The following is a 70,121-nucleotide window of genomic DNA, read 5'->3' on the forward strand; positions in this document are numbered from 1 at the left end:
GGTCCAGCCCATCCCCCCTGCCATAAGAGGGGATGGGGGGAGCCAGGAGGGGCCCACAGTGACAGAGGGCGAGTGTTGGGGGTAGTCACTGTTATTAGGGAGCCCTTCCTGGGCACTCAGTGCCTTCACCCCGTTTTAGATGAGCAGTGGTACCAGCGCTCAAGGTCACTCGAGGGACCAAGCCCCGCAGAACTGAGGCTCTAAGGAGTCACCGCATAAGCTTGCCTGCCACAGGGCTATGACGTCTGATCCCACAGGTGTGCCGTGCACGGGAGCCTGAGGAGGTGGCCTCTGAGCTCAGCCTTGGCCATGAGTCGGTCGTGAATGGGGGTCCTGGAGAGGGGCAGTGCAGGCAGGGGGTTCCGTGGGAGCAAGGACCTCGTGGGTAAGGAGGGCTCCAGGGAGGCTGGAGCACGGTGTTAGGGGTACACACGGGGCCAGATCCCAGGGCTCTGAATGCCGCACAGAGTCAGGGACACTGCAGGTTCGGGCGGGCAGGCGACACAATCCTGGCCACCTTACCGGAGCCACGGCATCCTGGCGTTGGAGGGAGCCTAGTGGGCACGTTCTCGAGCACGCCAAAGCACGGATCCCTAGGAAGCAGCCGGGGCTGAGGAGACCTGCTTCCGTGCCGTCACGTGCACAGTGAGGGCCGGGCAGTCGTCTGCCTCCTGCGGGACCGGGTCCGCCGCCTGCCGGGGCCAGAGCTGGCTCCCTGTCAAAGGAGCCATTCAGGATAGGTCCATCCCCACGAAGTCCGGGGCCAAGGCAGCACCGTGCCACCCAGATGGCCAAGGTGCTCCTGCACTGTCGCTGCTGTCGTCAGGGTGACGAGGATGGAAGCACGCGGTCCTCCTGCGGACTGGAGAAGAGCGAGGGGCCGTGCCTGCAGCCGGGAGGGCGCGGCTCCCGCCGACTCGTTGGGGACGTGCGGAGACCGACTCCCGCGACCTGGGAAGCCCCAGACTCTTCAGTCACCCACGCTAGCAGGCAGCTTTGGGGGGCTCCAGGAACTGGGGTCCTTGGCTCTTTTTTGTGGGTGCAGATTAGGGAGCACTGGCATGGGGAAGCGGGGGTGGGCACGCTGTCCTTGGCCTTCAGAGGACTGCAGGATGAAGGTCCTCTTGCTTTGGTCCACTTCAGAGCTGGAGGAGCTGGTAAGTGCTCCCTGAACACGGTGGCAAAACCCACACTCTGATGTGTGGCTGTACCTGTCACGGTCACAGGGCTTGGAGCTGCCGCTGGGCCTGGGGTCCGCCCTGGGGCCCTTGTGGTGAACGGAGGGCTGGCTTTGCAGTGGTCACAAGTGCTGGGGGTGGTGTGGCAGCACACCGCCGGGAAGACCGGGGGAAGCGCACAGGGAACACTGACAGGTGGTGGCCCGGCTCCTTGATCACGGCAGCCTTGGCAAACCCTCTGGATCCGAGGACGCTGAAGGCACGAGGGCTGTGAGCAGTCCGTCTGTGGGCAGTCAGGTCAGCCTGTCACTGCCGGTTTCTTCCATGTGTGTCTTCTCTGCAGCAGGAGAATTTCAGGGTCAAAGTAGACGGGAGGGTGGCGTGGGCCGGCAGTCGGGGCAGAAAATGCTCTGTGGCCTGGTCAGCTGCAGTCTGTAACTGATCACCTACCTGACACCCCAGACCCTAGGGAGCCAGCTCTGTGCCCGGCCCGGGCCAGGGGCCATTTCCAAGATGACCTTGCTGAACTAGGAAAAGAAAAGTAACCCTACAGTTAGCAGAAGGAAGAAAATAATAAGGGTTAGAGCTGAACTAAGCAGAATGGAGAACAGATGAGCATTTGAGAAAAAGAAGTTCTTTCTTGTAAAGATTTATGCAAGTGACAGATATTTAGCTAGCATAATAAAAAGAGGCAAGACTCAAAAAGCAGGAGTCAGAAGAGACAGTGGGACATTATTAATGACTCTACATTCTACAAAAGGATTCTAAGAGTACTATAAACAGTCTATGCCTGCTAATTGGTTAAGCTAGATGAAATGGACAAGTGCGTTGTAGAAGCCCACATACTACCCAGACGGACTGAGAAAGAAATGGAAAGTCTAAATAAGGCTAGAATAAGTGAAGAGGTGGAATCGGTTAGCAGAACCTTCCCAAAAAAGAAAAGCAGAGAACCAGCTGACTTCTCTGGGGCGTTCTCCCAAATATTCAAGAAGGCGTGACCTCAGTCTTTCTCGAACACCTACAAAAAATAATATAAGCAGAAGGAACGCTTAACTCACTGTACGATGCGCAAACAGAACTAAGCATTATAGTGAAAGAAATATACATCACGATCAAGTGTCATTTATTTCAGGAAGTGCAGGGGTTGTTGAAGAGAGTTAACATAAAATACCATATCAACAGAATGATGGAACACAATCTGAACCGACATAAAGAAAGTGAGTGATGATGTGCAAGACTTCAGTATGAAGACCGGTCAATAAAATAGAAACAGAAGATGACTTTCTCAGCGTGATAACAGTTGCTTATGAGAAACTCAACTGTACCCTCATATTCAGTGGGAAAGACCGAAAGCTTTCTTTCTAAGATTGGGAACAAGACAAGGATACCTGCTTTTCCCACTTTATTTCAACATGGTAATGGAAGTTAGGCCAGAGCAATGAGGCAAGACAAAGAAAGAAAAGATACCAACACTGAAAAGGAAAGTAAAAGCATCTTTATTCAGAAATGCCGTGCGCTTCTGTGTAGAAAGTCATAAAGGAGGAAAAATGATTAGACCAGTAAGCATGTTGAGCAGAGTTTAGCAGAGAAGATCGACAACAAGGTCAATGGGAGAGCATTGAGACCCGAGAAATAAACCCATACATGTACGGTCAGTTGATTTTCAAGATGGGTACTAGGATCATTAAAGGAGAGAAAAAAAATCATCTTTTCACCAGATGGTACTGTGAAACCAAATATCCACATGTCAAAGAGTGTAGCTGGAGCTTTACCCAACACTGTGTACAAAAATTAACCCACAATGAATCAAAATAACACTATTAGAAGAAAACATGGGGATGAGTCTTTATGACCATCGGGCTGTGTCATCTTACATGTGACAGTAAAGGCAAAGGCAACAACAACAAAACAGATAAATTGGGCTTCATCAAAATTAAATACTTTTTTTTTGCATGAAAGGACCCTCGAGATTGAAAAGACAACCCCAGAATGGGAGAAAATATATAGCATATGTAAATATGATAAGGGTCATGTGTCCAGAACATACAAAGAATCCTTACATTTCAACAACAAAACATGGTCCAGTGAAGACGAGTGAAGGACTTGAATACACATTTTGCCACAGATGATACACGAATGACCGATAAGCATATGAAAACACGATCAGATCTTTAGAGGTTAGGGAAACGCCAATTAAAACCACAATGAGATGAAAAAAAAAAGGGGGGCGGGCGCCTGGGTGGCTCAGTCGGTTGAGTGTCCGACTTCAGCTCAGGTCATGATCTCACAGTCACGTGAGTTCGAGCCCCGCATCGGGCTCTGTGCTGATGGCTCAGAGCCTGGAGCCTGCTTCGGATCCTGTGTCTCCCTCTCTCTCTGCCCCTCCCCTGCTCATGCTCTGTCTCTCTCTGTCTCAAAAATAAATAAAATTATTAAAAAAAAAAACCACAATGAGATGCCATGCCACGCCCACTAGAATGGCTACGATTTAAAAACAGGAAAGCACGACTGTCGGGGAAGATGCCGAGAAGTTTTCAGTTGTTCCTGGGGGCACTGTGACAGGTACAGGTCTGGGAGCAGTTCCTCGGGAAGTGGAGCGTAGCATTGTCGTTTGAGCCAGCACCCAGCAATTCCACTCCGGGGTCTATACCAAAAGAATTGTAGGCAGGTGTTTACACAAATACCTGTATGTAAGTATTCGTAGCAGTCAGTACTCTCCACTGAGTCTGGAAGGTGGAAACCCAGGTCGCGGTGAGATGAGTGGATAAACGGTGCAATATTACTCCGCCCGAAAGAGAACGAGCCACTGGTAGAGGCCACGACGTGGACGAAGCTTGGAACGTGCTAAGTGAAAGCGACCCTTCGGGAAAGGCCACGTGTTGTGTGATAACACGGCTGCAAAACTCCTGGGTGGCTGCGGTGTGCGGGGGTGGGGAGTGGGGAGCCACTGCTTAGTAGGGACGGCGTTTCTGTTTGGGCTGATAAACATGTTCTAGAACCGACAGTGATGGGTGTGACGCATAGTGAATGTAATGAGTGGCATTGACTTGGACAAGTTAAAATGTCTTCAATGTCAACTATTTAACATGAATTTTATGTTCGCGAACATGTGTTTTATGAGTAGATGGCAAAAGGGGGCGCAAGTTAGAAAAGAACAGGATGCGGCCGCAGACTAGGGACGGAGAGGCTCTGTTTCTGGAGCGGCTGCCAGCCGGGTCTCCTGCGCTGGCCCCAGAGGTGGTGCCAGATCTGCTTCTCGTCCTGGAGCTGGGGTTGGATGTGGCGCGTTAGTGACCCTTGCTGTGCGTTCTCTGCTCGCCCCACCTCTGCAGTAGGTGTCGGTCGGAGCCGGCTCGGGGTTTGGGGCTGGAGCCGGGGCTGGCCGTGGAGCTCACAGCGGCTGCGTCTCTGTAACTGGCGTGGCGGCGGATCATAGCTCCAGAGCTGGCGCTGGACCGGAGTGTTTCTCTGAACCTGGCGATGGCCAGTCCTGACCTGCAGTCTATTTGGAGCTGCTTCTAGCTCTGGAGGTACGACCAGTGCCGGAACTGGCGCAGGAGAGGGGATGAGTGGCGTCTAACTGGAGTCGGGGTTAGAGCTGGCTCTGCTCGTGGTGGTGGTGCGAGAGCAGGTGCCGGAGCAGGTACCGGGGCAGGTGCAGGAGGCGCGGCTGGCACAGGCTGGCACAGGCTGGAACTTGGTAACAGATGCAGAGTCGGGGCTGTGAGTCTGCCTTCAGCCCGAGCTGGCTCTAGCTCCGTATCTGGCCTGGCTCTGACTCCTCACTCGGTTTCGGAGCTGGCCGGGGCTCCAGGTGAGGCATCCCCCCGTCCCCCTCCGTGCAGCGGGGACGGTGGCTGTCTGCCTCCTCCCAGGGATGGGCGTGAAGCCTGGAGAGCCCAGAGTTTTGCTACTTTTCAGAATAGCCACTCGGGAGAAGTCTGAGGGGGACCGGGGCTTGCCCGGCCCAGCCCGCTCACCAGGATGCCCTTGCACGTGTCGCTGATGTCCCCACGCGGGCTGGTGGTTGTGGTCAAGCTGAAGAGGAAGAGGGGCTGATGGAGGCTGACCTGTGCCCCGAAGACTTGGGGATGACAGGAGTGTGGGTCCCGGAATGGTGGGGACACCAAGAGCAGCGGATGGCCAGACTCTGCCGGGGGTGGGGGGGGGTGCCCAGGCCCACCTCCTGCTCCACGGGATTCCTGACGCTCTGTTCTGGAGCCGAGGGCGCTTGGCTCTTCCTGTGGGTGCAGAGGGAAACACTGGTGCCGGGAGGGGGCGACCGGGAAGGATAAGAGCTGGTGGGGCAGCGGACGAGGCAGAAACGTCACTTGCTGGCCAGTGGTAATGCCAGGAAGATGCTCACCGTGGCCTCCTGTCCGGAATTGGAGGAAGTGACCCAGCGCACGCTGAACATGTGGGCCACCAGCTGCTGACTTAGAGGGCGCACCTGCACCTGTCGGAGGCGCTGCTGACTTAAGAGGCCTGGGAGTGGGGACCACCCCTGATCCTGGGCTCTACACGAGCAGGCGAGCGCGTGGCTGGGCGGCGAGTCGTGGCTGTGACCTGCGCTCACCGAGGGTGGGGAGGTGCATGGAAGGCAGCGTGCGTGGTCACACTCCTCGGCAGGTGTCGGCTAGTCTTCTGGGTCCGAGAGCACAGAAGACATGGAAGGCTGTGAGTGGACAGGGGAGGCCGGGCCAGCCTGTTGAAGGGCAGGCATCGTGTCTGGTCGCAGATGGGCTTTGGGGGGGTGTCTGGGCCCTGGGAGTGGCCTGGGCTGGCAGGTTTGTCTGGGGGGCTCAGTCCGTAAGTACGTAGCTGCTTGACTAGCCCCTGGGGGAATGCGGCCAGCGCCAGGGGCCAGTGAGAAGGTACCCTCAGCGATTTTGAGTCCTGTCTGCTTCCTGTAGGGGGTGGGTTGAGCTGGCTGCATGCCTGACCTTTGCCCTCTGGGTGCAAGTCTGATTCTTTAGGACAGAGGCCCAGTCGGCAGGGAGGGTTCATGGTGTAGAGCAGGTTGGCATCGTCAGGGCCTTCAGTGTTGGTGGGAGATGGGCAGGGGAAGGGACAGAGGAAGGGTCAGCCGTGGCTGCAGGCCGGGAGAGGGAAATGCACAGAAACGGAAAGGACATTAGTGGTGGTCAGGGGGGCAAGCGGTGTGGGCACCAGGACCCTTGGTGGTGCCAGTGTTTCCCACCCTGCACCCACAGAAAAAGCCAAGTATCCCTGGCTCCTGAAAAGAGCTTCTGGAATCCCCCAGAGCTGGAAGCGGGCCTGGGGGGCCCGGCAGAGTCCGATGTCTGCGGTAACGTATACAGGGTTTCTGTTTAGCGTGATGAGAACATTCTAGAAATAGATAGTGGTGATGGTCGCACAGCATGTTGGATTTACTTAATGCCACTGAATTGTACAATTTAAAAGGATTAAAAGTTAAATTTCCACTGTGTGTGCATTTTAAAACATAAAACGTAATCAACCTTAACGTACGGGAAAAAGAGAAAGAACACTTAGAAACAAACACTGTTTTCCCGAGACAGCCCTAGTGCCAGAAGCGGCCCCGGTCGTTGCTCAGGAGCGGATGCCGGGGAGACGCCGGGGTGGGCTCAGCATGGCAGTCAGCGGCACGCTGGCAATGCCTGGCTCTGGCTTGGGGACTGGCGCGGGACGCGGGGCCCGGGGCTGGTGCTGGAGCTGGCTCTGTCGTGACACTCTGACCCTGGCCCCGGTAGCAGAACTGGTGCGAGCGCTGACCCCGGCTCTCGGTCTGGCTCCAGAGCCGCAGCTGGCTGTAACCCCCGAGCTGGGCCACGTGTGGGAGCCGGAGGGGTCTCCGATCCTGGAGCTCCACGGCTGGTGCCAGAGCTGCCTCCGACTCCAGAGCCGGGCAAGATCTTGTGCTGGACGTGGCTGTAGCTTTGCAGCCCCCCTTGCCGGCAGTGGGGCGGATACAGTCCCCCCTGTTGAGCTGTGGGCTCGAGGGCAGGGAGAGTGTCTAGGGTTCACGTCTATATTCCAGATGCCTGCACGTTAAAGGGAGCGGCACATAGGTGCTGGACACATGAATGAATGCATGAACGAATGAATGAGTCGGTCAGCTAACCCAAGATGACTTTGCATCTCAGGTTTCCACGTCTGGGAAGTAACAGCAGCCTGCGGGAATTGGGAGGATCACACGGATTCAACGCCCGTGTGAGGGCCTACTGTGTACCAGGCACTATTCTAGAGGCTTGGGAAGAAAGCACAGGAAAAGCACCGTCCCTGCTTGCACGGAGCTGGCGGGAGCGGGGCTCCAGCGAGGGCACGTGGGGCACAGACAAGCAGTCCAAGCCCTTCCGGGAGCAGCTGCCGGGATTGGCAGGCTGCACACACGTCCTTGTCCAGCAGCTCGAGACGAATCTGGGTGGAGCTGGAGGGCTGGTGGGCTTACTGGTCTGAACGCCCCTGTGAGCGTTCCCTTCAGAGGTCCTCGGTGTGGCCATCTTCAAAATGGGCTTGTGAGGACATCCCATCCTTAGGTTCCTACACGAAGTTGGTCTTGATCCTGTGATCTCAAGAGCTTCCTATGACCCGTCTTCCCTCTGGTAACCCCAGAGTTCACCAAGGGAGCTGGGTAATGTCTTCCAAGAGACCGGCTAGGGTCCCCTTCTGGCCAGTGTGCAAACGGCAAACGGGGCTCGGATCCCTGGGCTTTAACCACCAGTGGCCACGCTGACCCTGGCATTGAAGCCATGTATCCAGGTGCTCAAAAATCCAGCTCAGAGTGGGAGGGACAGAAGAGCGAGGGGTTGGCCCTGCGGGCAGTTAGGACCAGGGAGAGATCTCGGCAAACCAGTAGATAAGAAGCTTCACGCCTCACAGTTTCTTCCTCGCCTGCCCTGCCTGCGTTGTGTTGCATCTGGTGGGTGGTCGTCATTTACCTCACGGACCTCTGATGAAGGAAAGTGGCTTGTTTCCAATCTTTTGCTGGTATGCAGAAGGCCGCAGTGCAGGACCATGTGCAGATGTCAAAGTGTGGAGGTGTTTCCGTGGGATAAAGTCCCTGAACGGGGATTGTCGAACCAAAGGGGACTTACATTCGTAATTTTGATACGTGTGGCCAGACTGCCTCCATCCAAAGGCACTGTGCATTCTCGTCAACAATGAATAAAAGTCCCTGTTTGTACACAGCTTCTTTTGGATTTAGTAATTTTGTCATGACCGAGACTGAGTATATATCATGTGTTCGAGGCTCTTTATATTTCTTTTTTGTGAAGTGTGTTTTAATGCATTTTGCCCGTTTTTATATCCTGTGGCTGTTCTTTTTCTTATCAGTTTCTAGGATCTCTATTTATAGGGGGTGTAGGCTCTTTGTCTGAGATATGAGTTAGAAAAATTCGTTCCCAGTTTATCGTTTCTTCCTTTGTAAGTTGTGGTGTCTTTTCCCCGGGACAATGGTAAAGTGTCAGTGCTCCCGGTTTGATTTGTGGATTCGATACAAATACAATCGCCATAAAATACCTCAGCAGGTATTTCTTTTCGGAAACCCATGAGCTAACTTCACAATTTATGCAGAAATACAAAGGGCCAAGAACCAGAACAACCTGGAAGAACATAGTTGGAGGACATACAACACCAGATATTCAGACTTTTTGTTCAGCTACAGTGAGTGAGGCAGTGGGGTAGTGATGCAAACTAGAGTACGACAAAGTGTCAGTTCAGCCCAGAGGCCCCCATACGGATGCTGCGCAGGTCCGAGCACAGCAAACGAAGCCAAACGTAGGAGAGCTCGTCCGCAAAAATGTGCAGTGTATGTGCATAGAGCGTGGGAGGAAGCTCCGTGCTTGTCCCAGCCGAGGCAGGAATAGCACGTGACAAGGTTCAACCTCTTCCATCATAAAGATCAACGTAATAAAGGCCTCTTATGAAAAGCTCGTGTCTAATGTCATCCTCCGCGGTCAGGTCAGGAACAAGGCAAGGTCGCCCACTCTTGCTATTTCTGTCCAATCTAGTATCTTAAGTCCTAGGCAAAGCAGTGAGGCAATGAAAGAAAGTAGGAGGCGTCTAAACTAGAAAGGAAGAAGTAAAATGATCTGTGTTCATAGATGACATCATTTAAGTAGAAAAATCCACCAGAAAACTGTCAAAACTAAAACAGGATTCAGCCAAGTTGCAGGATACACAATTAACACTCAAAAATCAGGCGTATTTCCATATAAACAATGATCTGAAAAGGAAATTGAAACATAACTCCATTTATAATAGCATCAAAAAGAATAAAGTACTTAGAAATGAACCGAACCATGGAGGTGAAAATCTTTAACAAAAGATTACTGAAGTTTTTTTTTGTTTTTTTTTTTTTTTTTACTTTAGAGAGAGTGAGCAGGGGAGAGGGGCAGGGAGAATCTTGCCGGTAACTTGTGAATGAGCTCAGAAGGGGACCCTGCCCCAACCCAGCCTCAGCTGAAACCACAGCCCAGGCTCCTGGGAGACCTTGAGGCACAGGCTTCAGCTGGGCTAAGCGGGGGCCCTAATCACAGACCCTGGGATAGTGTTTGCTTTTGGGGGCACTAGTCAGGGTAACGTGCCTCACACATAGACAAGCAAGCAGTATATCCTGCCAGGCCCACGTCTGGCCCTGCTCTCCTCCCTCCCTCCCTCCCCCCTCCCCAGCTCTCTCCAGCAGCAGTGGCTTCTTCTGAGCCCCTCTGGCCAAATGCGCTTCTGCCTCTGGGTCTCTGCACTTGTGAGCTTCCCTTCCCCCAGCACACTGTTCCCAGACTTGTACAGGGCCAGCTTCTCTTGTCTTTCTGGTCATAGCATGAATGCCACCTGGAGGCCTTTTAGACCCTGCTTAGGGGCTCCTGGCTGGCCCTCAAGCACCCTGCTTCACTTCCGCAGAGCCCTTGAGCTCTTGCGTGCTTTTGTCCATCCCCCACCCTGGGCCGTGAGCTCCTGGAGGGCAGGGACCATGTGGGTCCTTACAGCACTCACTCTGCGTGAGGCAGGAGCGGAAGGAGCCAGTCAGAGGGTCTGGGAGCTCCCTCCCGCTTCAGAGAAGCTCATAATAAAAGGTCCACGTTGGGTCAGAGGCAAGGGGGTGTCCCTTCCCTGGGCCAGGTGCTTGGTAGAGCAGTGGTCACCGCCTGGTGGTGGGAACCAGAACTGCAGCCCCAGGCGGGAAACTAGAGATTAACACACCTTTGGGGTCCCCAAGGCAGTGGGGTTCCCAGGCCCCAGGCGACAAAGGGGTTAGGACCTGGGGGCTGCAGGGGGGAATGCGTGGGACCTAGGCTCCATATCCCCCAGTCCCGACCACTGTACCGGGTGCCCAGTTCACCCAGGAACCTACTCAGCCCCTCCAGGGCAGGGACTCCGCCCACTTCCACCTGAGGCTCCGGCAGGGAGGGAGGGTCCTTGGTCCTCGGAGGCAGGCGCAGTCCAGTGCCCCGCCACATTCTGCATTACCCAGGTCTTCAGTCCCTAGGGGCCACGGGGAGTAGACATTTACTGGACTCAGCCTAGTGTGTCGTCGATGGAGAACCGAGGCCGGCAACTCCTAGAAGCCTGTGGGACCCTCGGGATTCCTGCCGCAAGCACATCAGGCTGCAGAGGAGGAAGGTCTTCCCTCTCTATTATGGAGCCCCCTCCCCGTGAGGGTGGGTGTTAGGGGTTTCCCTGGTGCCAGGCGCCCAGAGCTCCAGACCTGTGCCGTCCGTCCTGGGGATGGCCTGGCCCTGCCGACCCTGGGACCCTCGAAACACCAGCCCACCAGTCCGGCATCTCGCCCCTCCTGACGCTGTGCTCCCAGGACCTGTGGCTGTAAGATCGGAGCCGAGCTGGGACGGCGCGAACAGAGCCGAAAAGTCCGGCGCTGGCGCACAGACACGGCCGCTTCTCCCGCTTCCAGACTTGTGGGTGTGTCCCCTGGCCCGAGGGGCGTCTCCAGCTAACGGCACCCTGGAGCCGCCAGCCAATCAGAGCTGCCTCCCGCCGGCACCGCCCCCCGCTTGGCGCTGCGGCCAATCGGAGCGCCCGCCCGCACGCCCACCCACCCGCCGTCCCCAGTCGCAGAGCTAGAGGCGGAGGGGCGCCCCCGGAGTCGTGCGGCGGCGGCGGCGGCAGTGCTGGCAACCATGGAGAAGATCCCGGCTCTGGGCCTGGGCACCTGGAAGGTGAGGTGGCCTCACGACCTGGGGGAGGGAGGGCCTTTCCCGTCCGCGGCGCTCCGGGACGCGGAGGGGACCCCCAGGACTGCCTGCCTCGGCGCCACCGCCCCTGTTTGAACGGGGAGGTTCTCCGGAAATGCTGGCGGTGCCTGGGGCGTTCGGAAGTAAAAGTTCCCGGGAGCCCCGAGGGGACGGTGGTGAGGCTGGGTCAGGGCCGGAGGGCTGGGGTCGGGGCTGGTGGTCGTGGCTGGGAGCAGCAGGTGGTCGGGGCAGTGTCTGGGCCGGAGGGCTGGGGTCTGGCTGGGGTCGGGGCTGGTGGTCGTGGCTGGGAGCAGCCGGTGGTCGGGGCAGGGTCAGGGCCGGAGGGCTGGGGTCTGGCTGGAGTCGTGGCTGGTGGTCGGGCTGGTGGCGCCTCCCCAGAGGCTGGCGGGACTTGTCACCCGCAGGACAGACAAGGAGGTGCCCCCACCGCCAGTGGGGTTTCAGAGGGAAAGCGTGCAGCGCCCAGTGAGAACCAGGCGGGGCACTCGGGGACTTGCTGCACTTTGGCCGCTGTGACTCCTATCCGTGATTTCAGTCAGGCGCTAACCAGGCCTTCCTTGTTTCTTTTGTTTCTGTACACTTTGTCTTCAATAAAGATGTTCATTTGAGAAGTCACTTAAGAAGCTACCAGATGAGTAGGCATTGGAGTCATCAACCCCTGCTCATCAACACAGTATTTAAATCGTGTCTTCTGTGTACTTACCAACTCTTAAAGACCAAGGAGGCAACTCTACTCACTGTGGTTCTCAGCATGTGGCCCTGGATGTGCTTTCGGGAGCTGCTCAGGGGGCTCAGGGGGTTACATGCTCGCACTTTCTTGCCTGCCTCCAGTCCTGCTCTTATGCACTGTCTTCTGCTGGGGGTGGGAGTCCAGGCGAACTGCCTTGCACACGGCGAAGGGAAACCTGCAGAAGCCGTTTCAGAGGCCCAAAGGTTCCTTTTTGTGGTTGTTGGGCTTCAGGTGCACGGACCAGTCTTAGTGACCCCTTCTGGATCCACACGAAGTCTTGCCTGGATTTAGTTATTTCCAGCAGTGTACCGTCACAGATCAAGTATCAGCTGTCGGTTGCTCCGGAAGCGATGCACCCACAACCAATCACAGAAGCTCCATCGTTGACGGCAGCATGTGCATCATCACTGCTGCCTGTTGGGTGGTCAGCTGGGCTCTATGCATCCGGGCCGCTCGCTCAGTGTGTGGGGTTTGGCCGCTCTCACTTGGGACTGTTGGGCTGCTCGTGGCTCAACGCAAGTCTCGACCTCAAGCAGGAGAATCTGGGGTACTCTCGTGGTGATGGCCCAGGCACCAGAGAGCAAGGGGCATCCTGGAGCCTAGGCTTGGAGCTCACATCTCTGCCACAGAAAACACAGGGCAGCTCAGGTCCCAGAGGTGGGGACAGAGCCCATTCTGGGCCTGCGGAATCACATTAAATCTGTAGATCAGTCTGGGAGAACTGGCAACTTGATGATACTAAATCCGGCTTTCTACAAGCCCAGTGTATTTCTGTGTTAATGAATTGTCCTGGATTGAAGGCGTCTCTCTCTCTTCATCTGGTTGTATATACAGCTTGCCCTGTAGAAAGCATACACTTCATTTGATGGAATCATTCCTGATCCTGGACCGTCCGCGATACTATTGGAAGTGAAACTGCTCTGAAATTATGTCTTCAGCTTGTTTGCTGTTGATGCATTGAAAAACAATCATCTCCGAGTGCCTGGCTGGCCCAGTCGCTGGAGCATGCGACTTTTGATCTTGGGGTCGGGAGTTCAAGCCCCCTGTTGGGTGTGGAGCCTTCTTAAAAAAAAAAAAAAGCCTTCTTTGGTATATTCATCACATTTTCAGCCACTTTGCCAAATTGTCTTGTGAGTTCTTTTAATTTGCCTATGAATTCGTTTGGGCTTTCTACATAAATGATCATATCATCTACAAATGATGATCCTTTCATTTCTTTTTTTCTAATCCTTAAGTCCCAAATTGTTTTTTCTGAGTTGCTTCTGGATGGCTAGGACCTCCACTACAGTGACCATTCTTGTTCTGTTCCTGACTTTAAGGGACTGTTTCTGATACTTGGACATTTAGGATGATGTTTGCCCATTTGTTCTTTGGCTTGCTTTTGTTCTTGGTTGTTTTTTTTTTTAATTATATTTATTGTTGTTTTAAATTTTTTTTTTTTAACGTTTATTTATTTTTGAGACAGAGAGAGACAGAGCATGAATGGGGGAGGGGCAGAGAGAGAGGGAGACACAGAATCGGAAACAGGCTCCAGGCTCCGAGCCATCAGCCCAGAGCCCGATGCGGGGCTCGAACTCACGGACCGTGAGATCGTGACCTGGCCGAAGTCGGACGCTCAACCGACTGAGCCACCCAGGCGCCCCGATTTATTGTTGTTTTAAATGTGGACATTCTTTACCAGGTTAAAGAGCTTCATTTTTTCCAAGTTGACTGAGAGTTTAAATCACAAATGGGTGTTGAATTTTATCCAACATTGACTGACATGATTTATTTTTTATTTTTTTTATTATTATTTTTTTAATTTTAGAGAGCACACATGCGGGGGAAGAAGACAGAGGGAGAGGGAGAGAGGATCCCAAGCAGGCTCCACGTTCGGTGCAGAACCCAACACAGGGCTCGAACCCACGACCTTGGGATCATGACCTTAGATGAGCTCCAGAGTTGAATGCTCTACCAACCGGAGCCACCCAAGCACCCCGATGTGATTTCTTTTTTAATCTGTTAATGTGGTGAATTATTATGGATTTTCTAATATCAAGCCACTCTTGGCTCTCTAAGATAAGCTCTGTGGGTGTGGTATGTTAGTTTTTCATATACGTTGTCGCATCCGTTCTGATGTCATTTTGCTTAGGATTTTTGCAACTCTTATTCATGGGTGAGATGAACGCAGGCCTTTCCTTTGAATATTCTTGTCTGCTTTTGACTCCAGGGTTATGCCGGTTTGGTGGAAGGGGTTGGGAGTATGCTCTCTTTTTCTCTTCTCTGAAAGATTTTGTGTTAAATTGGGACGATTACATCCTTGAAATTTTTGCAGAACTCTGTGTGTGTGTTTAATTGTTTCATTTTAGAAATAATTATAGGGGAAGTCAGCTTTTACTTCTTCTTGAGCAAGGTTTTCTAGGGATTTCCCTCATTCTTTTCATTTTTCCCAATTGTCGGCTGAGAGTTACTGGTAGCATTTCCTGAGATTTGGGGTCTCTGTTGTATCTGTATGACCGGTTTTCGGGTTTCCAGTCTTGTGGGAAGATTGTCCACCTTATTAAGGGCTTTCAAAGACCTGGCCTCCGGCTCTGCTGATCTTCTGTGTCATATCTTTACTTGATGTGCGTCCTTGTCTCCAGATTCCCTTTCCTTCTAAGTCCTGGGTGGATCGTTGTCTAACTTCAGGTGGACGCTTCCTTAGCTTCTGGCCCCCCAGAATGTGCTGCTTGTCAGAGGCGGACCATTCTTCTGGCCCGGCGCCTGGGGTCAGGGAGGCTCACGCGAGGGGGTGCCGCGTGGGCTGCAGAGACCTTGGGGATGCTCGTGCCTTGTGTCCCGGGTCCTCCCCAGGCCTCTGCCCCCGCGTCCCATGCCTTTGCTCGCTTGAGCCACCCCGCTCACCGCGAGCGTTTTCTGAACCTCACCTTCTTGAGGGAATCCGTAGTGCCGCTCGGGGCTTGGGGAGGTGCCCCACGTGTGCCGGGTTGTCTTCGTGTGAGCGGACACCCGCTTAACCTTCACACCTGGCCCCCTGGTCTCCTCGGGTAGAGGGTGAGTCTACACCTTCTTGCGTCTCAGTGTCTATCCCGGTTCGCCCCGCGTTTATTTATTCCTTTGCTCGTTCGGGAAGCGCGGCATCTCGCTCGGTTCTTTGCAGGCCCTAAAATACCTATAGGGTTTCCCCCAGGTAAGGAAAGGTGTTGGAACTTAGGTTGCATCTAAATCCTTTCTGCCCCTGACCTTCCCCAATTTTAGCGCTTCCTCGCTCGTGTGTTGTTTGACTCTACATTTTCCAGCGCTGAGGTTGGGATGGCCTGATGTGGGCGGACCGCCTCTGTCACGTTCCTTTTGCAGGCAGCTCCGGGCGAGGTGACGGAGGCAGTGAAAGTGGCGATAGACGCGGGGTTCCGGCACTTTGACTGCGCTTACTTGTACCACAACGAGAGTGAGGTCGGAGCCGGGATCCAGTGCAAGATCAAGGAGGGCGTGGTGACCCGGCAGGACCTGTTTGTCGTCAGTAAGGTAGGACTCGGCGTGCAGGGCGAGCAGGGTGCAGCCCACGCGGGCTGGGTCAGCAGGGTAGCCGAGCGTGGGGAGGGTCTTCTGGTCCCACAGGAGCTGATGACCAGTGCGTACGGGACACTCGTGAGGCTTCGTGCACGCACTGGATGCGGTGCAGGTGCGGGTGTCGGGGACAGCATGACAAGCAGAGGGGACAGCATGGGCAGGGGCCCGAGGCACGGGACAGCACCGGGGGGACGGGGGCCTGGAAGGAGCTCGGTGTTCCTGGATCGGAAAACGTCAGTCAGGAGAAGTGCGGCTGCGGCGGGGACAGGCCAGGTGACGAAGTCACGCCTTTCAGGGGGCTTACTCTTCGCGCACACCGCACAACGGCGCGGGTTCTCAGCTCGGGTTCCGGACGAGCCAGACTTGTGTCAGAGCTGGGTGACTGCAGCAGCCAGAGGGAGCAGGTGTTGGAGCGGGAGGCAGAGGACACTCACAGCCCGGACTCGGACCGCGGGAGCCGGCTCAGGAGGGAGACAGGTGCTCAGGGCCCGGTAGGGGCAGGTCCAGACCGCGGGAGAGTTCCGGAACCCCCCTGCCTTGGACTTTGAAGCAGATTGTTAGGACTCTGAGGCCAGGAGCCACGGGTTGTCATTCCCGCTGTCTCTCATGGCCCGGCCGTCTGTCACAGCCCCACCTCCTGTCACAAACCCCGAGGGACCAGGAGAGTCCCTGGATGACACAGCTCCACCGCGTATAAAACGGGGGTCCGGATTCGATCATCTCCTGAGGAGTTTCCGGGACTAATTTCCACAATTGCAGGACTCAGTGTGGTTTCTGTACATTTGCCCTTCTGTTCCACTTCCGGATGATTTCTGTAAGTCATCAGTGCCTGTGGGGCGAGGGCAGAGGGCTGGTGAGGGCGAGGCGAGGCGAGGTGGGGGACGGGATGGCTCGGTCAGCCCCGTCACCCGGGGCCCGCTGCTCCTGGTGCCCTCTGAGTCCGCAGGGGAAGTGTGTTCACTCTTCCCGCAATTCGGAAAAGTCACGGAAATACAATTGTTTTTATACTCGCTGTTTCGAGAGTACCATTGTTAATGATAATTTTTAGGGTTTTTTTTTTTCTTCTCTTTTGTCATCAGTACGCTATGGTGAGAGTCTGTTTTTATGTCTTTTAATTCTCTTTCTCGTACTTATTTATTTTTGGTTTTTCTCTTGCTGTGACGGAGTCTTTGGATTAGCTTCCGTCACAGTTAGAACTAAATAGTGTAACAGGGGACGTAATGGGAGGGAGAAAATGGCAAATTTTCTACTTCACAGGGGGTGTGGCTGGAAATCTCTAAATCAATACAAGGCAGTGGGTGTTAACTTCCCTAATTTAACCTGCATGATTGGGAGGCCCTGAGAACAGAGGCCCTTGAACGTGGAGGAGACGTCGGTGGGAAGCAACATACAAGTTCTCCAGAGTTGTCCTCCTCTCTGCTTACAGCCGTTTGCTTTGGTCTGGTTCTGGTTGTTTCTTCTGGTCCTGGTGGGTCCAAATAACCAGACTGCCCCCTCCCAAGTGTTTCACAGTGGCGGGAGTCAGGCAGAAGGAGCCCGCTTTTGGAGACCCCTTCCCGAGAGAGTTCCGGAACCATCTGAGGGTGATGTCGCCGCCCCCGCCGTATTCGTTGCCTTCTGGTCCCAGATGCCGTCTGTCTTCCTGCTCCCGGACTTGGGGCACCGAGGGGCAGAAGTTGACGCTGGCTTCCTCCTCCCCCCCGCGCCCCCCATAGCTCTGGTGCACCAGACACGAGAAGTCCTTGGTGAAGGCGGCCTGCACCAAGAGTCTCAAGGCCTTGAAGCTGGATTACCTGGACCTCTACCTCATGCACTGGCCCATGGGCTTCAAGGTACCGTCCGGGAGGCGCAGAGCCCAGGGGCAGCACCTTCCCTCTGGTCAGGCCCGGCGGGGGGTGCGGGGAGCTCTCCCCAGGCCTCCTCAAGGACCCCGTGGGCCCTCGTCCACCCCCGCCTCTGCCCCTCCCAGCCCGGGGAGGAAGACCTGCCCCTGGACCGCAACGGCATGGTGCTGCCCAGCGACACGGACTTCCTGGACACGTGGGAGGTGAGGCGCGTCCCGCCGGCCTCGGGCGAGGTGACGGCGGGTCGTGTGCATGCGTGGGGGGGCGGGGTGCGGTTGTCCCCCGACACACTCGTGTGCGCTGTGAGCGGGAAACCAGCACCTGATCCCGGCCGCCCATCTGCCGCCCTAGTTCCGGCTGGTTCCTCTGCCAGGACGTCAGTTCCAGGGATGACTGAGTCAGACCCCGCCCCCCCACCCCGTTTTAGTCTCGGTGTCGACTTTTTGTTTTTGTTTTTTTTTTAATGTTTATTTATTTTTGAGAGAGAGAGAGAAAACACAAGCGGGGGAGGATCAGAGAGAGAGGGAGACCCAGAACTCGAGGCAGGCTCCGGGCTGTGAGCTGTCAGCACAGGGCCCGATGCGGGGCTCGAACCCAGGAACTGTGAGATCGTGACCTGAGCCGAAGTCGGACGCTTGACCGACTGAGCCACCCAGGCACCCCGGTGTCCACTTGTTTGTTGATGAAAGAGTATCACTTGGTCGTTACAGAAATACGGAAGAGTATGAGAAAGAACATTTAAGAATCCCCCCGTCCGTTACCTGGCCGTAGCTACCGCTGCTGTCGTGTGACTGCGGACCGCTGGGCCTCGAGCATCTCGGAACGAGGTCCGGCAGCCCAGCCAGGCCTGTGTGGGGCTGGAGGCCGAGCGGCAGGTTTCCAGGCCAAAAGGGGGAAGAGACCTGGAATAAAGTAGCGAGCAGCGGCATCGCGGGTGAGGGGTGCAGGTGTGGAAGGCGACAGTGTTCCCGTGGAGCCCCACTGACCTGGCGCGTGTAATTTTGCAAACGGTGTGGGACGGAGGAGGGCCGGTGTGAGGCCTGGGAAGCAGTGAGCTCCCGTTGGAGCCTGCTGAGTCCAGGGAGACGGGCGAGAGAAGGCCTTCGAGCCCAGGCAGAGTCGGCAGGCGCACCAGGCAGGCCACCCTCTCCCTCCCCCCATTTCTCTTAAACAGGGCAGTCGGCAAAACAGATTAGATGAGGGATCTGGGCTGTCAGGACCAGCGTCCAGGGGCCCCAGCGCTTTCTGTCCCACGGCATTGCCCCTCAGGAGAGCTGTGGCTTGGGGTCCGGGCCGCGTGCAGCCCGGGTGAGTCTCGGGTGATGCCGGTGCCTCCAGGCAGTGGCTGGTGCACGCTGACTGGTCCCCGGCCCGTGGCCGCTCAGGACCCAGGACCTACTGTTGACGAGGTGCCCCACGCCAGCCCGACACCTCCTGAAGTTCGCGGCCAGCAGGAGGATGATGGCACGTCACTGCGCTTAGGAAGCGTATACGCTAGGTAGAAAGAGCGGCGAGCGACGGGCATCCCTGCCGAACCCTGTGTCACACATGTTCAGAGGAAGGGGAGAAATAACAGCTGAAGTGTTGAGTGTTGGCCACACTCTAGCCCTGTGCTAAATGCTTTGTGTGTGTTACTTGATGGGATCCTTAAAACAACCCTGTGACATGAACAAGCTCGTCCCCACTTTGCAGATGAGGACACTGAGGCTCAGTGTGGTCACACAACGTGCCCAGGGTCCCCGGCCACTAGAGGTCCTGGGAGCAGAAATGCCTGTGGGGCATCGGGTGGGATATTTAGAGGCCCGGGTGGAGCCGGTTTAGCGACGTGTGCAGAGGAGGGAGGGGCGTGGGCGATGGTGGGGGGAGGGGGAAGCAGAATGACTGTTTGTTGTCTTTAGGCCATGGAGGACCTGGTGGTCACGGGGCTGGTGAGAGCCATCGGGGTGTCAAACTTCAACCACCAGCAGCTCGAGAGGCTTTTGAATAAACCCAACCTGAGGTTCAAGCCACTGACGAACCAGGTGAGGCTTTAACAGATGGAGTTGGCTTTTCAGCCGTCACGTTCCCCCTGGCTACGCTGGAAATGAAACAGGGGGCACAGAGTAGGCATTTTTCTCCCGTGGCTGCAAAAATGGTGACTTAGGGAGCGGTGAGGCAAGTAACGGGTGCCGAGGCCGGAGAGCTTCTGGAAAGGCTTGTTCGATTAGGTGGGGTCCTCGGGAGGTCGGCCACGGGCTGAGCTTGGTCCTCTCCATGCAGAAGTGGTGACACTCCTGTCTCGCCCTCCTCCCTCCCTGACATCGCTGCTCGCGGCTTCCTGGGAAGGCACCTGGGCCCCTCCCCGTCCCTCCACCGGGGGGGCGGGCAGCCGAAAGACCCCAGGTTCACGGACTCTGCCAGGACTTTTGTGCAGAGAGCTGGCTCGTGAGGAGAGGGCTTCACTTGCAGAAAAGGCCTTTTTGCAGTACATTCTTTTACCTAAACATTTGCTCAGGTGTCATGTACATTTAAAAAGTGCACCCATGACAGTAGAGCTCAGTAAATTCTCGTAAACCGAGCCTCACTCTGTGCCTACATCCAGATCGAGAAACAGCACGTGACCAGCACCCGAAGCCCCACCACTCTTCCTCCTGTTGACCACCCCCGACAAAGGGCAGCCCGTGTGCCGATTACTAACAGCGGACACTGGCTCTTGAACTTTATGTAGATAAAGTGACCCATTACGTACTCTTTCCCGTCTGGCTTCTTCCAACATCGCGTCTGTTGGATTCCTCTGCATTCCTGTACGATCGTCCGTCGTTCTGATTTCTGCGTGGGATTCCGCTGGGCACACACACCACACTATCGTTACCCACTCTAGCATCGACGGCCACTTGCATAGTTTCCGCTTGGGGATATTGAGAATAGAGCATCACGTTCCATTTTTTATAAACACGGTGTAGCGTGGATGCAGGAGAGGTTGGGCATCGCTCAGCGAGTTTCCACAGGGGAGCGTGCTGGTCGGCGCCTGGAGCCCAAAGCCCAACAGCCTCTGCCTTCTGGAAGCTCTCCTAGCCGCCTTCCTCAGAGCGGCACCTGTCCCGACGCGAGGCATGCCTTAGCTTCCCTGCTTTATTTATTTATTTATTTAACGTTTTATTTATTTTTGAGACAGGGAGAGACAGAGCATGAACAGGGGAGGGTCAGAGAGAGGGAGACACAGAATCTGAAACAGGCTCCAGGCTCTGAGCCGTCAGCACAGAGCCCGACGCGGGGCTCGAACCCACAGACCGCGAGATCATGACCTGAGCTGAAGTCAGCTGCCCAACCAACTGAGCCACCCAGGCGCCCCTTAGCTTCCCTGCTTTAAACCCTGGCGTGCCTAGAATGTTCATGTGCATGATATACGCCCCTGTTATGTCGGGGTTCCTGTTGAGCAGCACTTTAAGGGGGGGGGGGAGAGCTGTTGCCTCCTCTGTGGGGTGGGAGGGGCCTGAGGGGCTGTTTCCTAATTGGGGTTCTGAGCCCCCAGCAACATCCCCTCAGAAGAGCTTTCCTTGCTATTTCTGGTGGCTGTGCCCAGCACGTTCCTGACCCTCAAGGGCACTGTTTGCAGCTCTTAATTCACTCTAAAGGAGTATTTTCAGCCCACTGATGACCTGGAATTGTACGTGAGGATTTGCAGAACGTGCAGGCAGAAATCCCGCTCTCAAGTTTCTCAAAATGGCCACTGGAGTCCCCTGGAGCACGTGTGTCCCACATGACTCCCCAGCGTCCTCCATGCACCTGCGGAGCCTTGACAGAGGGTTCTCTGGCCGGCTTATTCTGGATGTCGGGGGCGTGTCTGGGAACAAAACAAAGTCAGCCCAGACCCCTGCCTCTGTGGACCTCGCATCAAGCGGCGGGAGACAGACAACAGCCAATAAGTACGATGTGGAAGATGTCAGATGGTGACGCGGGCGAGAGCGGAAAGTAAAGGGTCAGAGGGAGGGCCTCCCGGAGCAGGTGCCAGCCGAGTGTCCAGGCGACGGGGTGTTCCTCCTGCCCGTTCTCAGTGGCTTTTACTTTAGGTGTGGACGCTTGAGCCCCGAGGCGGTCCCGGAGCTCATCGGCGACAGCCGAGACATTAAGAGTGTGCCCTTCCCCCGTGTACGGTGACCTGAATTTTCTCGGTAAGCGGTGCTTCTCCTTGTAGGTCGAGTGCCACCCGTATCTTACCCAGAAGAATCTGATCAACTTTTGCCGATCCAGAGATGTGACCGTGACAGCCTACCGGCCCCTCGGCGGTTCCAGGTGGGGGTGTGTCCGTGGTGGGGGTGGGGGGGGGAGATGCCCCCTCCTGCTGGATTTGGATCCTTAGCGGAGGGCCTAACACAGGCAGGTGTGGGCGGGGCGTGTGGGCTGGGGGAGGGGCCGGCGCCGGCGGTCAGAGGAGGGCAGCAGCCTGGTCTGAGCTCTTGACCAGCACGTCGGGCCCGCTGCTACGCCTTCCGGTCGAGATGGGTCACAGATATCTCCATCTGCACGCGTCCTCTTTCCCCAGAAACCGTGTGCTGTGCGCCCTGCGTCCGTTCACGAGCCCCCACCCGCTCGGCACCCCCAGACCAGACACCCGGCAATCCTGCCTTTCCAGCCCGTCCCCCAGAATCCACTCTGATTCTGCCAGAGAACCCGGGATCTGTCTGTTGATCTCCGTTCTCGCCATCACGGCCCGAGTTAAGTGGGAGTTCTCTCCGGTCATCAGAGCAGCCTGTCCGCTCCGATTTGCCCGGCTCCGATCCGTTGTCCGCGCGGGAGCCGAGGGAGCCGTCTCAGTCTGATCAGGTCACTCTCCTGCTTGAAAATCCTTCGGTTCTGGGCAGGGCCTAGGAGCCCCAGCCGGTCTGGCCTCGGCCTAATTCTGGCCTCGTGTCTTCCCGCAAACAGTGTGCACCCACCACCTGAACCCACGCGGGGCTCCCGGAGTAGAGCGCCGTGTTTCTAGCCTGTGCCTTTGCATAGGTTGGTCTCTTTACCTAGAGATCTTGTTTATATATATATATATATATATTTTAATGGTTTATTTTATATTTGAGAGAGAGACAGAGACAGCGAGCAGGGAAGGAGCAGAGAGAGAGGGAGACACAGAATGTGAAGCAGGCTCCAGGCTCCGAGCTGTCCGCACAGAGTCCGATGCGGGGCTCAAACTCACGAGCAGTGAGATCATGACCTGAGCCGAGGTCGGACGCTTAACCGACTGAGCCACCAGGCGTCCCTCTAGAGATCTTGTTACCATCTTGTGTTTTTAAAGTCTGGCTAACTCTGATTTCTAATGTCCAGTTCAAGTCAGCATCACCTCCTCCAGGAAGCCCTCCTGACTCCCCTTATCGAGGTTTTGTCCATAACCCTCGTTACACTGTCTTGCCATTATTTGCTTTTCAGTCTCCCACTTGTCAGAGCTGCGTGAGTACCGGGGCCGCGTGTAACTTGTGGCTCTCCAACAGCCCCTGGCTCAGGACCTGGACAGACTAGGGGCCCAGGAAGGGCTGAAAGCATTTGACTCTTATGACCTGTGTGTCTCCCGTGGGAAGTGGGGTACATGTGTTTGAACTTCGTAGCGGCTGGGGAGCTGCTGAAAGGCGGGGTCCTGTTCTGTGGCTGAACTTGGGGCACTTTAGCCACAGTGGGTGGCAGGGGCCAAAGCAATGGCTCTCCAGGGTGACCAGGGCCTGTCCCTGCTGAACAGCCCCTGAGGGATAGTGCCATGGCCACAGCCTTCCAGTTCTCTGCACTGAAGCTTCCCCTTGTGTTTTGGTATTTGAGTTGAACTGTTCTGAAATTACCGTCGTGAATATCGACAATTATTTACCAGCAGCGCTAGAGGCCCCGCCCCAGGCCCCGCAGTAAGAGCTCAGAAGTCAGCCCTACCTGCCCCGGGCCTCTCCAAAGCGCGGAGAACGCGTTGCCTCCTACGCTCTCACGTTGCCCCCTGGCTCTGGAGAAAACACCAAATGTCCATGGAAAAGCAGCGTGCCCAGCTGTCCCCACCGAAATGTCTTCTCTAGATGGTGGGATGCGGGTGATGAGCTCCTATACATCATTTGAATTGCCTACCCGGAGCAAGTATTGTGATCAGACAAAAATAAACCTAGGTCTTGGTTTTCGAGGAGGTATTGTGTGTCTGAAAGCAGGAGGCACCCAGCCTTGTCCCCCCTGAACCCTGCCCTGTCCTGCTCTCTCTAGGGAGGGGGTGGCCCTCCTGGATGACCCCGTGATTCAGAGGATTGCACAGAAGTACAACAGGTCTCCCGCCCAGGTAGGAGGGGCTACCCGCAGGCTGTGAGGGGGTCTCCCCGCTTCCTCTCGGAGCCGGGGACCGGACGGAGGAAGGGTTTGCTCACTCTGGCCCCAAGCTTCCAATTCACCAGCACAGGGGGCGCCTGCTCCCACCCACTAAGGCTGCGAGGCCCGTGGGCGGGACTCCAAATGTGGGGCCCCCCGGCTGAGTGGAACAGAAGAGACTTCCTTGCTCTCATGTCCAGTGTTTGGGGGCTGGGCGTCTCCGTGAACTGTCATTAAGGCGTTGGCAAGTCCTCTGAGCTTTTCCATGGACCAGTCGTGGCCAGTACACGCATTGGAGGAACTGTGCAGAAAATGCCAGTTGGGGTTCTGAGGGACTTTGGGACAGAAGAGCCTGTAATAAAAGTTCCGGCTGTCCTGACTTTGGGACTTTGCACAGTAAAGTGTGAATCTGTGATTCCCCTTGTCTGATACGAGACCTTTTTTCTGCAGATTGTGGTCCGATTTCAGATCCAGAGGAATGTGATTGTGATCCCCAAATCTGTCACCCCAACACGGATCCGTGAGAATATCCAGGAAAGGGTTCTTCTTTTATTCGGAGGGTTTGGGATCACACGGTAGTCAGCTGGGGGTCTGACCACCGCACAAGCAGGCCCTGTGTGGCTTTGCCGCAGCAGAGGGGCCGGGTGGAGCTGCGGCCACAGCACGAGGAACCCCAGAGTGTGACAGGCACGAACCCAGCCCGGGAGCCGGCGAACAGGAGGTCCCGAACAGCCGGGGTGCCGGCCAGAGGCTCGTAGGGCTGTGCCCCCGAGCCGGGTGCCCGCTCCCCAGGTCTCAGGACCGCTGCGCCCGGCTGCCCAGACCCAGATTCGTGGGGCCCTTCCAGAACCGAAGGCCGCCCTCCAGTCAGAGCCTCTGCTGACACCGAGCCCTTGGTTTCTGCTAGACCGGGTGGAGGGTCTCCTGTGGGTAGAGGCCGGGCCCAGCCGGTCCCCTCCCGGCAGTCGCTGCACCCTCCCTCCCGGCTTCTCAGCTGGGGACCGGGGCTGGCTCTCCTGGGAGAACAGATCGTGTTTCAGGAATGGGGGTCATAGTCCTCACGGGTATTAGGAGCAAAGGGGGTGCAGCTTAGAATTCTGCTTTATGAGGAAAGAAACAAGAATTACACTGTGTTATGGCTACCGTCAGAGCCAGTGGTCCCGGGGACCCAGTGTCCGAGCTGGGAGGGCGTGGGGCACGAATGTTTTTGGGTTTTCACTTTCATTTGGTTTTGGAGGGGTTTTTTGGTGTTTTTCATTTTGGGGGGGGGGGTTCTTTTTTTGTGTTTTTTGTTTTGTTTTGTTTTTGAGCGACGGGAAAAATTCTTTGCTCACCTCCCACCTCTTGATTCCGGCTCGTCCCTTATTCCCCTCGGGGCGGGGGGGGGGGGACTGCAGTACACGTCCTGTCTTTGCGGGGGCTCTCACCCAGCCCGGGGCAGCCAGCGTCAGGCACAGGGTCACAGCCGCGGTTCACGGAGGAAGGCTGACGATCCGGGGAAGTTGCAGGTGCCGCGTGCAGTGTTTCTTCCGCATCTTGTGTCCCCGGCAGGTCTGGTGCAGCGCTTTGCAGGCGACGTGTGCTCAACGAGATGGTCACTGGACTGACTTCACCGTGAACGTTTTGTTTTGGGTGCAGGTGTTTGACTTTGAATTATCAGAAAGGGACATGAACGACATCCTCGACCTGGACAGGAATTTCCGAATGTGCACCTTGCCCACGTAAATACGTCTCCTTTACCTCCGTTCCAGGGGGAGGGAACAGTATTCGGGTTGAGGCGATTCCGAATAGGTGTTGATCGTATGCATCTTAGGTTAATTAAACCTTCTCATAAGGCTTTCCCCTCGGAGGATGGGCCTCTGAATGAGTCCCAAGACTAACTGAATACATCGGGAGCTTGAAAACACACAGCTGTGTCTTTTAGAAGGTTTCTCTTAAACGTAATAAACATTTCATTTTGATTTGTTTTCCTGTTTTTCAGAGCTAAAAACCACAAGGACTATCCTTTCAACATAGAATACTGAGCACGGCCTCCCTCTTCCCCCCCGGCCCGGCCCAACGGGTCCATGAGGCCCGAGCCGAGGCAGGGCTCTGCCAGGGAGGTGGGGGCGACCGGCTTTGACTTGGGCGGATTCCTGCCTGGAACAGAGCTGCGCTCCCTGAGAGGTCCACACAGTTCCGGTGGTGGGTGACGGGAAGGGAGCCGCCCTGGGAGCGGTGCTCGCTCTCTGTGGAGAACCCCCCAGTCCTACGGCTCCTTTGAGCACAGTGTGACAGGATTTTGACCAGACAGGCTGTGTGGCGGGCCTCTACCCTCGGAAAAAAGGTTGTATCATGGAAATATTTAAATACAGGATTTGAGACCATAGCACGAGTCTCTACATGTGTCACCCAGCCCCGCTTGAGACCCTGGGCCGGCCTCCCGCCATCTGTGTGGCTCTGTTCCCTCAATCCCCCCAGATGATTTTAAAGCAAAATCTTTACGTTCACACGTGTAGAGACAAGCTGGGTGAAGGCGGGAGAGGGTCTCAGTTCAACACAGAGACTTTTCTTACTTAAATACGGCTGTGGGGACCCCAAGCAGAGAGGACACGTGGGTCATTGCCCTCCTGCGCTCAGCGTCCGGGGTCCGTCCAGCGGGCTCGCTCAGGGCTGTGTGTGACTCGTGTCCTCTCTGCTCACCGGATGGCACTCGAGCACCATGCTTTGGGCCATTGTCTTAAAAATCTGCTACAAGTTCTTATGTTCCACGAAAAAGGTTCATTTTCATGAATGAATGGCAGGATGTTTCCCTGTTTATGTTAAACGAAAGAAAAGTTCACCATATAGGCTAATAGTGCTTTCTACTAATATTTACCGAATTTTGCTATTTAATGAAGTAATTCTACCGGATTCAGAATGTAAAGAAAACTGAGAAAAGCTCAATTATAACAAGTAAAAATGGCCTAAACTAGCAATATCTAAGAAGAATCCTCTTTCTAGTGGGTCCTTCTAATCTATGCCCATGTCTATGACCCATGTAGATAAACAAATTACATAAAATACGTGATCCATACACATATATAACACACGTGCACGAACACTTCGCAAAACCTGTCCCACAGCACACATGGTCTGTGATTTGATTTTTAAAAGGCATATGCATTATATACTGGATGTACAGTCATGTACCTGTTCACTTAACATTTTGATAAGACAGCAAGTAAATAAATACTGAAGATTTAACTCATAAGCTTTAAAGCTACCGGACTTGAACTGATGATCCGATCTTCCTCCCTCCGCTGCTGATTTCCACATCTTACAGGGTCCTCGGTGTAATTCAAGCCTGGTGGAGACACTTCTGTTTTCTACAGAAACAAGGAATACAGATTTTTATGTCGTGTTTTACGAGAGCCACTTGAAATAGCAAGAGCACCAGCAAGTGTGGCAAAGATGAGGGACACCCGGTCCTAAGTCACTGGGTCAAGGACGTGGTCACGCAATGAGAACTCCTTCAGCTGCAAACCAGCTCCGGTGGCTGGATGGCTCCGTTGAGTCTCCGAGAAACATCAGGAAAGCACCGGGGCGGTCCCTACGGATGAATGTAGGCGAGTAGGCCGGGACCCCAGGAGGGGCCTTAGGCCGCACCCCAGGCCTGACCCTGGGTGGGACCCCAGGCCGCATCCAGGCCTGCCCTGCCTCGGAGGAGTGTCTGGCGGCCCGGCTCCGCGCTGTGCGCCGGATCGACCGCCAGGGGCGCCATTGACCCGCTCGGCGGTGCGTTCGCGGCTCCGGCAGCAGAGGGCGCCGCTGCCGCGCCTGTGGACTTGAGGCTCTCCTCGGGGGTCGCGGGAGAGGCCGCCGACCCCGGCCCGGGACGTCCACGCTCACTCAGCCTCGGCCCGTGGCGCTGCCGAGAGCGCGCACCGCGCGGGGACGCAGGGCCGGCTCTGCGGGTCGGCAGGTGCGCCGGCGCCGGGGCCTCGGGCCGGGAAGGCGAAGCGGGGGCGGCGGGGGCGGCGGGGGCGGCGGGGGCGGCGGGGGCGGCGGGGGCGGCGGGGGCGGCGGGGGCGGCGGGGGGCGGGGCAGCTCTCCCTGAGGCGCGCCCCGCCCATCACCTGGTCCGCGAGCGCCCAGCCGCTTCGGTGAAAGGCCCGGCGCGCCCGCTCCTTGCACGAGCGAACAGCGGTCCGTAGGGCTGCCGTCGGGGTCCTCCGTGCTCCCCACGGCCTCCGTGACAGGGGACAGCACTGCCTTCCCCCGCCTCGCTCGCAGGGCCAACGGACCTCTCAACTGAGGTCCATCGTTTAAAAAAAATTTTTTTTTGTTTTTAATGTTTATTTTTGAGAAAGAGAGAGTTTGAGCAGGGGAGGGGCAGAGAGGGAGGGAGACACAGAATCCGAAGCAGGCTCTGGGCTCCGAGCCGTCAGCACAGAGCTGGATGTGGGGCTCGAACTCACCAACTGGGAGATCGTGACCTGAGCCCAGTCGGGAGGCTTGGTCAACAGAGCCCCCCGGGCGCCCCTGGAGTCCACGTTCTTGCTGGAACCTCCACTGTTAGTAAGTTTTGGAACTTGCACCCAAGTACCCGTGTGCTTATTTAGGTCATAATTCTGTAAATGCACTTCTTTACTCATGTGTTATGTACATCATAAAACACCCCTCAAAATAGAAAAAATGTTAAGGTGAGCCAGAGATGAAATAAAAAAAATTGAAAAGACATTTAATCATGGTCCAAACTCTGTTCTCGCTAATTTATTGTGTTTGGTCACAAATTCTTTTCGAAGCAATGGTGTGAATATGCTTTACTGTTTTTTTGTTAATCTTGATTCGATAACTTTGTGATACGGAAATTTGAAGTTCTGATTCTAAATGCAGTTTCCTTTGAAACGTGGTCTTCGTGGCAGACAGCTGGAGCTGAAGACTCCCCCCAAGACGCGTGGGTGCAAATGGAGAAAGCGTGTGGTGCCCTGCTCTTAATAGATCATGGCCCTTCTTTCTCAGTCCCCTTTACCAATGACACCATTTTTGAAATTTGGCTCTCCAATAGATGCGAAGTTTTTTGAAAAATTACACTTTCGCTAACTTTGAGTAGGACGAGACATTTATAAAGATCTCCTGGAGCAAAGTTACTATTCTATTTTGAAGTCCTTACAAATGTGTCTATGAACTGATAGCATTTGAGCTTTTGGACACTGAAGTTTAGGGAAAAGAGTGCCCCCCCCCACCCCCAACTCTATATTCTCAAGTCGGAGAGTTCCTGTTGCTGAAGAAAAGTATTTATGGTCCGGGTCGCCTGGATGGCTCAGTTAAGTGTCCCAATTCTTGATCTCGGGTGAGGTTATGATCTCGTGGTTCGTGAGTTCAAGCCCCACATCGGGCTCCGCGCTGACCAGTTTGGGGGCTTGCTTGGAGTTCCCTCCTTCACTCTGTCCCAACCCCCCTTAAAAATGAATAAGCTTTAAAAAATAAAATATATTTTAAAAAAGGAAAGTATTTATGGTTGATCATTTGAATGTGGGGGAAAATTAAAAATCGAATTTAACAACAGTTTCCAGAAAGGATTGTTGTTCCCCTGGGGTTCATTTGGACTCTTGAATTCCTCACCCCAAATTCTCATTTATCCCACCATTTGGTAACTAGCAATGTCAAGTCCCACGACTGGCTTCACATCCCCATGGTTCAATTTCAGAGCAGGGGGAGGGGATGTGTATCGGGTTACTGGCTTCACTGGCTGGGCTAAATCACTCCTGGTTTTTTGTCTGTTTTTAATGTTTATCTATTTATTCAGAGAGAGAGGGCATGAGCAGGAGATGGGCAGAGAGAGAGGAAGAGAGAGAGAATCCCAGGTAGGTTCTGCACTGTCAGCACAGAGCCCAATGCTGGACTTGAACCCATGAACCGTGAGATCATGACCCAAGCAGAAATCGAGTTGGATGTTTAACCCACTAAGCCACCAGGTGGCCCATAAATTATTCTTGTTTTTAATTCCGCTTCCTCCAGGTTGTGCTCTGAGCAGCACATTCTTGGGATTACAAAAGGCTGGTGGCAGGGCCTAAGGCTAGAGTCTCACCCACGTTCTTTTGTTCTTTTGACCAGGGATCAGAAAAGAATCCAGAAGGAGAGGGAAGGTGTGGATCTGGAATCAATTTTCCGGTTTCTTATTTTGTAAAGCAAACGTTTTATTCTGAGATCATTGTAGATTCACATGAAGTTGTAAGAAATAATACAGAACATTCCAGGTACTCTTTACTCAGTTTCCCCCAACGTTACCATCCCGAAAACCCATAGCACCGCATCACAGCCAGGGTTCGGACCTTGACACAATCCGCTGGTCTTATCCGGACCTCCCCAGTTGTGTACTGATTCGTGTCTGTGATTTTTTTCACGTGTGTGTTTCGCGAACCCTTTGCCACAATCAAGAAAGGACGTGCCCATCACCACGAGGGTCCTCATGTTCCCTTTTATAGCTATTCCCCTCCCTCTTCTGTTTCTGCCCCCACTTCTCCCACCCCCCCCCATTTAACAAAGGTATAATTGACAAATAAGCTGTATGTATTTCAAGTGCATAACATGATGATTTGATAAGCATAGACATTATGAAATGATTCCCATGATCAGGTTAGTTAATACACCCATCACCTCCGATGGTCACTTTTTTTTTTTAACTTTTTTTTTTTAATGCTTATTTTTGACAGAGAGAGAGAGAGAGAGACAGAGCATGAGCAGGGGAGGGGCAGAGAGAGAGACAGAGAGAGAGAGGGAGGGAGACACAGAATCGGAAGCAGGCTCCAGGCTCTGTCAGCACAGAGCCTGACGCGGAGCTTGAACTCAGACCACGAGATCATGACCTGAGCTGAAGTCGGACATTCAACCCACTGAGCCACCCAGGCGCCCCTGGTCACCTTTTTTTTGGTGAAAGCACTCACGATCTAGTGTTTAAGCAAATATCAATTATACAGTCCAATATCATTAACTGTAATTACCATGCCGAACATCAGGTCCTCATAACTTAAAAGTCGTATCTTTTACCAACATCTCCAAATTCCTTCTACTCCAAAGACACAATGTTAGAACTTTTGTTCTTCTTCAAGGTCCACAAGGCTGTTGTTTTGTTTTGTTTTGTTTTTTCCAGCTGACTTTCTCTCTCTTGTTCCTGTTGGGTTATTCATATTGTTTTATCTTCCAGTACGTTAATTATTTCCTCTGTCCCTTAATGTCTTTTTCTTAAAGTTTAATTATTTTTGAGGGAGGGAGAGAGAATTCCAAGCAGGCTTCCCACTGTCGGCGAAGAGCCTGACTCAGGGCTTGAGCCCACAAACCGTGAGATCATGACCTGAGCTGAAATGGAAGAGTTGGACACTCAACCAACTGGACCACCCAGGCGCCCCCTCTGTTTATCCTTTGAGTTTCTTGTTTTGATTCTTGTAATTTTCAGCTCTAAAATTTCCATTTTGTAATTCTTTATATCTTCTGTTTCTTTATTGAAACTTTCTATCTTTCCACTAGTTCCAAGTGTGTTTGTCATTGCTCGTTGGAACAGTGTTTATAATGGTGGCTTTAAAATCTTTATCAGATAATTTTCAGATCTCGGTCGTCCTTTTTCACTCAGCTTGACACTTTCCTTGTTTGTGGCATTATGACTAATTTTTTTGTGGAAATATGACAGTTTTTATATTACTATGAATTGAGTTTTAGATCCCTTTAAAAGGTCTGATAAAATTGTATAAGTGTGGTAAATTCTCAGAGCCAAAGAGAAAAAAATTCTTATGAACAAGGAAAAAGCTAGACTTTGGAAATAACTAAATGGTTAGTTTTTTTTTTTTTTTTTTTTTTTAGGGCTTTATATTTTCCTTGTGATCACTTCAGTGCATACCAGCATTTTAACCTCAGTGACACAGGAAACAGCAAAACAGACTAAAAAGTCAGGGCATTGATAGGTTAGGTTGTTTGAAACATATTCTCATTTACTTTGGAGGGAAAAGACTGGGTTTAGAGACTTTCATTTCCTAACCTGCGGAGTCACACTGTGGTTGACGAGGCAGCAACAGGGGATAAACCAAGTGCCTGGCGTTCGCCAATCATCAAACCAAATCAAAGAACTCTGGAGGGAGCACAGACAATGCCATTAACACTCATCAGAAAATGGGAAATCCGGATGACGGCTAAATCTAAAAGGTAAAAGGAGAGTCTTAGTCAAGGAACTGTTTCTGTGCTGGGTAAAGAGACGTTTCTTTTAAATTGGCTTCAGGATGAAAATTAACGTAATTTTCTTTTGGGAACAAAACCAACCGGTTTGATAATAACCGCATACTATCGCATGACACTGTAATGAACACACTGTAGAAAATACACTTCCATGCTCATGAACACACTATAAAAATAAACCAATATGTTGCCTTTTTTTTCAGGTACTGTATTATTCTACAACTTAAGGAGCTAAGCTATTTGTGTTGATACTGTAAACTCCCAAGAGGGCAGAGATGAATTCTGCCCCTTTAAAAAAAAAAAAAAGTTTATTTATTTTGGGGACAGAGAGAGTGCGAGCAGGAGAAGGGCAGAGAGAGAGGGAGAATCCCAAGCAGGCTCCATGCTGGCAGCACGGAGCCCCACGTGGGGCTCAAACTCATGAATCTTGAGATCACGACCTGAGCCGAAATCAAGAGTTGGACGCTTAGCCGACGAGGCCACCCAGGGACCCCGCATTCTGCTTCTTTGAAAACAATGCCAGTCTGGTTTAATATATAAAATTAACAAATATTTCATGGTGATGATGAGGAAGGTAATAAGAATATCACTTGTTTCATTTCTTTTAAGCACTTGGAAATACTTCATCTGTGCCTTTACTTGGTGGGAAATTATATATTAGAACTAGGGATGGATACAGTGATTATGATATAAGTCAGTTCATTAGGGGACTTCCATTGTAGCAAGGTAGGTAAACTCCTCATATATATATATATATATATATATATATATATATACATAATTTTGAGAGGTAGGTAAACTCCCTCTCTCTCTGTGTGTATATATATATATATATATATATATGTTTATATATATGTGTGTATATATATATATATATATAAATATAATTTTGAGAGGTAGGTAAACTCCCTCCCTCTCTCTCTGTATATATATATATGTTTATATATTTATATATATATAAATATATATAATTTTGAGAGGTAGGTAAACTCCCTCCCTCTCTCTCTGTATATATATATGTTTATATATTTATATATATATAAATATATATAATTTTGAGAGGTAGGTAAACTCCCTCCCTCTCTCTTTCCCTCTCTCTCTCTCTCTCTCTCTCTCTATATATATATATATATATAAAATTTTGAGCCATAAAGTGCTAAATCACTATCGATATTGATTAAAATTGCTGATATCGCTAAGCATGACTGCCTGGGTCTCCACCCTCCCTTACCCTTCCCTCTCTATCGTTTTACGATATCATTCATTCAACCAGTGTTTATCACTCAGGGAGACAGAATTTTAAAAATCCCACCCTGGGAATCTAGCATTTCAATCGAGGTAAACAGAAAATAAGCAACGTAAATCAAGAACCTGGATGGTATGCTAATGAGGACTATCAACACAAAAACGCAGAACAGAGAGAGAGGGTTGCGTTTTTAGGAAGGGTGACAGACAAGGTGTCACGGAGGTGAGCCCTGAGTGCGGACGTGAACGTGGTGAAGGAGCGGGAGGAAGAGTGTCGCAGGCAGAGAGAGAACGGTCCCTGGCACAGGTGTATGAGAGGGACGGCCAGGAGGCCACCGGGCTGCATGGGGTCAGCGGGGCACAGTAGAAGGACGTGGACGCAGACGGCCAGGGAGGCAGCGTCCTGCTGGCCCTTGCGGGTGCTGTAAGGAAGGTGGTCTTCTCCCTGAGCGCCACAGGCTACCGGATGTCAAGAAGAGGGGTGCCCATCACTCTGGCTGCTGGGCATGGACGTCGGGTACAGAGGCCGGGAGAACAGATGGCAGCCAGTTGCCTACCTGAGCCGGAAGACCTCGGTGTGAGCCTGTTCGTGGTGCGTGTGGTGGGGGCCCCTGCGAGCAGTTGCCACTGGGAGCTCAGTGTAGACACGACAGGTTTTGAGATGCCTATCACACACCCAAGTGTCGTTGAATAAAGGGATATGCAAACCTTGGTCCAGGGCTCAGGTCTGGGTCGGGTATAATTTGGGGGAGTGTATATTTAGATGGTGTTTAAAGCACGAGACTAGATAAAACCACCGAGGATGTGGGTGCAGGCAGAAAAGAGAAGGGGTCCAAGGATGGCGCCCTTGGTCACGCCAAAGTTAAGAGGTCGAGCTGCTGGGGAGGAACCTGCAAAGAACACGGCAAGGGACATGGCCAGGGAGACGAGGGGAAACCAGATCGGCTGTGCAGGAAGCAAGCCAGGAGTGTGTTTCTAGGAGTGTTCCTCCTGCTAAAACAAGACGAGGTCGTGGCTGACCTGGGCGAGAAGAGTTTTGGCAAAATGGACAGCAGATGTCTGGTTGGCGTGGGTTCAGAAGAGCAGGGGAAGAGAGAAGCTAGAGGAAGCGAGGACAGCCTTCTTCAGGAAGTTTCCGTGTGAAAGGAGAAACGGGATGTAGAGTGAAGTCGGCTCAAAGGGAGATTTTTGTTTTTTTAAAGACGAGAGCAGGTTTGAGTACCTCTAGGAATAACTTCGTGGGGAGGGAAAAACTGACGATGGAGGCAGACAGTGGGATTTAACCAGGTTTCATGTAGACCGATGAGTAAGGCAGAGGGAGAGAGGCATTAGTTGAGGGTGCCCGCAAAGGACGCCATCACATCGGTTGACTCTGGAACGCAAGCAGGGTCGGGACACAGGACATTAGAGTCCCGAGGGAAAGGGGGACGGAAGGGCTGGAAGAGACAGTGTTTCCCAGCCGCTTTCCTCCAAGAGGAGGCAACCCCTTTGTGGATTGGAATAACTGGACTTCTTCTCCGTCCCGCTCCCCAGGGTCTACGGTAGAAGGAGCTACTTACAAAGGATCTACAAAATAGCGAATGTTCCTGTTTAGACTGTCTAGACTTTCCATGTCCTCTGGTGTCAACTGGAAATCCAGAACCTGTCAGAAAGGTGAGAAGATGGACTCAGTTTCCCTGCAGCAATTACTGTCCGCTTCTCCTCCCTCCCCCAACCCAGACACACATTTACGTAGGAATGTACGTAGGTTTTACAAGACGGTTGTCATGAACCTGGGGGCTCGTTCCAAACGAGAGTCAGGAGTGTGTCTCCTTGGCTGTTTGAACTCAGATCACCCTCGGGGGCTCTGGGTGGGTGACTGTGGCCGCAGCAAAGGAATCCTACACCCTTTCAAGCCTAAATCCCATCTCATCTAGCTCCTTCGTTCTGCAGCTGAAGAAATCAAGGCCATACTGTTGGGCGAAAAAACAGGACTGAGACTCAAAGCTGACCTTCTTGGTTTCTTTCCCACTTCCTCGTTCCCTCCCTGCAGCAGATGGGGGGGGGGGATAGTTAGACACCGCACTCGCGTGCGTAGCGTAGGCAAGGAGGTGAGCTTGGCCCAAATAGACCTTGGGTGCCTCGCCGATGACCCAGACCAGAGGGAGACGAGGTGCCTCCACCAGTCCCCTGCCGCCCACAGCCCTCCCGTGTACCTGGAAGTTCTCCCGAATTCTCGCCTCTTTGAAGCTCTTGGCCAGGGCCACCACCCCCCGCTGCAGCTGGTAGCGCAGGGCCACCTGGGCTGGGGTTCGCCTGTGCCATGCAGCAATGGCACTGAGCACTGGATCCTCCAGGAGAACTGGGTTGTTCTTGCTCAGCCTGGAAGGGAGGCAGAGGTGCAATGTGTCCGAGGCTGTATGTCCACCTTACGTGGGACGGCTGGGTGGGTTCCATCCTCTGGAAATCCGCCCGATTACCCTCTGGCTGTCTCAACATCTGTTTTTGCTTCTTTTGGCCAATCCAAAGAAGAAGGACCAGAGAGAGGCAGGCAGAAAGGGACTCTCAGGTATTTGCTCGTTTTTTACACGTTTCTGAGAAATTCGGTAAAAGACTGGATAAGCCAAGAGGACAAAATTTTTGTCCCAACTAAGACCCGATAATCTCCATTATAATAAATAAACCAACTGTTTTCTAAGAAGTTGCTATTTCAATAATGCTTTCAACTAATTATCTGCTTCGTCAAGTGCTAAGAGGAGCATTTTTATACTCCTCTTCAAGAGATAAAGAAACCCAAACTCACAGAAGCTCTTACTTGTCTCACGTCCCTCAACTATCAAGTGTTCGAATCGTGGCCCGGGCTCCCTTTGCCACTCTCTAAACCCAAAGCTTTTGAACTGGGTGAACGTTCTAATCAGTGATTTTATTATTTAACACTGTCTTATCGAGTCCCTACAAAGTAGGCTAGTTAAAGGGTTGGCAAAGACAGACTATTCCTGCCGTCTACCGCTCATCTGCCCCGGAAGGTTGAGCGATGACTCCAGAAGGGACAGTGTCCGTGATTAGAATAAGTGCAGAGAGGTCATTACCATTCCTTCCCTGAGTTGGACCCCAAGGCCGCGTACGCAGTCAAGACGATGTCGTGGGACTTGCAGAACTCCAGCAGTTTGCTCTGGTTGAGGTAAGGGTGACACTCCACCTGCAGAAAGCAAGCAGAAGGGTTGGATTCCAGGAACATAAAGTGCTGTATTGCATGACAGCAAACATATCCGGGCGGTCCGGCAACACGGGGAACACACGGCCGTCACCCACAGCTGGGCCAGGGGAACTGACAAGAGACTTACCCTCCAATTACCGCCCACGGACAGCAGAGCAGTACCGAGAAACGGGCTTGGTGCTCATGACAGACAAGTCAGATCAGGAGGTCAACAGACACGCTCAGTCTCTCGGACAGGAGACCACGGGGCTGGCCTTGGCTCCCCCTTGCGCGTCGCTCTGTCCAACGAGAAGCAGCCCCTGCCTTTCTTCGTTCTTCGTTCTTCGTTCTCAGTCCCTTACCCTGACCTCTTCCCTTCACAGCTGCCACGCCTGGAAACCAGCCACTCATCCTTCACGTGTGACTGACTTTCCGTGAGGTCAGTCTTCAGCTTCAGAAACCAGAGCGCGTTCGTCTTTCCCACCACAGTGTGTTGTGATGTCTCTGCTTGACCCTTGGAGACTTCAAACACCGGCCCTGCTCTACGTCACTGCACCTGTTCCCTTCCCCAAGCCCAGTCTTGTACCATGTGTACAGGGCTCGGGGGCTTCTGGCCCTTTGATCATCGAGCGGAAATACGTTGCTCATTGTGACTAGTCAGAAGCTGTTACTAGCGTTGTGACCCGCACACCCTACCGGTGAGAGGGGCTTCTGTGCCGTAAAAGATAATCAGGGGTACAGTCATCGTCCTTTCTGTGTAGGGGACCTGGACACCCAGACATATGTGGGTCAAGACGTATGTGGGTCACCCCGGCCACGGGATGGGTGGGCTAGGGGCCAGCTCAGCTCAATTTGTTGATTCTCGGGCTGGCCTTGGCTATTTCCCCTTCCATGACACGGGTTAGACTCACGTAAAACCCTAGGCGGGCAGGCTCTAGCGTCATGGTGTCCGTTGCAGGGGGGGCCTGAAGAAAACGGAATGTCTTGACTATTTTTCAAGATGGCTACTGGATTTTTCTCTAGTGTTCAGTGCGAAAACCTGGTAGGGCTTCTGGAGGTAAAACTCAGAGCCTGGGGACAGGCCCATTGAGGAGCCCCCTAGAGATGTTAGCTCTCAGACTTGACGCTGAGGCTCCAGTAACTCCGGAGCTGCTGTTCCACATCTTCCTGCCCCATAGTGACCCTGGCGGCCTTTTCGTTCCTGGCAAACCGCGATTCTCTGTATCAGCCTATCTCTCTCCAGTTTTCTGGCCGGCAGCTGGCTCTGTGACCTCAACTCTCTGATGGATCTAAAAAGAGTTGCTCGTTCTTGGTTTATTCAGCTCTTCTTATTATAAGGACACAAGCAACAACTCCCGAGCTCCTTTCGGGCCAGACCCCAAACTGCGAGTGTGCACATGCACTTTTTGCCACACGCCTTTCTCGCTGCCTCTGCTCTGACTCTGGTGACTCAATAAGAGTGAGCAGGGATTGGGGCACCTGGGTGGCTCAGTCGGTTGGGCGTCTGACTTTGGCTCAGGTCATGATCTCGCAGTCCATGAGTTCAAGCCCCGCGTCGGGCTCTGTGCCGACAGCTCGGAGCCTGGAGCCTGTTTTGGATTCTGTGTCTCCCTTTCTCTCTGACCCTCCCCATTCATGCTCTGCCTCTCCCTGTCTCAAAAATAAATAAACGTTAAAAAAATTAATTAAAAAAAAAAAAGAATGAGCAGGGATTGACGAGAAGCAAGCAGCCCGACTTCGGCCCCACTTGAACTGTATTTCCCAGCACCGTGTGCAGGAAGGGCCCGGTGCTGGCTTCCTGGGGCTGGTTCAGCCATCACGTGCAAATGACCTGTCTGTGTCACGGTTGTCTCGGGCATGAACACGGAGCGGGAGGAAGGGTGATTTATTGTATTCAGGGAACAAGACCAAGCCACCTGACCTGAACTGCCATCCACTCAGATCACCCCTCGGATCACGATGAACTGTCCTCTGTTCAAGCTTCTCAGGCCCACGTAAACTTCCCACCAGCCAATCAGTCTAAGCTTGGCCGTGGTCCGTTCGCTCTGTAGAACCCAGGGCAACGTATGGCTTCTTCCTTAATTCTTCACCATGACCCCAGGCAAAACCAGTTTCTTTACTTTCTCTAGACTGACGATCCCCAAGGTGGAGGTAAACCTCCCAAGGGACACAAAATACAACTTTTCAGAATTCTTATTTGTATTCTTCATCTATAAATAAGAGAAAAAACAAGCCTCACTAATATTTAATACATGGATTGGCTGTCACTCTCTGTCAGCCTTCATGTAAGAAGTTTAGAAGGAGATAAGATAAAGCCAGGGTGAATGTGGACCCTCCCGAGGACAGAAGTGTGGCCACTCACTTCCGTGCTCACAATTTCTTCCATAATTGTCCAAGATCAGGAAGTTTATGCGTGGCTTTTTTTTTTTAATTTTTTTTTTTAACGTTTATTTACTTTTGAGACAGAGAGAGACAGAGCATGAACAGGGGAGGGTCAGAGAGAGAGAGGGAGACACAGAATCTGAAACAGGCTCCAGGCTCTGAGCTGTCAGCACAGAGCCTGACACGGGGCTCGAACTCACGAACCGCGAGATCATGACCTGAGCCGAAGTTGGACGCTCAATCGACTGGGCCACCCAGGCGCCCCAATGCGTGGCTTATTAAAGTGGGTTTATCTTTTTTTTTTTTTAAGTTTATTTATGTATTTTGAAAGAGAGAAAGAAAATCCCAAGCAGGCTCCACGCTGTCAGTGCAGAGCCCGATGCGGCGCTCGAACTCACGAACCATGAGATCATGACCTGAGCCAAAGTCAAGAGTCAGATGATTTAACTGAGCTACCCAGGCACCCCTAAATTTATCATTTTTTATTTATTTATTTATTTTTATTATTTAAAAAAAAATTTTTTTTAACGTTTTATTTATTTTTGAGACAGAGAGAGACAGAACATGAACAGGGGAGGGGCAGAGAGAGAGGGAGACGCAGTATCCGAAGCAGGCTCCAGGCTCTGAGCCATCAGCCCAGAGCCCGACGCGGGGCTCGAACTCACGGACCGCGAGATCGTGACCTGAGCTGAAGTCGGATGCTTAACTGACTGAGCCACCCAGGCGCCCCAAATTTACCATTTTTTAAATAAATTCACTATTTTGAGCATTTCTAAGTTCAATGTCGGGGGCTGATTTTGTACCATCAGGGCTCAGTGGTTATCTCATGACACAGAACTCAAAAGAATTACCTGTTTTCTTTTCCACAGGAGGGCTCCAACTTTACTGACCAGAGATGAGAAAGATCCAGACTTTGTTAGCTGCACATTTCTAGGACCCACCCCCGTTACACACCTAGGAGATTATACTCCAACCTGAGCCTCGGGTGTTTTTTTACAAAGTGACTTGGCCTTGGGGACTGTCTTCAACAACTTGCAATGCAACTCTGTTCTCTTCAGGAGAGGGCGGTGCCGCTGGTGACCTCGTTGAAATGACACAAGAGGAGGGGGTAGAGTTGGGGGGGGAGGGGCGGGTCCACGGGGCTCACCTGGTTGCACACGGGCTTGTACTTGAGGCCGGGCTTGTCCAGGATCCTCTCCAGCTGCTTGCGGTTGAAGTTGGACACCCCGATGGACTTGGCCAGCCCTGAATCCTTACACTTCTCCATGGCCTGGGGAGGAAGGGGCTGTGAGGAGTGGTCCCTGCAGCTGGCTGGGGAAGCACGGAAACAGGGATGGTGCCGAGAGAGGGGGCTCGGGGTGGGAGAGAATACGACACAGGACAGGGGAAGCCTTGAAAGCTGCGGATGTCAACAAACGAGACAGGGATTAACCGGGTAGGAGGAGAATGAAAAATAAAATAATAGGAGAAAAAGGGCAAGAAGACGGAGCAAGATAAGAAGGCGAGGGGTGCAGGACCCAGCTCAAGGAGCCGGTGCGGTTTTTGGCCGGACACCTAGAAAAACTCGAGCAAAGTCACAGCGAGGGCCAGGCGCACAGGGAGTGGAGCCTGTGCGGCGTGGGAGGCAGGAAGGGGCCAGACCGTCCCCCCGACTGTGGCTCCCTGTTTTCTCTTCGACCCCCTTTCCCATGAGGGTCACCAAGTTCCCTCTGTTCCCGTCACACGTGCCTCGTTGCTGCTCTTGAACATGACAGGTTCTCTCCCGCCTTAAAAACTTGGCCTCGGCCTTCTTTACGCCCGTATCGCTCTTCCTCCGGATACTACACAGTCGGTTCCCTCGCTTCTTGCAAAGCTTCGCCCAGTGTTACCTTGTCAGCGAGGCCTGCCCTGCCCACTCTGCTTTTGTTGTCCCTCTGTGTCCCAGGCCTGCCCTGGCGTTCTCAGCTCCCTCATCAGCTTTATCTTCTCATACATCCCCCCACGCTGCCGTAGCACCTGCCAGTCCGTGGGGCTGGAAACCTTGGTTTGTTCACCAGTGTGGCCTGAGCACTTAAACACACTCAGTACTGAGTACACCACAGGCACTCGGTAAGCACTTGCTGAACTATCTAATGCGGGAGATGTGAAACGGAGGCAGAGGGACATCCGGGGACTCACCCAAGTCTACCTGGGGGCGGAATTGGACGAGGTCCACGTTTCCTGAATCCCCTGTCCAGCCTCTCTCCCCCAACGTCAGAGACGTAGCTATTCAGAGCCGTACTCACCTCCCACGTGGCACAGAGATCCACTGTGTCGAAAATGAGTTCTCCGTGTTCGTCCTTTGGGAAGAGCTCTTCCCCAGGCTGGGACACGGGGAAGAAAGAGAGGTTGTACAAAGCTGTGTTCGGCCTCAGCCAAGCTGTCGGGAGCCTACAGACCTTGAGGCTAATGCAACAACCTATTCTCATTCTTGAAAGGAATTGTAAGGTTAGGCTGAAGACAGAGAAAGTACATTGAGGGAGTATACCTCCTAGAAAGGTTTTAGCTGCTAAACATCATGTCACAGACAACTTGGGACACCCAAGACCCCATCCTAGAGAGAGGCTACAGTGATGCCACGGCTCAACAGGCACCTTGGCCTTGGATTCTCGTGAGATAAGCTGCTCTTACCCCTGCTTTACACCTGGAGGTGGTCACACAGTAGAGCGACTCGTGAGCATCTGGAGGGTTGAGTTTCATCATTAAATTTCCTATACCTCAGCTGGTCTCCATATCGGGACACTCCCCAGACACGAGTGGGTATGAGGTGGACATTCAGGACCATGGGGTCTTTTTTTTTTTTATTATTAAAAAAAAAAATTTTTTAATGTTTATTTTTGAGACAGAGGGAAACAGAGCGCGAGTGGGGGAGGGGCAGAGAGAGAGAGAGAGAGACACAGAATCTGAAACAGGCTCCAGGCACTGAGCTGTCAGCACAGAGTCAGACGCAGGGCTTGAACCCCGAACCGTGAGATCATGACCTGAGCCGAAGTCGGACGCTTAACCGACTGAGCCACCCAGGTGCCCCCAGGACTGTGGGGTCTTGAAAATACAGACAATGCATTTGCAAGATCGAAGCAAAGATATTGAAAGCCAGTGAACTCTTACACTCTGGGGCTGAGATGGGACTTTTGCGGCAGAAAAAAAGGGGGGGGAAGCTTAAAGTATTACGTATTTTTTTCCTCATTTTTACAAACTATATCCTCTCTTGTATTCAGCTATTAATTTTTACGTTGATGATTAAAGTAAAAGAACTTTCGCTAACCTTCAAAGGTACTGGGATATGTATAAGATAAAGATCCACATAGCTCAACTGAAGTTTCCTCAGCGATATTTCCAAGCTGGTTCGAACCAATTCTGGACGTAAAAAGGTTCCCCACACCTGCAACGGTTGAAAGGGAAGGTATGAGATTCTTTCTTTCAGAATCTTTAGGAGAAATTAATAAAGTGCACAACTGTCACTATTTACAGATGACAGACAGTATATAAAGACTCCACCAAAAAACTATCAGAACTAATAAATTCAGAATTCTGTATGGTGGCAGGATACAAGATTAATATACAGAAATATGTTGCATTTCTATACACTAATAAGGAAGTAGTGGGAAAAGAAATTAAGAAAACAATCCCATTTACGATTGCACCAAAAACAATAAAATCCCTAGGAATAAATGTAACCATGGAGGTAAAAGACTTGTGTTCTGAACATTGGAAGACATTGATGAAAGAAATTAAAGATGGCACAAACAAATGGAAAGCTACCCCATGCTCGTGGACTGGAAGAACAAATATTGTTAAAATGTCCCTACTACTCAAAGCAGTCCACAGATTGAATGCGACCCTTATCAAAATACAAATAGCATATATTTTTGCATACCTAGAACAAACAATCCTAAAATGTGTATGGAACCAGAGAAGACCCTGAATAGCCAAAGCGACCTTGAGAAAGAAAAACAAAACTGGAGGCATCATAATCCCAGACTTCAAGATATACTACAAAGCTGTAGTAATCAAAGCAATCAGCACTGGCACAAAAACAGATGCACAGGTCAACAGAACAGAATAGAGAGCTCAGAAACAAATCCATGCGTATATGGTCAATTAATCTACAACAAAGGAGGCAAGAATATGCAATGGGAAAAAGACGAATGATGTTGGGAAAACTGGACAGCAACATCAGAAGAATGAAACTGGACCACTGTCTTTCATCATACACACACAAAAAATAAACTCACAATGGTTAAAGACCTAAATGTGAGACCTGCAACCATAAAACTCCTAAAAGAAGACACAGGCAGTGACCTCTTGGACAATGGCCTTCACAATATATTTGTGGATAGGTCTCCTGAGGCAAGAGAAACAAAAGCAAAGATAAACTATTGGGGATGCATCAAAATAAAAAGCTTTTTCACAGCAAAGAAAACCATCAACAAAACAAAAAAGCAACCTACACAAAGGGGAGAAGGTATTTGCAAGTGATAAATCTGACAAGGAGTTTCTATCAAAAACTACATGAAGAACTTATTCAACTCAACACCAAAAACACAAACTAATCTGATTAAAAATGGCAGAGAACCTGAATGGACATTTTACCAAATAAGATGTACAGATGGCTAACAGACACATGAAAAGATGCTCAGCATCACTCATCATCAGGAAAATGCAAATCAAAACCACAATGAGGTATCACCTCACACCTGTCAGAATGGCTAGTATCAGAAAGACTAGAATGACAAGTGTTCACAAGGATGTGGAGGAAAGGGAACCCTGGGGCATTGTTGATGGGAATGTAAACTGGTGCAGCCACTGTGGAAACCAGTACCGAGGTAGGTTCCTCAAAAAATTAAAAGCAGAAATACCATATGATCCACAACTATAATTCCACTTTTGGGAATTTACTCAAAGAAAATGAAAACACTAATTCAAAAAGACATATGCATCCCTGTATTTATTGTGGCATTATTTATAATAACCAAGATACAGAAATAATACAAATATCTACGGGTAGATGAATGGATAAAAAAGGTGTGATATATACATTCGTACATATAAAGAGTGGAATATTACTCAGCCATAAAAAAGAATGGGATCTTGCCATTTGTGACTAGAATGTATTATGCTAAGTGAAATGAATCAGACAGAGAAAGAAAAATGCCAGACTTCGTTTATATGTGAAATCTAAAAAACCAAGCAAACGAAAGAACAAACAAACAAAAAACAGAAACAGACTCATAAATATAGAGGAAAAACTGGTTGTTCCCAGAAGGGAGGAGAGTAAGGGGAGGGGTGAACTAAGTGAAGGGGATCAAGAAGTACAAATTTCTAGTCATAAAATAAGGAAGTCATGACAAATGAGGGATGTTGTCAATGACGCTGTATGGTGACCACACTTATCGTGGCGAGCGCTGTGTAATGTACAGACTCGTCACACCACCATGTTGTGCGTCTGGAACTAACAGAACCTTGTATGTCAACTACGCTTCAATAACAAAAATGCTTGATTTTAACTCCTCTTCAATAAAATATAATTGTTTAATTTTAATATGGTCTATGTAACCAGGGGCTTGCTGCCTGGTTTTAGCCTAAGGGGGAACCATATAAAAACAATTTTATACAGCTTAAAAAAAAAAAAAAGAATCTCTAGAAGAAATGAATGAAAGGGAAAATGAGCAACAACTACAAACCCACTTGCAGTCGTTGGAAAGTGACACTTGTGGTCATTGGGAAGCGACGAAGCATCCTGCTTAGCTCCTAAACTCTTTTTCCTCATAGCTTCTGTTTCATACTGAATTAAGACAACGATGTAGGAAAGGAAAAATACGGCCCAACACAGGGGGTCTCAAACTTTAGAATGTAAAGGAATTATGAAACACATTCCTGGGTTCTACCTCCAACATATTACATCACAATATCTGGAGATTTTGGCTGGGAAATTGCATTTTTTTTCCCGAGTTTATTTGTTTTGAGAGAGAGAGAGAGTGCACACAAGCAGGGGAGGGGTAGAGAGAGGGGGAGAGACAGAATCTCAAGCAGGCTCCACACTGTCAGTGCAGAGCCCGACATGGGACTCGAACTCATCTACCATGAGCTCATGACCTGAGCCGAAACCAAGAGCTGGATGCTCAACTGACTGAGCCACCCAGGCGCCCCTGGGAAATTACATTTTTAACAAGAACCTCAAGCAGTTGTGATTCAGGAAATTGCATTTTGAATGTATTAAGTGTTCCAAAGAAAAGTAGGACCTATAGGAATTTCGGGGGGAGGGTACTTTAGTCAGCTTATTTTAGGAAGTAAAAATCTAAGGAAAATCCATCAAAATTGCTAAGGCTCCCTCCCTATGGAAGGGAGATAAACAGACAAGAGAGCAATAGTGATACCACATCTAACACAGTCGTTCAGAGAGCTTCATACCGTGGAGCAAGAAGGAAGAAATTCCCTTCCTGCCTAGAATTCACTTGTATGGACCTCAACTCTCTCTTCATGGGTCACTTCGCCTCATATTTAAATATCTGGTTGTAGTAGTAGTCAGCTCCATGAACACCATTGGAGAAAATTCTTCCTGGGTTCCTTTCCAGTCTGACTTAAATCCGTAAGTTCTTTTATTTGTTTCAGCTATACTATCAGTAGAAATGAAAAATAGTAGGAGAAAATGGCTCCAAAGTTAAAAAAAAAATCTAAGTACGTTTACAAACATTAATTTCATCCTCATAGCAGTTCTGTGGTATTATCTTCCCACTTCATAGGAAAGAGACATGGGATGTCTATTGACCATGCCATAGGTTGAGATATGAGGCCTAAGGCTTGAAGAAGTTGGAACCCACATCCCTTGCCAGCATGTACCCCACCTTCAGCATATACCTTCTTACAGTGCAAGGTCTGTGGGAATGAAAATGTAACCAATAAGAGGAGAACTTCACCGAGAAACTCTTCAGCTAAGAGTGAGCTTTTCACAGATACATAGGGAACTATACACAGAACCTTTGAAGTGTAGAATACGTCCTCTCTCTTCACAGAGCCATCAGCGATCTTCTTCCGGATGGCCCTCCCAATCTCTTCTTCATTTAGATACAAGTAAGCGGAGTCAAAATGGCGGTAGCCTACATCGATTGCTCTCATGACAGCCTCTTCCACCTCACTCTTAGCAACCTAGAAGACCACAGAAAGACAAAGACCTACTTGATTCAGGAACAGATGGCCAATCCCACCAGCGGAGCTATTTAGCAGAACCTATTGTTTTTCTAAGGGCTAAGAGCTAGAGGTGACAGAGCTGAATGTGGACTTATACCCAGTGGTAGATGTTTAACGATCTATGGTGTAAATACTCCCACCATGGCTGACTTCAAGCCATGAATATTAGGAAAAGGTGCTCACCATCAGATCTTGTGAGCCCATGAGCTGGTCTAGCTCGTCACTGGGTTTAACCCTCCCGCCCCTGGATTTACATCATGTGTGGATTTACACAATCTATCGGTTGACGGTCCCAAGTTAACTCACTCTGTGAGAGACCGTTAAACCGGTTGCAATCCAGTTAAACCGGTTGCAATCCAGAAGTCTAATGCTCAGAGCTATCTGTCAATGCAGTGAAGGTGTGACTTTACACAGCATAAATTAATGATTTACCGATGTAAACTTGGAGAAGCGCTTCAAGCAATATTTGAGGAGGAGCAGAAATGTAAAAGAAAATCAACTATTTTTTTTATGCAAAATGTCTCATAATTGGTTTTGCTGTGGTGGTTGCTAAGTTGGTCCGCATGTGACTTTTGCCCTTTCACAACTTGTTATTTTATTTTTAGCTGCCTACTGTTCTGCTGGCCCACCAGGCTGGACTTTAGACCTTCTCCATAATTTCCCCTCACCATCGCCCACTTCTACCTCACTTAAAATGTCTCCTGGGTATATTTTTTAATCTGTAATTCCCGACTAGTTAATTGGTACCCCGGATTTAAGAGCCAAGAGTCCAAGTAAAAGCAACCTTTGGTGACAGTGCCCTTGCTGAAGTCCTCAGCATTACCCACCATGTGGCTCTCGTGTTGGGGAGTCGATCCTACAACTTTCCTTAAACAATTATAAGCTCCTCCACTAGGAACCACTGAAGATGTGCTCTTGTAAGTTGGAAATGTTCAAATGAGAAACACGCATGGAGTTCAGGGTTCCAAACAGAGAATTTCCAAGTGCCCCCAGGGAATAGTATTAACAACTTGGCCTCTACCAGACTATTTCCCCTCCAGACCACCAGCACTTTCTCTAACTTTAATCTTGACTCTCTCCAGAACATTCAGCGGCCGAGATTTCTCTAGATAGTCTACGCGTGTTGGTGGACAGGGACCGCTTGGACAGCAGACGTTACAGAGAAACTTCATCACAAGCAAGCTTGCCATCAAGTCTCCGACAAGTGGTGATCATGACACCTGGGTTTCATTCATTGCAACAGATGGTGAATGGCTACAGCTGGACAGCTGGTGGGAGTACCAGAAACGGCCTCACCCACCCCTGCGTGGCTGACAGATGGCACGCTCCCCTGCCCCTTGATATAGCAGTATGCCACGTGTGACTGTCGAACAAGCAGCGTCAGAGTCACTTGGTAGCTCATTAGAAATGTGGATTTTTGAGCCTTATCCCAGATCTACTCATTCGGAGCCTTTGTAGGTACGGCCTCCAAATCTGCATTTTTAACAAGAACCTCAGTGTTTTCATGCTGATGAAAATTTGAAAATCACTGACTTCATGCCCTAAATAACCTAACCTGGAGAGAAGCATCTTACGAACAAATAAAATGAGGCCCGCCTGCATTTCCCCAATTCTGGTTCTGATAAGGACCCACGTCCGCCACCCCTCTGTCTCCGAGGCCACAGTGACTACCTTATTAGGAGCAGAGGTGCCAAATCCCAGCATGGGCATGAAGAACCCATCGTTCAGCTTTACAGAGTAGAGTTTCACTGAGCTCATCTCTTTCCACTCTTCTGGCTTTTTATTAAAAGAAATCTGCAGAGGGAAGAAAATAGCGTAATTGTTATTTTTTAACAGCTTTAATGAGATAGAAGTCACATACCATAAAATCACCCCCTCGAATTCATCCGCTTCAGCAGGTTTTAGTCTACTCATGGAGTTGTTACCAGTACACAATTTCAGAGCATTTTCATCGTCCTCCACTAAACACCATCCTCCTAGAAACAACACCCCATTCCTTGCTCCTTTCAACTGCCGGCAAACACTTTCTGCCTCAACAGATTTGCCTATCCTGGAAATCTTATGTACATACACCACGTGGCCTTTCGTGGCTGCTTTCTTTCACTTAGCCCATTGTTTTCGATGCCAATCCATGTTGTATCGTGTTTTGGTGTTTCCTTCCTCGTTGTGGCTAAATCACATCCCTTTGTATGGGTATACCACGTGTGGGTTATCCCTTCTTCAGTTGACAAACATTTGGCTTTTCCCACGTTTCGCCTATCATGAATAATGCTTCTGTAAACATTCCTGCACAAGTTTTTGTGTGGACATACGTTTACAATTCTCTTGGGTATGTACGTAGGCGTGGAATTACTGAGTCATAGAACAAACCTGTGTTTAATGTTCTGAGAAACCACCAAGCGTTTTCCAAAATGGCCGTACTATTTACACTCTAATTCATGACAACTCCAGTTTCTCAGCATCTTCTCCAACACTTGTTACGCATTACTTTTTGTCAATAGCCATCCTGACAGGTATGAGGTGATAGTGTGGTTTTGGTCTGCATTTCCCTGAGTGATGAGTGATGTTCATAAACATCTGTTCATAAACCTGTTGGTCATTTGTAGATCTTCTCTGGAGGAATGTCTACTCGAGTCCTTGCCCACTTTTGAACTGGTCATTAGTTTTCCTTGCTAACGCGTTGTAGGAATTCCTTATATATTTTGGAGATGAACTTCTTATCAAATATAGGGTTTGCAAATATTTTCTTCCAATCCAAAGAATCCTTTTCACTCTGTGGATGGTTTCCTTTGCTGTGCACAAGCTTTTTGGTTTGATGTGGCCCCACTTGTTTATTTTTGGTCTTATTGCCTGTACTTTTGGTGTCTTATTCAAGATATCATGGTCAATGTCATTAAGATTTTCTCCTATGTTTTACCCCAGAGTTTTAAAGTTACGGTCTTACATTTAAGTCTTTAATCCATTTTGAGTTGAATTTGACAACCCCAATGCATTTGTATTATTCTATCACGGTCTCAGAATGATTAATCTTTGGTTAATTTTGTTCTTTTTAAAATGTTTATTTACTTACTTGAGAGAGAGCAAGAGAGAGAGAGAGCACACACACGCATGAGCAGGGGAGGGGCAGAGAGAGGGAAACAGAGGATCTGAGGCGGCCTCTGCTCTGACAGCAGAGAGCCCGATGCGGGGCTCGAACTCACATACCGTGAGATCATGACCTGAGCTGAAGTCAGACACTTAACTGACTGAGCCGTACAGCCTCCTGTGATTAATTTTGTTCTTAAACTATTTAATGAAACTTTAACCCTGTGCCTACCTTTGTTTCTAAGTTTGAATTGATAAACTAAAAGAACAATTGAAATCTAGGCGTTATCTGCCTTGTATGTGTAGCAACAGAAAGCACACAGACCACCTAAATAGTAGTTTTACAAATATGTGTATAATGATTTTTATTCATGTTCTATAATGATACGGAAAATTATTAAGTATTAAAATTATATATGTGTGTGTAAATATATATATATATATTTACACACACATATATAGGCTCTGCTCTGACATTTCCAAGTCACTTTCTCAAAAGGCTTTGCCCCATCAATGTTTACCCTCTGATCACCAGAGCATGAAAATTCCTAGCTCACTCATCAGTGACAGTATTGTGATACTTCGCTGAAAACTTCCTAAGCAAATGATCAGGCTCTCAATAGTCTATCATGTCTTATCCATAATAATTAGAGTAGATTTCATTAAAAGATGCTGACTGAGGCTGTGAGATTAATTTCTGGATTCTGCCTCATTTTAATCTTTCCCTTTCCTCTCACGCCTGATTCGGGCACATTAAAACATCTCCCTCCCCTCCCGTCTCAAAAAAGGCACGAAATTACCCGTAAGTCTATTCAGCCTCAGTTAATACAGGGAAGATGTGCATGAAATGTCTGCTAACTAGACGTAACCGTGTCACCATTTCAAAGTCTATACGAATACCAAATCACCAAGCTGCACGTTGGAAACACATTACGTTATATGTCAATTACACCTCCACAAAAATTATGCTTCTGCGGCAAAAAAAAAAAAAAATACACAAAAATGAAATGCCATTTTCACCACTCTGATTAAACTGTTATATTACGCAAACATATCAAGCGCGAAGATGGTGAATAAAGTTTTAATTCCATAAACAATGAGTAAGTGCCGTATGAAGCTCCAAAATGATGACTGTTGCTGTGATCTTTGTGATTTTACTGTGATTTTTGTGGTCTATTCTGTAGTAGGCAATTTTTAAGATTCCTAAATGAAAATGTATTCTCTTTGAAGAAACAGATTAAAATTTATTTTAAAATTCCCTGGATTCAGGTGCCTTGGTGGCTCAGTCGGTTAAGCATCTGACTGCGGCTCAGGTCATGGTCTCGTGGTCTGTGAGTTCGAGCCCCACGTCAGGCTCTGTGCTCACAGCTCGGAGCCTGGAGCCTGCTTCAGATTCTGGGTCTCCCTGTCTCTCTGCCCCTCCCCCACTCGTGCTCTGTCTCTGTCTCTCAAATATAAATGAACATTAAAAACATCTTTTTAGGGGCACCTGGGTGGCTCAGTCAGTTAAGCGGCTGACTTTGGCTCAGGTCATGATCTCGCGGTCCGTGAGTTCGAGCCCCGCGTCAGGCTCTGTGCTGACCGCTCAGAGCCTGGAGCCTGTTTCAGATTCTGTGTCTCCCTCTCTCTGACCCTGCCCTGTTCATGCTCTGTCTCTCTCTGTCTCAAAAATAAATAAACGTTAAAAAAAAATTTAAAAAAACACATCTTTTTAATAAAGCAAATTCCCTGGATTTGTAGATTTTATTGCATAATTGTGATCACAATAAAATTCTCGCTGGCGCCCAGCCTGCACAGATTTAGAGCCCTGACGTGCCTTTTCACCCTGCCCCGTCCTGTCCTCCTCTATTCAGACTTCTCTTGACCTTTCGCTTCGACTTCTCATCTTGCGTGGCCCCCTGTCTAGAACTGCTCCAACCCTGCCCTGCTGGGTATAGAAATTCTTCCAAGACCTTTGAACTTGCACACAGCCGGCTCAGCTACTGGCATACTCCCCTTTGCTGCATAGGCCGTGTCAGGCATCGTTTAACTGTGAAACATCTGTTGGTATTTTCTGGACTTCAATACTGACTACAGCCTTGACTTGGTGCCTGTGATTCCCCTTGGCGCTGAGTCTCAAGTCTTCAAACCCAAGTTTCGATTTGCCTGCTGATTTTTCCATTTTGTGTTCATTTCCTTTAACCATGCTTTAAAAAAAAAAATTAATTTATTTTTTTAAAGTAATCTCTGCAGCCAACATTGGGGCTTGAACTCACAGCCCCAAGATCAAGAGTCACACGCTCCCTCTGCTGAGCCAGCCGGGGCGCCCCTAACCAGCTTCTTTAATAAAGTAACTGTCGACATAGTAGAAGATATTAGTGGCTGACGATACCTCACACTCTAAGAAACAAATATATTGAGTTGGAAAAGTAAGGTGAGCTCGTACGTTTAAAATCCTGTTTCCGGTTCTGTCTCTCCTAAGTGAGGCAAATAGGATTCAGTAGCACCTCCTTTTACCACCAATTTTCATGGGCAATACCAATGACCAGAGTTGACTCCCTGACTCTGATTCCTCCTGGAAGAAATCTGCCTTCTTGGAGAATGGCTATTTGTGTCTTGGATCAGGAAAATGCAGGACAGAACTGAATACGGTGTTGTTGTCAAAGATCAAGGTTTACCATGGCTGGCAGCAACAATGCTGGAAAGACAAAGGCGTCCACTGAGGGAATCCTGCCAGACCGCTCGCGACAGTTGGAAGGTGAAAAAATATTGACGTTGTTATTTGGAAGAAGTTGATTCTACGAAAGAGCCGTGAGTTCATAATAATAGTGAAATAGGATGAAGAGAAATAAAATACGTATAGTTTGTCACTGATTTTAATAAGTGAGGGGCGGTGAATGTATATGACTATTTCCTCTTCTTTTATATCCGTGGCAGGTTATACAGTGACCTGAACTGTTACTTCTCTGTTTTTGCAAGCAGGAAAGAGAGCCCAGCAGTTCTGAAAGCGCACCAGGAGGAAGGAGAGCGGAGGTGTATCGGCAGGAAGTGTGCCAAGCACGGGAACAAGGGACCCACCAGTGGCCACGCAGGTGAAGGGTCAGTGCTCCAGTGCTCCGTCAAATTCCTCAAGTACAAGAAGAGCTTAATAGCCTTAGGAGAGGCAATTAAATACTATGGATCCCACAACACCGATAAATGGAACCTCAAAAGGGCATGTCAATTCATGCAAAAATACTAAAACCTATGAAGAAGGCAAAGGCATGGGTGTTTTTTAAAGTGTGTAGAAAGTTAAGTTTTATCATAAAAAGAGAGGTCAATTTGGTGATCCGTGGCTTGGACTTGAATCATTCTTGGAGAAGTAACCACATCAGGGCCCTGACTAGGAATAAATCAGTCATCCAAATCCAGCAATTTGGGCTAATTTTTGGTTCCAGAACATTTGACTTCTGAATACTGAAAGTTGGAATTCGCATAAATTTCAAATTTTTTTTTTCAACGTTTTTATTTATTTTTGGGACAGAGAGAGACAGAGCATGAATTGGGGAGGGGCAGAGAGAGAGGGAGACACAGAATCAGAAACAGGCTCCAGGCTCTGAGCCATCAGCCCAGAGCCTGACGCGGGGCTCGAACTCCCCGACCGCAAGATCGTGACCTGGCTGAAGTCGGACGCTTAACCGACTGCGCCACCCAGGCACCCCAGAATTCGCATAAATTTCAAGTGTCCTGCACTTGGAATTATTATTTGTCTTTTGGATTTTTCAGCCACTAAAAAACGGCTAAGCCATTTTTAGCTTGTGGGCCATACATACACAAGCAGTGAGCTGTGCCCGCCAGCCACAGTTCGTGGACCTCTGCTCCATAAAATCAGTAGACATTATCATAATATCTCCAGCTATCTCCCTGTAGATTAATATTTTTTAGTTGTGGTGAAATCTGCATAACGTAATGTTTACCATTTCGACCACGGATAAGTGTACAATCCAGTGGCATTAAATCGATTCACGGTGTTGTTCAACCTCCACCGCTCACTACATGCGAAACATTTTTGTCACCACCAACAAAGACTCTGACCCTGTCAAAAATTAGCTTTTGGATTGTTCGCTAGTGACGTGTAGAAACACAACTGATCGTTTGTGTTGGTCTTGCGCTTTGCAACATTGCTGAATTCGGTTATTAGCTTTACGAGTTTCCTTAAGAACTCTTCAGAATTTGCTGTATGTGGGGTCACGTCCTCTGTGACTGGGAATGGTTCTACCCCAGCCTTTCCAATTTGGATGCCCTTTGTTTCTGTTTCTTGCCTCATGGCTCTGGCTAGAACGTCCGGTACAACGTTGACTAGCGTGGTGGGAAGGGGCATCCCGTCTTGTTCCCCATCTCAGGAGGAAAGTTTTCAGTCTTCCCACATCGAGTGTGAAGTCAGGTGTGTTTTTTTTTCTCAAGTTGTTTTTTTTTTTTTAATGTTTATTTATTTTTGAGAGAGAGAGACAGAGCATGAGAGGAGATGGGAAGAGATGGCAGAGAGAGAGGGAGTGTGACACAGAATCCGAAGCAGGCTCCAGGCTCTGAGCTGTCAGCACAGAGCGAACCCACGAACCGCAAGATCATGACCTGAGCTGAAGTCAGACACTTAACCGACTGAGCCACCAGGCACCCCAACACTATCATTACCTCACATGTATCCATGTGAGGAGCTTTCCAGAGATCTGTATGGTGTGGGGTATTGCACCACACTGAAGGCAGAAGCAGATTTGATACTCTAGCTGGCTTCTGTTAGGCTACTCATTCGTTTTTCAAAAATATCAAACAATATCACTCTTCTCCCTAATTGATTTTTGTTTTGCAAAATACTTTTATTCTTCATAAAATGTATTTTTCATGTTAATATGCAGTAGGGTTATTATTTCTTCATGACGGGATACATAAATATTTGAAATGTTCCCCATTTAACTTTCTGATATAGTCTACAGAATCTTAAAAACGCCGAATGTATAGAAACAGAGTAGGATGGTGATTGCCAGGCCACGGCTACGTGGAGGAGAAAACGGGTGAAGGTGACCAAGGGCACAAACTTACCATTGTAGAATGAGTAACATCTGGGGATCTAAGCAGCATGCTGACTCTACTTAATTGCACTGTCTTGCACACTTGCAAACTGCTAAGCCAGTAGATTTTAAAAGTTCTCACCCCTTCCCCCAAGTAACTGTGCGAAGTGGTACAGGTATTAAGTAACCCCACGGTCGCAATCACTTTGCAACATACATGTGCGTCAAATGATCACACTCTTCGCCCTAAACTTACACAAGGTTACATATCAAGTCTATCAACAAACAAGAAACGTATATACAAATTAAATTATTTTAAAAGAAGAAGTGTGAATTTACTAAAACACAGGAGCGATTTTCTGTATTGCAAAATACTAAAACCATCTAACTAAAATCTGATAATAAAAAAAAAGGTGTTATACTGGGGCGCCTGGGTGGCTCAGTCAGTTAAGTGTCTGACTTTGGCTCAGGTCATGATCTCACAGTTCATGAGGTCGAGCCCCGTGTCAGGCTCTGCACTGACAGCTCAGAGCCTGGAGCCTGCTTCGGATTCTGTGTCTCCCTCTCTCCCTCTCTGCCCTTCTCGTGCTCGTGCTCTGTCTCTGTCTCTATCTTAAAAATAAATAAACATTAAAAAAAATTTTTTTAATTTAAAAAAAGGTGTTATACTGTGAAAAAAGGCATGCTTTTGAATAGATACTGTCATAAGGGATGCAGTTATGACACAAAAGGAAAGATCTGGTGACACACTGGATACGTTCACACGACTAGAAAACACCAGAGATTCTAGGGGAGAAACGTTACTAGAATATACTGAAGACTTCTGTCATTGGGTACAAGACAAATACATAACATTTGCATCAAAGTACCACAAAATGGAAATGAGTAAACTATTGCCTGTGTTTCCAATCATTACAACTTTAAAATACTTAGGAACAAATTTAACAAGAGTGATGGCACTTCTACAGGGGAAAACACTATCGAACATCACCGAAGGCCTACAATAATATCTGTGCAAGTGAACATGTATGCAAAATTTTTGGACAGTTTATTAAAATGTAAATTCTCATAAAATCATATACATACGCCCAAACAATTAAAATTCAAATTCCCCTAAAAGTCCAATTTTTAAAAATTAGACACAAATTTTTCAAGTATAGATTAAAAACTTAATGCCAGAGAGAAAATTCATGGAAAGTATCAGTGATGGACACTTTTTGACTGGACTTCAGAACTTATTATAAAGCCAGGATTATCTTTAAAAATTGTATCGGTATAAGGTTACACAAAAATCCTTGTGGAACAGAATAGAAAATCCAGAATTAGTTTTTATTTAAGAGATGATTTAAGAGAATTTAAGATATGATCAATTGAGTCATATAATTCAGAGGAGAATAATGAATTATTTAATGCTAAATTATTTAATTATTTAAATTATTTAATGATGCTAAAAGAAATGCCTATCGAACTCAAAGAAAATAGGATTGGATTTCCCCTCTCACGCCATGTATAAAAATAAATTCTAGGCACATAAATGATATACAGAATAAAAAAGGAGAGGAAAAATACTTACAAGAAACCCCAAGTCACAATCTTGTACAAGAGAAGACCTTGTTAAATAGACCAGAGAATCAAACGCTATGAAAGAAAAAATAGATGTATTTGAAAATACAAACATTAAAACTGTGCATGGTGAAATTCCCTATCATCAGAGTTTAATAGGTAAATGATAAATTCGGAAAATATTCATCAACTGGATGGAAGGGAGCTGATATTTATAACCTAAGGGAGCTCTTAGAAGTTGACCAGAGAAAGACAAATAAAAAATTTGAGTGAGGTGACAAGGAGGCCGTGCACAGGACACTAAGCCAAATGTGCACTCAGAGAAATGATGTTCTCTGGCAGTCAGGGCACAGCTAATCAGAGTAGGAGAGATCTCAGCTCATAGCCACCTGACGGGCAAAAACGTACATGTGTCCTACTATCTATCATGGGTCGGAGCGTGGAGAAGAAAGGGATCTCATCCGTTGAGTTCAGGTCTGTGAAGCTGAACTTGAAAGCAGTCCGGCAGCAATGACTGAAACTAGTTTCATAATACCCCTTAACTCATAAATCCTGATTCCACAGAAATCAAAGACCCAGACCGAGACCCAGAGAGAGTCTGAAGGTCATTTCTTACCCACGGTTCCGGAGGAGAACAATGTGCCACTTGGGATACCCAGGAGAGGCTTTGCGGCTGGTCGAGAGGAAGCCGGAACTCCCTGGGAGCGGAGACGTGGACAGACTTTGTTGTAGCTTCTGGGAAGGAACAGGCAAGCCTGGGTGAGCAGGCTTGGGATTGGCTGGTTCTGTTGATAGTGGTCCCGTGTTCACTGTGACTATTGGATCATAAGGCCTGGAGCTATTTAAAGTCTCAAGATGTTCTTGGGGTGGGGGTGAAGGGCAAGGTTTACCTAGGAGCACCTAGTTCCCATTTTGTGGGTGTTAATGTGTCAGTTTATAGAAATTTAAAGTATGTTTGGGGCACCTGATTGGCTCAGTCGGTGGAGCAGACAACCCTTGATCTTGGGGTTGTGAGTTCGAGCTCCACGTTGGATATAGAGATTACTTTAAAAGAATAATAAAGTATGTTTAATGCAGTTGGCCCCATCATGCTTTAACATCACTGTTGGCACTAGGTAGACTTGGGGAACGGGTAGAGATGACTAGGGAGATTTAGGTAGGTGAGATCTATGGAATGGAAGACACCCTTAGGGTATAGGGCAACATCTAATCACCACACATTGTTGACAGTGTGTCAACACAGTGTTTCTTAGCATTTAAGAAAATCACAGCAGGGGCACCGGGGTGGCTCAGTTGGTTAAGTATCTGAATCTCGATTTCAGCTCTGGTCATGATCTCAGGGTTTGTGGGTTCGAGCCCCGCATCAGGCTCTGTGCTGACAGTGTGGAGCCTTCTTGGGATTCTCTCTCTCCCTCTCTCTCTCTGCCGCTCCTCTGCTCACACTCTCTCTCAAAATAAATACACCAACTTAAAAAAAAAAAAAAAAAGAGCGCCTGGGTGACTCAGTCAGTTAAGCGTCTGACTTCAGCTCAGGTCATGATCTCGCAGTTCGTGGGTTCGAGCCCTGCATCACGCTCTGTGCTGACAGCTGGGAGCCTGGAGCCTGCTTCGGATTCTGTGTCTCCCTCTCTCTGCCCCTGCCCCGCTCATGCTCTGTCTCTCTCTTGTCTCTCTCTCTCAAAAATAAATAAACATTAAAAAAAATGAAAAAAAGAAAAAAAGAAAACCACAGCATGGGCATATTCCTAGGATAGTAATTACGACCCTTTGATGCAAAGAGCATAGCCAGGTGGCTCATTTGGTGAAAAGGAAAATAAATCCACACCATACTGGGAAATGTTTGGAACCTGGAGTAATATGGCGTGAGGGAAATTATGTGACACTCACCTTAGTAATAGCCACAGGAGAGTGCATGCAGCCCTGACTCGCTGGGTGACTCGCCCACGTTACTAACGTACGTGGAATGGGAGGTTCGCGCCATTTTGCCAACACGTCCGTGGTCAGCCGGTGTGAGGTCAAGAGCTAAACAGTGGCCCTACGCCACTCAGCTAGGGGATCTTGTCGGTGTTTAAGAGGCCAAGGGTTTGTTGTGTCTGCGTCGTTTGAGAGGTTAAAGCCTGAGACATTTGCCATTTGGTCTCTGTCGCCATTTTGCCAGCTGTTGTCCGTCCTTTTTGGAACAGGCAATGCCCCTCCCCAAGGCATGTACCTGGGCTGGATGAGGCTTGCAAGGGGAGCCGGCAGAAGGATGCAGGTGTGGGGTGGGGTGGGGTGGGGCGGGTGTCCCTAATGAAAACGGGAAATCCTAGAGTAACGAGGAAGCCAGTGAATGACAGCTGCTCTGTGAGAGAGGGGGTCACAGGAGCGCCTGGGTGGCTCAGTTAAGCTCATCCTCGGGGGTAACGTCACCCTCTCCTACTGATCACTCAGGAGACAGGGCTATCAGGTTGTACCGTAGAATCAATCGATGACTCCACCCCACCCCCCATTCTATTATCCGCTCCCCCCTTTTTAAGTTTATTCAGTTTGCGAGAGAGAGAGAACGTGAGCAGGGGAGGGGCAGAGAGAGGGAGAGAGAGAGAATCCCAAGCAGGCTCCATGCTGTCAGCGCAGAGCCCCGCACGGGGCTTGAACTCACCAGCCGTGAGATCATGATCTGAGATCAAGAGTCCGACGGTTAACGGACTGAACCACCCAGGCACCCCGGGCTCCTTGATTTTAAGAGTTTTGTAATCACTGCACTTGAGCCAGGTAGACATGAGTTATGTCAGAGTCACAGCGGGAGAGGCGGGACTCATGGCGGTGCTGACGTCCCCGAGCGAGCAGCCCCAGCGGGCCACCAAACAGCCGCGTCAGCAGCTCAGTCTTGGCGGCAGGGTCTGGGGAGGTGTGGGTGTCGGGGGCGGGGAGACAGCGCTTTGTGTGAAGCCAGAGCTCAGAGGCACGTGGCGTCCCAGGGGAACGGAAGAGCGCGAGACGCTGTATCTCCGTGGTGAGTCTGGGCCGGGCCACACGGTCTCCTGGGTTAGCCTTCCCGAACGGCTCTTCGCGCGGGTCAGCCTCCGGAAGAGTAAAGTCTGCCTGGGCAATCGAGGGGACCCGCCAGCACCGTCGGCTCAAGATCTGGACTTGCAAATACCGGTGAGGTTTCGGGGTTGGCAAACATCGGACCCATTTGCAAAACCGTTTCTGAGTCTGGCCACACAGCTTGTTTACTGGACGCACAAGGGAGGCCAGCGTAACTGAAGCGATAGACAGTTGTTAAACGATCCACGGTTTACCCAGGTAGTCGCGACAGGTGCCTTGGGCGAACTGGGCCCCTGTCTCTAAGAGTGCAGGGGGGTCCGCCTCAGGTCAAAAGTGTCCCTCTGCAGTACCCACCTGCCGAGGGATCCTGAGCTATCTGAGCCAACCACCTGGTGGCTTGTGTCCTGTGTTTTAGGAGACGGTCCCTCTGCGCTCGCCTAGGCTCTGGATTAGCCATACACTTGTAACAATCCTCAGGTCAGAGGATTTGAGCCTGACTGTCACAGACCAACCAGCCCGTGTGCCCAGACCAAATACAGACACAACCAGTCAGCTAACAGGTGCACCTGATAAATTTGTTACTTGTTGACTTTGTGGCCACTCTCCCAGGGAGCTGGGTCATTCCCAAGGAAGAATGGTGGAGCGGCTGTCTGTCTCCATACCCGCGGGAGTGAAGCTCCATGATGATCCGTGTGTGGTTTGGGGGCTCCACAGAAAGCACGGGAATTTCTCCCTGGTCATTGTCAGATATGGCTAGCATTCACTGGTTGACTGCTCATCTCCTCTCTTAGTGGCCGCACTGGTCCTGGGGACGGCGCTGGGCCAAGAATTTCTCTTTCCTGCAAGGGCTCAGAGGAGGCATTAGGGTTTAGGAAGCGGCCTTTATATCCCGCAAGCTCTGGCAAAGTTTTGGAGCAGGGAAAGCAGGTGGGCTTGTCCTGAGGGTCCCATCACAGGGCCATCAGGGGTCCATCGGGGCGTTCTATCGTCACGGGTCACAGGATGTGACTTCCTTCAGTGGTGTCAGCCATCCTGTAGGAGGATGGCTGATCGAAAAAGGGAGGCAGAAGGGAGCAGTGGGTGAAGAGGTAAATATAAAAATAGAGTCTCGGTGTAGGGGCCGCCTGGGTGGCTCAGTAGGTTGAACATCCAACTCTTGATTTCAGCTCAGGTCATGATCCCAGGGTCGTGAAATGGAGCCCCTCGTCGGGCTCTGCACTGAGTGTGGAGCCTGCTTGAGATTCTCTCTCTCTCTCTCTCTCTCTCTCTCTCTCTCTGCCCCTCTATCCCACTCGCCCTCTCTCTAAATTAAAAAAAAATTTAAAAAGAGAGAGAGAGGGGCGCCTGGGTGGCTCAGTCGGTTGAGCGTCCGACTTCGGCTCAGGTCATGATCTCACGGTTTGTGAGTTCAAGCCCCGCGTCGGGCTCTGTGTTGACAGCTCGGAGCCTGGAGCCTGCTTCGGATTCTGCGTCTCCCTCTCTCTCTGCCCCTCCCCTGCGTGCATTCTGTCTCTCTCTCTCTCAAAAATAAATAAACATTAATTTCTTTTTTAAAGGTGTTTTCATTATAGCACGGGGACAGGACCCATGGGCAGGAGTTGCAGCATGGTGATGGTGAGGAGTGACTGATTATCGAGGGTTTTCTACCCTTTGGAGGCGAAGGTGATGTTAGGGCTCCAGGAAATTTGAGTCTATAGGTTCTTGGAGGTCTATTACTGTGTTTTTCTTGTAAATCATTAAGAGAGTTACAAACTACAGTGAAGTTTTTGTTCTACTTGTTTTCACTTGTTTTTCCCCTGCTTTCATTCTCAGGCAGTTACTAGTGCCTGAGGAATGTTTATATATATCTCCCACCTTAAGGGGGCGAGGGGGTGGGTGCAGGCTGTGGGCTGGCGTTTGGCCTTCAGCTTGCCTTTTGCTCTCTTGTCATTACACACAACTCTATCCATCTGAGCGAGTCCCCAGCTGTCCAGAGCAGAGCTCTGATAAAGACTAAATATGAGAACGCGTTTATTCCAAGGAATCTGAGCTGGGAGGTCTCGCTCCTGGCCTTAAATTCCACTCTGTTCTACTCCCATACTTGCGAGTGAAGGAAAAGACCAATCTGAAGCACGACTACCAGCACCAAAGACAAGAACAAGGCCCACAGCATGGAAAACCTCATTCACCCCCCATGCCCAGACCCTACTGGCTTTGGAGACTCAGCGCTTTGCCAGACTCAGGCTTTCCTCATGAGGCTGGGGGGAGTCCCCGAGGCGCTGGCCACTCTGTAGCGAGGCATCCTGGAGAGAGGTGGCTGGGCTGGAGAAGTCTGGGGCCTGTGCACACACATGAAGTTGGGTACCCTGGCACTGCCTGATCGGATCAGCCGTGCGTGAGGGTAAAAGGAGACAAGTTGTAAAACAGAACTCATGCGGGCCAAATTCCTTAACGAAACAAAACCACAGGCAAAAATCCTAAGTCCCAGACAATCAAACACAAGAAGAAAACTAACAGTAAAAGGAGGGACCAAAAAGACAACAATACAAACTTAGAGCCAGGACAACAAAGAAGAATGAACAGGGATTAAAGCACAGTAATGAAACGGGAGACAAAAATAACGCAGACTTGCCCAGGTAACTTAGAGCGAAAGTTTTTGAAAGACAGAATACTTACTTAGGAAATCTGATTAAGGAAAACAGAAGGTATATATAAATAAACTACATTTAGGATAAAAAGTGGAGGCTGAGTACATTACAAAGATCTCTCCGACCTTTGTTGGGAGGGCTAAGTTGTCACCGATGCTTTCAAGGGCAATTTGACATCAGTTGAAGTTTAACACGCTCTTTTCCTCGGATCGAGCAATTCCACCTCTAAAAACATATCTCACAGAAATATCTACATGTGTCCAAAGATAGGCAAAGATATTCTTTGCTGCATTGCGCGTAAAAACAGTAACCAAAAAGTGAATACATACTTGTCAATAAAATTCAGTTTAAATAAATCATGGTTCCAACCGTACTGGGGAGCCCTGGAAAGAATGTGGTAGCTGATGTGAAAACAGCAGATTCAGAGTAATATGTCTACACAGCCTCTCTCTATGCCAAAATATGGGCTTTGTATGTATGGGTAGAGTCCATACGTGCACACAGGCTGTCCCATGTTGTGTAAACGCACAGTGAAGGTACAGAAGCCTACTGACCTTCATCAAGGGGGTACCTCTGGGAAGTAAGCAGTGGAGAGTGGTATAAAGCAAGCTCTGTCAGCGCAGAGTCCGGCGCGGGGTTCGAACTCATGAATCACTAGATCATGACCTGAGCCGAAGTCGGACGCTTCACCGACTGAGCCACCCAGGTGCCCCCGGATATGACTTTTGTTCATTTTAAAGGCTGGAAAGGAAACCTGACTTATTTCAATGTTTCCCGAGGCAGAGGGAAGAGAATCCGGGGACAGACACCACAGCACATGCGCACCCGAGAGTGTCCGTGTCTCTGCAGCCTCAGGACCTGCCTCGCCTGCGAGCTCAAATGCCATACTAGCGAAGTTCCGTGTCAGAAACACAAACTGCGCAGTGCATTTTGAGCAGAGATGATGGAAAGAACTGGGTGCTCAGAAAATCACTGGCAGGGCCAGAAAGTGGGATCTCCACATGATCTCCAGGAATGGCCCCATAACTGATGGTCCACAGAGGTGTCCAGAGTCCCGGTGTCCAGAGTCCCCAGTCAGAAAGCAGGCCATCAGGAGGTGGCCTCGGTAACTCAAGAACACACCCCCAAAGCGGTGATCTCCAGTGGTCACGAACCCACTGCCGCCATAGTGCCCTGGACAACAGAGCGGTCACCGCCCATCAGCGAGTTGGTCTTCGCAGCACGACACAGGTGCCAGGTGGTCCCGTGCACGTAGCCTCTGCACCACGACTGCCTGTGGCCACCTCCGAAGCCAGAGGCTGCCGCCTGCCGTCACTAGTACCTTAACTGCCAGCAGAAAACACCCCCAAACCATAAGGCAATAGCTTCTGCCTTCCAAATCCCATGCGAGCGCTTCTAATTGGCAGAATCCAATTGGCACATAGAAACCCTATTTGTAAGAGTCTATTTCTGTGCCGGTAGGCCAAATAGTCTTCCTGGTATCACTGTACACCCAGGACATGGAAAATGAGTTGAGTGCCAACTAATGAACAGGCAGTGAGCAGAGTGCTTAAAACGCATGGTCTCGGGGCACCTGGGGGGGCTCAGCGGGTTGAGCGTCTGACTTCAGCTCAGGTCATGATCTCGCGGTTCATGAGTTCGAGCCCCGCGTCGGGCTTGCTGCTATCAGCCTGCCGTGCAGATCCTCTGTCCTCCTCTCTCTGCCCCTCCCCCAGTTGCACTCTCCCAAAAATAAGTAAATATTTAGAAAATAATAGTAAGATAAAATGCGTGATCTCAAGTGCCTTCCCGGAGGCTGCGCCCTCCTTCCCACTGTGGGAGATTTCATTGTTTAAATTATCCCAAAGTGACCTCACCCAGGAGGATAAAAGATCTTTCTCTGCAAAAGGGATCTGACCTGGAGAAAATTCTTACTGTTACTACTTTTGAGGTTCCCCAATTTATACTGGGATAAAGCTCCGCCCACCACCCCTTATAGAGCAGATTACCAGTCGTTTGGGGAAATCCTATGGCATGAAAGACAGCAAGAAAGAGGACAAATAACTTAGGGACAAAAAAGCATAGAGACTAGCCAACAATGGAGTTTTTAATTTTTTTTCAAATGTTTATTTGTTTTTGAGAGAGACAGAGACAGAATGCGAGTGGGTTAGGGGTAGAGAGAGAGAGGGAGACATAGAATCCGAGGCAGGTTCCGGGCTCTGAGCCATCAGCACAGAGCCCAACACAGGGCTCGAACTCACAAGCTGTGAGATCATGACCTGAGCCGAAGTCAGACACTCAACCGACTGAGCCACCCAGGTGCCCCCCAACAATGGAATTTTTAAAACAAAGACTACAGTTATTCTTCAGAGGGATAAGGTGAGAATGAATCCATAGAACAAAAATAAAATTCTATTCCTTAAAAAGAACAATGAAGAGCTAATAGAAATAAAGAATAAGGCAAGCAGAGTTTATTATGAAGGACAGCATTACCGCTGCACATTTTCAAGGAGAAAACCCCAGATAAATTATAAAAAGTATACTTTGTACTGGAAAGTTGTGGGAACAACAGAAATGAGACACACTAAAATTCCCCTTCTTCAATGCATGGATGATCATGAGCTATTTTCTTTCCTGCAGGAATTTCCCAGTTTTGATGAGCCAAAGTCAGGCTTGACCCAGACAAAGGAATTCTACTCGGGGATTTACAAACTAGCAGAGAGAGTATCTGGCATAGTGCAGGCCTAGCATGTCAGATTATAAACTCAAAAATAAAAACAAAAACGAAACCACCAAAGTACTGCAGGGTTTTCTCCCAAGAGACGTTTTCTGAGGTCGAGGGCATGTTTGAAGCTTGGGGTCAGGGCCAGAAGCACCTGAGAAGCAGAGTAAAATATCCTGAAGTCTTGTGGTGCTTTAGAATGAAAGTCATACTTGAAGGGGAGACAATGTCCAGACCACAACACAGGCAGGGAAACCCAAGCACAGCCTATCAGTCTCGTTGAAAGGACCAGACTGAAGTCAGAGCCCAGGCAGGCTGGGGAAGCTAGACATTGCACGGTGGTTACCAGAAAACAGGGAGCCATAGAGCAAAAGAGCCCCCAAAATCTGCCTAGGAGTCCCCTTGAGTGTATGACTAAATACTGAGATGTGAAACGCCACAAAGCCACACAAATATAGATGGGAGCACTTAGTTAAACAATTCCAAGATGACACAGAGCTAGGACATGTCTGAGTTTTGATCAGCAGAGTAGAGGATCTTTGTTGAAAACCCATGGAACTCAGTATAGACCCTAGAAGAGTAATATTTTACATTCCAGAAGAACTGCAAAAAAAAAGGTTAAAGGTAAGCTAATAAGATAATAATGAAGCTAAATATAACTAATGCGTTAATACAAAAGAAAGCAGAAAAAGAGAAAAAAGGAACAAAGAACAGATGAAACAAATAGAAAACAAAGAGGAAGATGGTGGATTTAAGTCCAAGTATATTGATAATTACGTTACATATACGTGGTTTAAACACTCCACTTAAAAGGCATAGATATTTAGGCTGGATGAAAAGCAGAATCTATATGCTGTCTACAAGAAACAGATAATGCCGTCTATGCACAGATAACGTGATTTTCAATGATGGAAACTCCAAAAACATTTTGTATACTAATAGAACTAATATGTGAGTTTAGAAGGACACAGAATACTAAGTCAGTATTTAAGAGATTGATGGTATTTTTATAGACTAAAAATAAAAAAACAGAAATTGATTTTTTTTTTAAGCAGTATCCTTTACTCTTGTATTACAAAGCAAAATATTTAGGGGAAATTTAGAAATATGTGCAAGATTTGTATGCCAAAGAATACCTAAATAAATGAAGAGAGATACTGTGTCCATGGATTGGAAGGCTCAATATTGCTAAGCTGTCAATTCTTCCCAAAATGTTTCTCTAGATTTCAGATTGTCAGACCCGCTATTAGCAAGTTCTACTTCCACAACCCCGGCAGAACTCACCGAGAAGCTCATGTGGAAAAGAGAGTTTGAGCGAATTGAAAAAGTTCAGCCTGAAGTGAACAAAGATGAAATATTGGCATGTATGTATGTGTGTATGTATGTTAAGTAAACTCTACACCCAACATGGGGCTTGAACTCATGACCCTGAGATCAAGAGCCACGTGTTCCCCCGACTGAGCCAGCCAGATGCCCCAGCAATTAATTAATTTAAATAGTTGAGGGTTTATTTTATTTTTATTTATTTATTTTTTTTTTACAGTCTTTCCATTACGTTACTCATCCCCACTTAGGACAGGATAGGAAGAGTTTATGTCCTGGCCGAAGTATGGTGGAGAAGTTCGGTGCCCTCCTGGGTGGGGTTGATGGGCCGGTGGATTCCCACCCATTACCTGCCCCCCCATCTGCGGAGTGCTAAGGAGTGCTCCCGTCTAGACCAACGATGATGTGAAACAACCCTACTGCTCTGACCTGATAAGCTGTGTTCACTCTACCATGATCTCCATGACCAAATTTGCTGCAACTAAGCAAACTCAACTTCGAAGACAGGGTCTAGAGTCCAAGGGCCTCTCCGCACATTTTAGTCAATGCTTCCCTCTAGCGTGTGGCTTTGACATCGCACGAGCCCAGGGTTGTGACCATAGACGCAAAGAGCTTGAATAAACCTAGAGACCTTTCCCAAATTCCCCGCATATTTCACAGATAAGGAAACTGAAATGCCGGGTATTTTGCCAGGATCTCCTGATGGCACATAGGAGGTCACGCAGAAGAGAAGACGGGAGGGTGGCGGACTAGCACCCACGTCATCGGGTTATTTTTAAGCCACTAACTTTGTAGTGATTTGTTACAGCATAATAAGAAATGAAGGCAACTGGATTTCACTATAGTTTTGCAATCCTATACATTTACTTTATTTTCGGGCTTTAAAACCCTTTCTATGATAAGAGCCCACAGGCTTCACTCTTGCCCTAGAAAGTAAAGAATGGAGGAGATAGGATAGGATGAAAACCTGACATGAGGTGGCAGCGAGAAATACAGTAAGAATTTAAGTTGTATAATTTTGTGGGTTTCTTTAAAGTTGAAAGTGTAAGGGGCACCTGGGTGGCCCTTCCTTCCTTCCTTCCTTCCTTCCTTCCTTCCTTCCATCCTTCCCTCCCTCCTTCCTTCTCCCCTCCCTCTTTCCTTCCTTCCTTCTTTCCTTCCTTCCTTCCTTCCCTCCTTCCTCCTTCCTTCATTCCTTCCCTCCTTCCTTCTCCCCTCCCTCTTTCCTTCCTTCCCTCCTTCCTTCTCCCCTCCCTCTTTCCTTCCTTCCTTCCATCCTTCTTTTCTTCCATCCGTCCATCCCTCCTTCCTTCCTTCTCCCTTCCTTCCTTCCCTCCTTCCTTCTCCCCTCCCTCTTTCCTTCCTTCCTTCCTTCCTTCCTTCTTTCCTTCCCTCCTTCCTCCTTCCTTCATTCCTTCCCTCCTTCCTTCTCCCCTCCCTCTTTCCTTCCTTCCCTCCTTCCTTCTCCCCTCCCTCTTTCCTTCCTTCCATCCTTCTTTCCTTCCTTCCTTCCTTCCTTCCTTCCTTCCTTCCTTCCTTCCTTCCACGGGTACTGCAGGAGTGCCCTGTGTTAGACACTTCATGGAGAAGGTGCAGACATGGGAGCTCTGTCCTCAGAGGTCATGGTACACCCAGGGAGACAACAGAATATGTGTGTCCATGTCCCTGCAAAAACTGAGACCAGAACTATCTCAGAATTTCTGGGGTGAATGTTCCGGGGAGATATACCTGTAAGGGATCGAGGAAGCAAGACTGGGCTGAGGCAGAAGCTGACCCAAAAAGCAGTTGTGTCATTGAAACCCAAATTCGGCTGCCTGTTGCTTGAAAGGCCAAGACTCAAGAGACAAGTTTTGATTGGAAAGGAACATGAGCTTCATTCCAGAGGCCAGCAATCTGGGGAGAAGGCAGACTCTTGCCCAAAGGCCAACAACTCCCAGGTTTCTGCCTGGTTCAGATTTTGAAAGGGGTTTAATCAGTTAAGGGAGTGCAGTGGTCTGTGACATTTCTTGCTGACATGCAGACTCGATGCCCATTGTAGAATTAGCTCAGTGCTGGGATTAGCTAAGTGCTATAGAATTAGCTCAGTTGTGTGAGAAGTTCAAGTTCCCTGGGGCCGGGGGTGGGTGGGGGCTTGTGCAAGAAGGTACTTCTGGGTACTTGATTCCTGGGTACCCAGGCTTTGTGCAAGAGTACTGTGATCTTCAAAGGAGGGAAAAGTCTACAGATGTGCAAAGGGAGGTCAGTCAAGTCTTTTACTTGAAAAGGAAACATTTTGCTAAAAATTGCTGGGCTAGGGGTGCCTGGGTGGCTCAGGTCATGATCTCACAGTTCAGTCTGTGAGTTCGAGCCCCACGTCAGGCTCTGTGCTGACAGTTGGGAGCTTGGAGCCTGCTTTGGATTCTGTGTCTCCCTCTCTCTCTGCCCCTCCCCTGCTCACACATTCTCTCTCTCTCTCAAAAATAAATAAACATTAAAAATAAAAAAAAATAAAATAAACACGGTGAAGGGCATACATGGCTTCGAAGGCTTTCCCCCAAGTCCCTAGAAAATTCAAATGAGCAGGGTTGCCCACTAGCCTGTCTCTCCAGGCGGATGAGAACTCAGGGAACCTGGTCTAATGCTTTACCCGAGAGTGTAATTACCCAGAAGAACATCTATTGCCTCATTAAGTCTCTGTGGCCATTAACAGTTAGCAAAGCAAACAGAGCTGGGCAAGTTGGCAAATGCAATCTAGCCATTTGCAAGGCTGAAGACGGGGCCCTCGTTGCCAGCAGGTGGTAGGCGCTGGGCAGCGGTTGTCGGCTAATCCTACCCAGTGAGCACGGCACCCAGGACCTCTGTGTCTTCAAGCAGGACCCCGTGAAAGGGAGCCAGGAGATTCACCTGTTTAAACAGCTAAATCTCCCAACGATGGCCACCAAAGGCTTCCTTCCTTCCTTCCTTCCTTCCTTCCTTCCTTCCTTCCTTCCTTCCTTTTTTTTTTGTTTGTAAGTTTATTTATTTTGAGAGAGATAGCCTACAAGCAGGGGAGGGGCAGAGAGAGAGAGGGAGACTCTGAAGCAGGCTCTGCACTGTCAGCGCAGAGCCCAATGTGGGGCTCGAACTCACAAACCGTGAGCCGCCTGGGGGGGGGGGGCCTGATGCTCCCTTTCTTTGCTCTGCAGAGGAGAGCCGTCTCAAAATGTCCAGTCCGAGAAGATTATGACACATCCAGCCATCACGTGCCTGAATGGGGGGAGGGGGCGGTGCCTGTGAAGATGGGGATGTGGAAGGAGGAAGGATTGCTTTCTTTGGACAAATGCATCGGTGTGGAGAGCTAAGCCACGTGGTGAGCAAGCCATGGTGTGAGAGAACAGCAGGAATGAGAAGGGAAGTCGGGGGTCGGCTCCTCCCCTCCCTCATTTTTATGGGGAACAAACTGAAACTCACAGGGGAGGGATGGCTTGCCCAAGGTCCCACGGCTGGCTCCCGATTGAACCCACGCTCCAACTCGGCTATCCTGACTCCCACTCGAGGCTTCTACCCACCTCCCCAGAAAAAGTGAAGGAAAAGGAGAAAAGTGGGCGATAAAGCAAGTGAAGACAGAAAACTCGGGGAAAGGTGTGAGATTAAGCTCGGAAAACGGGAAAGAAACAAGCCGGGGATACAGGATCCTCGGGACGGATGGAGATTCTAAAATCCCTGTGCACAACGAGAGTCAGGAGAGTTCTGGAGACCCTATGTGAACCAGCCCTAGGATTTCAAATGCTCTAGAGCTGAGGTGGTGAATTTGGCCACATTTGGCCACATCAGAATTTAAAACTCCCATTTTATAGTAGAAACTTAAAATACAGGGACAAACCAGGAGAAATATTGCAAATATCTAGCAAGGACTTAGAGCCATAAAAGATAAAGAATTCCTAATCGATACAAAAGGACTATACAAAATATGGGAAAAAATGGGCAAAGGATATCAGCCAACCACTCATAGAACTGGAAACAAAAACGTCCAAATCAAATAGGAAAAGTCGATCAACTTTGCCTGTGATCAGGAAAATGCCAATTAGGGGCAAAACGAAATACTGCTTTACACACAGCAGCCTGGTAAAAAGTTCATGTTTGATACTGAGTCTGTGGAACTTGTACATTTATACCCAGCTGGCAAAAGTAAAACTGGGTACAACCACACTGAAGAGACAATTGGTCAAATCTACTGAAGCTAAATTTCCAAATTTTCATTTTCGTGTTTAAGCAAATGAATGCATGTTACTCTTATAGAAGAGAGGGTCACTTTGACCAAAACTTTGCTATTCAGTCAGCACCAGGCACGATGCTGAGCACTTTACGGGAGTTATTTAATAAACTCTGGACCTCTGACGTCAGCAGTAAATGACCATAGACCCCAAGGTCTGCTTTTTCTGGGCACCTGTGGCTGGTGGGCCATCTTACCCAAAGGGTATCCCTCCGAACCCCCAGGGGAGCTTTTTCAAAATACACATACCAGGACCCCTCAGAATTTTCTGTAGAGGTGGAGCCTAGGAGTTCCCCAGATGGTCAGAAGGATGACTCCTGGTTAAGAGCTACTGATCTGGGCTCTGGAGTGCATCCTGGCTTGATCCCTCCGTACCAGAAAGACCTCCTCCTCCTGCACTGAGCACCTAGCTGGGTACCTGATGTAAATCGCTTCTTTTCCAGACCTTCTCCCATAGGCTCCATTCCAACCTTTTTTAAAAAGTGGTTTGAGGGTTAAGCACTATGCTCAGAAACTCCTTTGGCAGGCAGGGACCCCTGAATCCCTAAGATGCCA

At 49.7% G+C, this 70,121-nt stretch overlaps 2 protein-coding genes across 6 annotated transcripts; one reads left to right on the top strand and one right to left on the bottom strand.

Annotated features, from left to right (window-relative positions):
• Positions 1-11,250: 11,250 nt before the first annotated feature.
• On the top strand, positions 11,251-27,031 carry AKR1E2 (aldo-keto reductase family 1 member E2). 4 transcript variants are annotated; one of them, XM_047066735.1, is made up of 10 exons: positions 11,251-11,332; positions 15,435-15,602; positions 17,363-17,479; positions 17,617-17,694; positions 19,390-19,512; positions 21,666-21,763; positions 23,693-23,765; positions 24,242-24,325; positions 25,430-25,512; positions 25,773-27,031. In XM_047066735.1, exons 1-10 carry the CDS (start codon positions 11,294-11,296, stop codon positions 25,813-25,815), a joined length of 906 nt encoding a protein of 301 aa, XP_046922691.1. In that variant the 5' UTR covers positions 11,251-11,293; the 3' UTR covers positions 25,816-27,031. The 4 variants fall into 4 exon arrangements, 3 of the variants coding, with proteins under 3 accessions (XP_046922691.1, XP_046922693.1, XP_046922692.1); XM_047066736.1 differs by lacking the exon at positions 11,251-11,332 and adding an exon at positions 13,998-14,079; XR_006959870.1 differs by lacking the exons at positions 25,430-25,512; positions 25,773-27,031 and adding an exon at positions 22,014-22,294 and having other exon boundaries at positions 24,242-24,259.
• Positions 27,032-31,616: 4,585 nt separating this feature from the next.
• Positions 31,617-47,744, bottom strand: LOC124502362 (prostaglandin F synthase 1-like). Of its 2 annotated transcripts, none has more exons than XM_047066988.1 (9): positions 47,658-47,744; positions 45,777-45,944; positions 42,064-42,180; positions 41,045-41,122; positions 39,928-40,050; positions 36,292-36,401; positions 35,419-35,584; positions 34,783-34,865; positions 31,617-31,941 (listed from the first exon to the last, which is right to left on the bottom strand). In XM_047066988.1, the coding sequence occupies exons 1-9, from the start codon at positions 47,742-47,744 to the stop codon at positions 31,899-31,901; spliced, it is 975 nt and encodes a 324-aa protein (XP_046922944.1). In that variant the 3' UTR covers positions 31,617-31,898. The 2 variants fall into 2 exon arrangements, with proteins under 2 accessions (XP_046922944.1, XP_046922943.1); XM_047066987.1 differs by lacking the exon at positions 31,617-31,941 and adding an exon at positions 34,514-34,595.
• Between the last annotated feature and the right edge of the window lie 22,377 nt (positions 47,745-70,121).

The sequence above is a fragment of the Lynx rufus genome, unplaced genomic scaffold (genome assembly GCF_022079265.1).
Source record: "Lynx rufus isolate CCGP_SWC_20201006 ecotype Redwood Valley unplaced genomic scaffold, mLynRuf1.p SCAF_7, whole genome shotgun sequence".
Classification (NCBI taxonomy): domain Eukaryota; kingdom Metazoa; phylum Chordata; class Mammalia; order Carnivora; family Felidae; genus Lynx; species Lynx rufus.

Coding starts and splice junctions, on each gene's coding strand:
- AKR1E2 (XM_047066735.1), top strand. CDS start 11,294: ATGGAGAAGATCCCGGCTCTGGGCCTGGGCACCTGGAAG. Junction 21,764..23,692: donor CGGCCCCTCGGCGGTTCCAG/GTGGGGGTGTGT, acceptor TGCTCTCTCTAG/GGAGGGGGTGGCCCTCCTGG. Junction 24,326..25,429: donor GGATCCGTGAGAATATCCAG/GAAAGGGTTCTT, acceptor TTTTGGGTGCAG/GTGTTTGACTTTGAATTATC.
- LOC124502362 (XM_047066987.1), bottom strand. CDS start 47,744: ATGAGCTCAGTGAAACTCTACTCTGTAAAGCTGAACGATGGGTTCTTC. Junction 36,402..39,927: donor ACAAGCCCGTGTGCAACCAG/GTGAGCCCCGTG, acceptor TGCTTTCTGCAG/GTGGAGTGTCACCCTTACCT. Junction 34,866..35,418: donor GAATTCGGGAGAACTTCCAG/GTACACGGGAGG, acceptor CCTTTCTGACAG/GTTCTGGATTTCCAGTTGAC.